The following is a 68,906-nucleotide window of genomic DNA, read 5'->3' on the forward strand; positions in this document are numbered from 1 at the left end:
AGAGGGATCTGGGAGATGCAGCCAGAAGCGACCTCACAGTGCAAGAAATACAATATCTATATATCTGTACCCAGTACACCGATACACCGTGAGGCACTAGAGGGACCAGCACAGAAAAATCGCTTACCGCCCGCTTAAAAAAGCGGGTGTGTGGTCGCCAGATAGCCCCTAGTCCAGGTCTCCCAGAGCCTTGCGTCCTTCCTCCAGCCAGGCATGCATGTAATGGCTGCCGGCGTCTCGAGAGAGGAAGGGGGGCGGGCCCTGGGCGTTCCTGGCCAAGAGCGGGAAGCCTGCTTCCCTCTGTGCCAAGTGAGAGGGCTGGAGCATGTAAATCAGGCTCCAGCCCTCGTCGCTGCTAGCGAACAGCGTCTCTCCCCTACCCTGAATGACAGGGTGGGGGCGGGAACGAATCGGAGCTGCCGGCGTCCTAGGCCCAAAAAGCCGGGGACTAAATTTATAACCGCCGCCGCCGTAAAAGCGCGGACGGCGGATCCCCGGCGCACCACAAGTCACAGCAGCGCCGCCCGGTCCAGAGGGGGTCGGCGCTGCGTTCCCATACACAAAAAAGTCCCCCAGTAATCTGTAGGGACACCAACTCCACGTTGCGGTCCCCGGCGCACTACAACACCCAGCCAGCCCGGAGTGTGTCTGTGCCTGCCGGGGACACAGAGTACCTGTATGATGCAGGGCCTGTCCCTGATCGTACTCCTGCTCCGAATCCATCAGGTGCTATGGGTCTGTGGATGGAGCCCGGCGTCAGAGCTGAGAGGCCGGCAGGATCCCACTTCCACAGAGCCCTACAAGGGGATGTGGAAGGAAAACAGCATGTCAGGCTCCAGCCCTGTACCAGCAATAGGTACCTCAACCTTACAACACCATCCAGGGGTGAGAAGGGAGCATGCTGGGGACACTATATGTGTCCTCTTTTCTTCCATCCGAAATAGTCAGCAGCTACTGCTGACTAAAATCTGTGGAGCTATGCATGGAATGTCTGACCTCCTTCGCACACAAAGCTAAAACTGGAGAACCCGTGATACCACGGGGGGGGGTATAGCCAGAGGGGGAGGGGCCTTGCACTTTTAATGTAGTGCTTTGTGTGGCCTCCAGAGGGCAGTAGCTATACCCCAATCGTCTGGGTCTCCCAATAGAGCGCTGAAGAAATGTTGTTGTCTCCTCAGAGCAATGTAGGGTATAAGCCAAGAAGCGACTGTACAGTGCAATATAAATATATATGGTACAGGGAAAAAATGCACCAAATAACACTGTGGCACTAGTGGGGCCAGCACTTATGTGCAGCTTACCGCCCGCATAAACGCGGGTGTGTGGTCGCCAGAGTCCCTTGTCTGAGTCCCCCAGAGCCGGTGTCCGTTCTCCAGCCAGACTGCATGCAGGAATGGCTGCCGGCGTCCTGTGGAGAGGGGCGGGCCCTGGGCGTGTTGAGACCAAGAGCGGGAAACTTGCGTCCCCACTGTGCCCAGTGAGAGGGCTGGAGCATGTAAATAAGGCTCCAGCCCTCGGCGCTGGCTATAGAACAGCGTCTCTCCCTTTCCCTGATTGACAGGGTGGGGGCGGGAACGAAGCAGAGCTAGGCCGCAAAAGCCGGGGACTAGATTTATGAGCGCTGCCGCCGTAAAAGCGCGGGCAGCGCGAGTCCCCGGCGCACTACAAGTCCCAGCGGCGCCGCCGCTCCCGGAGCGGCCGGCGCGGTAGTTCCCAAGACATAAAATCACTCAGCTAAGCTGCAGTGACTCTAACCCGAGCGCGCAGCGCTAGTGCCCCCGGCGCACTAGCACACCCAGCAAGCCTGGAGTGTGCGTGGCCTGTCTGTGCGGGGACACAGAGTACCTGAACGTTGCAGGGCCTTGTCCCTGACTGTACTCAGCTCCTCCAGCAGGGTCTCTGGGTCTGTGGATGGAGCTCGGCCTCAGGGTTTGGGGGCCGGTAAGATCCCACTTCCACAGAGCCCCTCAGGGGGATGGGGAAGGAAAGCAGCATGTGGGCTCCAGCCTCCGTACCCGCAATGGGTACCTCAACCTTACAAACCGCAAGTGGGGTGAGAAGGGAGCATGCTGGGGGCCCTATCTGGGCCCTCTTTTCTTCCATCCGATAGAGTCAGCAGCTACTGCTGACTAAACAGTGGAGCTATGCGTGGATGTCTGACCTCCTTCGCACAAAGCAGAAAACTGGTGAGCCAGTGATCCCACTGGGGGTGTATAGCCAGAAGGGGAGGGGCCTTACACTTTTTAGTGTAATGCTTTGTGTGGCCTCCGGAGGCAGTGCTATACACCCCAATCGTCTGGGTCTCCCAATGGAGCGCCGAAGAAAAGTTGTCTCAGAGATTTAACCTGTCAGTTTCCACTGTGAGGAACATAGTAAGGAAATGGAAGAACACAGGTACAGTTCTTGTTAAGCCCAGAAGTGGCAGGCCAAGAAAAATATCAGAAAGGCAGAGAAGAAGAATGGTGAGAACAGTGAAGGAAAATCCACAGACCACCTCCAAAGACCTGCAGCAGCATCTTGCTGCAGATGGTGTCACTGTGCATCGGTCAACAATACAGCGCACTTTGCACAAGGAGAAGCTGTATGGGAGAGTGATGCGAAAGAAGCAGTTTCTGCAAGCACGCCACAAACAGAGTCACCTGAGGTATGCAAAAGCACATTTGGACAAGCCAGTTACATTTTGGAAGAAGGTCCTGTGGACTGATGAAACAAAGATTGAGTTGTTTGGTCATACAAAAAGGCGTTATGCATGGAGGCAAAAAAACACGGCATTCCAAGAAAAGCACTTGCTACCCACAGTAACATTTGGTGGCGGTTCCATCATGCTTTGGGGCTGTGTGGCCAATGCTGGCACCGGGAATCTTGTTAAAGTTGAGAGTCGCATGGATTCAACTCAGTATCAGCAGATTCTTGACAATAATGTGCAAGAATCAGTGACGAAGTTGAAGTTACGCAGGGGATGGATATTTCAGCAAGACAATGATCCAACACACCGCTCCAAATCTCCTCAGGCATTCATGCAGAGGAACAATTACAATGTTCTGGAATGGCCATCCCAGTCCCCAGACCTGAATATCATTGAAAATCTGTGGGATGATTTGATGCATGCTGTCCATGCTCGGCGACCATCAAACTTAACTGAACTGGAATTGTTTTGTAAACAGGAATGGTCAAATCTACCTTCATCCAGGATCCAGGAACTCATTAACAGCTACAGGAAGCGACTAGAGGCTGTGATTTCTGCAAAAGGAGGATCTACAAAATATTAATGTCACTATTATGTTGAGGTGCCCATACTTTTGCACCAGTCACATTTTGTTTAAATGCGGATTGCACATTTTCTGTTAGTACAAAAAACCTCATTTCAATCCAGAAATATTCCTCAGTCCATCAGTTATTAGATATATTATACTGAAATAGCAAAACCCAAATTGTTATAAAGAAAAAAGGTTCACATTAATAGGGGTGCACAAACTTTTTCATATGACTATGGTGAAGGGGTTAATGTTTCATCACACGCAGACATTACCTGCCTGACTGCATGTGACATCAGCCCAAGAGTGCAGAAGCCAGTATTAGGATAGGTCGGCCTCCTATAGATACATCCAGCATATAGAATAAGCGGTCAGTAAAGAGCCCGGACAGCGCTGACACTTTTCACAATTTTCCATCTGGTGAAACTAAGAATAAAATGTTAATCCAGGCGGTTTCCACCACGTGGAGTAAAAGCACGAGTTTTATAAACGTATTGTGCAAAAAAAATATGCATCTTCAGCCCCAGTCGCACCTTCTGCTTTCCACCTCCGTAATTGTAGCCTATACGAGGAGTGGGTGATGAATGCAGATGTGGTGCCTGTGACCATCATACATTGCCTCAGGATTCTTCCACTCCTGGGTTCAGCTACAAATAATTGTAAAAAAAAAACAAATAAAAAAACCTGACCCTTCAATGTGTGAATGCGGCCTTACAGTGATGTGAGAAGTTAGAGCCGCCACACAAAACCTCGGCACGGCTAGAGCCGGTGCACGTGTGGCCACTGACCCAAAACCTCGGCACGGCTAGAGCCGATGCACGTGTGGCCACTGACCCAAAACCTCGGCACGGCTAGAGCCGGTGCACTTGTGGCCACTGACCCAAAACCTCGGCACGGCTAGAGCCGATGCACGTGTGGCCACTGACCCAAAACCTCGGCACGGCTAGAGCCGGTGCACGTGTGGCCACTGACCCAAAACCTCGGCATGGCTAGAGCCGGTGCACTTGTGGCCACTGACCCAAAAACGTATAATTCCTGAGGGAGCACCGGTATCCCTGCGGTTGCAGCCTCTGCTGCTGTCTGCTCACCTCTCACTAATGCACCATCCATTATTACCAATCAGGCCATCATACACGTTTCCTAGAGACCCCAAATGTCATCTGCACCTGAATCTATACACAATCTATAGTGGACTGTAGAGAACCCCTATTCTCATCACTATTCTCATACATCACATTGGATGCCACAAGAAGATTTATGCTGAAAAATGTACTATGAAGCTGAGGAGCAAATTAAGTCTTGATCCCAATGCTGCCCCATCACGTGCCAGCTCGGGGAGGGGGAGAGTCGGTACCAGGTGTGGGGCAGGTAATTTCCCCCATAACCCTGTCAATAACCCCCCCCATGCCGGCATTTCCCTATAGCACAGAGGAGGCGGACGCAGGCGGAGGGCACACGCTGCTCTTTATTGACACCACTCGGCACGGTCGGGGCTAGATCTTGTTGAAGGCGGCGATGTCCACACTCTGCACCTGAGAAAATGAGAAGAAGTCGATGAATGTAGAGGGCAGACGCCATCATGCTTACATCCCCCTCTAATCAGTAACCTAGCTGATCCAATCATGACCCCTCCCGTACTCGTCCCCCGGCTGCAGTCACAGGCTGCGTGGTCAGAGCTGACATCCCCCACAATGCACCAGTCACATGGATGATTGTAAGTGACCAGCAGTGAAGGGTTAGGCGGCTTTCACACTACGTCTTTTTAACATGCGTCCTGAACGGTTTTTTGCTGCAAAAGCGGATCCTGCTTTTACAGCAAAAAATGCATGCAAACGCATGTGTTATTTTGCAGGATCCTGTCACTGGATGTTTAGGGGCGGGCATTGGAGTCATGTGATCGGGAGTGAGGGGAACTAAACGTGCCAGACTGGGAGCCGGCATCTGACAGCTGTGGAGGCTCGTAACCAAGGTAAGCATCGGGTATACTTGCTTGGATACCCGATATTTACTTTGGTTACAAGCGTCTGCAGCTGCTAGGAGCAGGGCTGCCTGCACACGTTACCAACGTAAACATCGGGTAACTAAGAGAAGTGGTTACCCGATATTTACCTTGGTTACGAGTGTCCGCAGCTCTCAGGTGGGGGAGAGGGAGGGGGAGAGACAGGGAGGAGAGAGATGAAGGGAATTTTGTTACTTACCGTAAATTCCTTTTCTTCTAGCTCTTATTGGGAGACCCAGACGATTGGGGTATAGCTACTGCCCTCTGGAGGCCACACAAAGCACTACATCAAAAGTGCAAGGCCCCTCCCCCTCTGGCTATACCCCCCCCGTGGTATCACGGGTTCTCCAGTTTTAGTGCCAAAGCAAGAAGGAGGAAGCCAATAACTGGTTTAAACAAATTAACTCCGAATAACATCGGAGAACTGAAAAACCGTTCAACATGAACAACATGTGTACCCGCAAACAACAAAAAAACATCCCGAAGGACAACAGGGCGGGTGCTGGGTCTCCCAATAAGAGCTAGAAGAAAAGGAATTTACGGTAAGTAACAAAATTCCCTTCTTCTTCAGCGCTCTATTGGGAGACCCAGACGATTGGGACGTCCAAAAGCTGTCCCTGGGTGGGTAAAGAAATACCTCATGTTAGAGCTGCAAAACAGCCCTCCCCTACGGGGGTGTCACTGCCGCCTGCAGGACTCTTCTACCTAAGCTGGCATCCGCCGAAGCATAGGTATGCACCTGATAATGCTTGGTGAAAGTGTGCAGACTGGACCAGGTAGCTGCCTGGCACACCTGTTGAGCCGAAGCCTGGTGACGTAATGCCCAGGACGCACCCACGGCTCTGGTTGAGTGGGCTTTTAGCCCTGAAGGAACCGGAAGCCCCGCAGAACGGTAGGCCTCTAGAATTGGTTCTTTGATCCATCGAGCCAGGGTGGCTTTAGAAGCCTGCAACCCCTTGCGCGGACCAGCGACAAGGACAAAAAGTGCATCGGCACGGCGCATGGGCGCCGTGCGGGAAATGTAGATTCTGAGTGCTCTCACCAAATCTAGCAAACGTAAATCATTCTCATACCGATGAACCGGATGAGTGCAAAAAGACGGTAAGGAGATATCCTGATTAAGATGAAACGAGGATACGACCTTAGGGAGAAACTCCGGAATGGGGCGCAGCACTACCTTGTCCTGGTGAAACACCAGGAAGGGAGCCTTGGATGACAGAGCTGCCAGCTCAGACACTCGCCGAAGCGATGTGATCGCAACGAGAAACGCCACCTTCTGTGACAGGCGAGAAAAAGAAACTTCCTTCAGAGTCTCGAAAGGCGGCTTCTGGAGAGCAACTAGAACCCTGTTCAGATCCCATGGATCTAACGGCCGCTTGTACGGGGGTACGATATGACAAACCCCCTGCGGGAACGTGCACACCTTAGAAAGACGTGCTAGCCGCTTCTGAAAAAACACGGATAGTGCTGAGACTTGCCCTTTGAGGGAGTCGAGCGACGAGCCCTTTTCTGACTCCTATTGTAGGAAGGAAAGAAAAGTAGGCAATGCAAATGGCCAGGGAGACACTCCCTGAGTAGAGCACCAGAATAAGAAAATCTTCCACGTTCTGTGGTATATCTTAGCAGACGTGGGCTTCCTAGCCAGTCTCATGGTGGCAACGACCCCTTGGGATAATCCTGAAGACGCTAGGATCCAGGACACAAAAGCCACCCAGTCAGGTTCAGGGCCGCAGAATTCCGATGGAGAAAACGGCCCTTGGGACAGTAAGTCTGGTCGGTCTGGTAGTGACCACGGTCGGCCGACCGTGAGATGCCACAGATCCGGGTACCACGATCTCCTCGGCCAGTCTGGTGCGACGAGTATGACGCGGCTGCAATCGGATCTGATTTTTGCGCAGTACTCTGGGCAAGAGTGCCAGAGGTGGAAACACATATGTGAGCCGGAACTGCGACCAATCTTGCACTAAGGCGTCTGCCGCCAGAGCTCTGTGATCGCGCGATCGTGCCATAAATGCCGGGACCTTGTTGGTGTGCCGAGACGCCATTAGGTCGACGTCCGGCACCCCCCAGCGGCAACAGATTTCCTGAAACACGTCCGAGTGAAGGGACCATTCCCCCGCGTCCATACCCTGGCGACTGAGGAAGTCTGCTTCCCAGTTTTCTACGCCCGGGATGTGAACTGCGGATATGGTGGATGCTGTGTCCTCCACCCACATGAGGATTCGCCGGACTTCCTGGAAGGCTTGCTGACTGCGCGCCCCTTCTTGGTGGTTGATGTATGCCACCGCTGTGGAGATGTCCGACTGGATTCGGATCTGCTCTCTTTCTAGCCACTTCTGGAAGGCTAATAGGGTAAGATACCCTGCCCCGATTTGAACATCGATCTGAAGGGTGGACTCCTGCTGAGTCCACGTCCCCTGAGCCATGTGGCGGAGACAAACTGCTCCCCACCCTGACAGACTCGTATCTGTCGTGACCAGTGCCCAGGATGGGGGCTATGGCCACTATAGCAGAGAGTCCTCGGCCGTCTGGGAAAGGGAGACTTCCCTGTCCAGGGAGGTTGACTGCCCGTCCCATTGGCGGAGAATGTCCCATTGCCGTTGGCGCAGATGAAACTGCGCAAAGAGAACTGCCTCGATGGCTGCCACCATCTTCCTTAGGAAGTGCATGAGGCGCCTTAAGGGGTGCGACTGGCCTTGAAGGAGAGACTGCACCTCTGTCTGCAGTGAACGCTGCTTGTTCAGCGGAAGCTTCACTATTGCTGATAGAGTATGAAACTCCATGCCGAGATACGTTAGTGATTGAGTCGGAGACAGATTTGACCTTGCCAAATTGATGATCCACCCGAAAGTCTGGAGAGTCTCCAGCGTAACATTCAGGCTGCGTTGGCATGCCTCGAGGGAGGGTGCTTTGACGAGTAGATCGTCCAAGTATGGAATCACCGGGTGTCCCTGAAAGTGCAAGACTGCTACCACTGCTGCCATGACCTTGGTGAACACCCATGGGGCTGTCGCCAGACTGAATGGCAGAGCTACGAACTGAAGATGTTCGTCTCCTATCACAAAACGTAGAAAACGTTGGTGCTCCGTAGCAATTGGCACGTGGAGATAGGCATCTTTGATGTCTGTTGAGGCAAGGAAGTCTCCTCGAGACATTGAGGTAATGACGGATCGGAGGGATCCCATCCGGAACCGCCTGGAGTTCGCATGCTCGTTGAGCAGTGTCAGGACCAGAACGGGACGGAAGGAACCGTCCTTTTTTGGAGCCACAAAGAGATTGGAGTACAAACCCTCGCCCTCGTTCCTGAGGGGGGACAGGGATCACCACTCCTTCTGCTCTTAGAGCATCCACCGCCTGCAGCAGGGAAATGGAGTCGGAGGACGAGATTAGAACACTGTCCTGTGCACGTGAGCACAATGTTCGCCACCCACCGGTCTGTGACCTGTGGCAGCTAAATGTCGCCAAAGGCGGGGGGTTCTGCCATCAACCGCGGATGCGGAGAGAGAGAGAGAACTGAGAGTCCTGAGGAGACCGCCTTGTAGCGGTTCCTCCGACTGCCTTCCTTGGGCGTGATTGAGCCCGGCCGGAATCGGAGCCCGTCTGAGGTTTAGTAGCCCTTTTGCCCGAGGACAATTGGGACCTACCGGAGCTTGGGAAGGACCGAAACCTCGACTGTACTTTTAGGACAGTATTAACAGGGTAAGTCGCAGTGCAGACATTGCGGGTTACGGACGCCTCTGCGGTACAGATGTCCCTGTGCTCAAGGCCAGCTGCGCAAGAACAGCTGAAAAGGTTAGGTTGCCTATACGGCTGTGGATGCCGGAGCAACCGACACGCCGATAGCTTCCTAGACAGATTTCAACCAGAGTCCATCTGTCTGTGACTGGCGTCTTTAAGTGAAGCCCCATCTCCAGTGCAACTATGTCTCTAGACGCAAGCCTGGAGATTGGAGAATCCACCTTTGGACCCTGGGTCCAGCACTGACCGCGTCAGGGGAAAAGGGATAACGTGTATCCTAAAAACGTTTGGAGAAGACGCTTATCTGGTAAGCGTGGTGTTCCTGGACTGCTTCTCTGAAGTCAGCGTGGCCAGAAAAATACTCAACATCTGTGTGAGATACTGAAAAAGGGACTTCTCCTGTTCGTCTCCTATCTCCACTGGGGGAGCTGAGGGAGAAAGATCCAACCTTCCATTGATGGACGGTATAGGATCATTCCGTATGGCGTTACCACCCGGTGTATCCGGATCGATAGCTATGTCAGTATCAAAGCCCTGAAGAGCTGCCTTTTGGTCAAGTAGATTGCCCATGGCCTGTCTGGACTGCAAGTCTCTATATTATGACTACTCCGTCCCTGTCCATGGACAGGGTTGACAGGTGGTTTCTTTGGCCACAACTAGTAGAGACCCAGGCAGACGAAGTGCTAGAGACCCCGGCACGTGCTACGGGGGAGCATGCACACAATGGGACGGTGTCATGAACAGCATCCCATGTAGTAAAAACAGCACTGAAAATCTGTGTTGCTGTTTTGCCGCTGCCGACTAGCTATCTAGAATTATATAGCCAAGATTGGTGACCGTACAGTGCAATGTATAGCATACAGGCATAAAGTACAAATGACCACTGCAGCACAAGCAATACAAGCAGCATAGAAGCCTGTGCCCTGGCACCTCTGCTCTTCTGCTGCTGCATACTAGTCATCTAGGGGAATATAGCCAAGAGTGACCCTACAGTGCAATGTATAGCATACAAGCACAAGTACAAATGAACACTGCAGCACATGCAATACAAGCAGCATAGAAGCCTGTGCCCTGGCACCCCAGCTCTTCTGCTGCTGTAGACAAGTCATCTAGGGGAATATGGCCCAGAAGAGTGACCATACAGTGCAATGTATAGCATACAAGCACAAGTACAAATGCACACTGCAGCCCATGCAATACAAGCAGCATAGAAAAAAACCTGTGCCCCAGCACCCTTGGTTTTCTGCTGCTGTAGTCTAGCCATTCCAGGAGAATATAGCTAAGACTAGCGACTGTACAGTGCAATGTATAACACATAAACACAAATGAACACCTCAGTCGTGCAATACAAGCAGCCTAGAAAGCCTGTGACTTAGCACACCTGCTTTCCTGCTGCTAATGTGTCGCTCCCCAAGCGGGCATATAGCGACCTGTGCAGTTAAAAACAACACATGTATACACTGCAGTTATCTGTGGTCAGCACTGTGTGTGCCGCTTACCGCCCGCCTATAAGCGGGTGTATGATCGCCACCGTCCTGCCTGGTTGCTGAAAATCCGAGCTCGGACTTCAGTAATGGCTGCCGGCTTCTTCCCCAGCTCATGTGAGGAGGGGCGGGCTGTGGGCGTGCCCCCAAGGCAGAGCGGGAATCCGGCGCCCGACAGTGTGCAGTGAGAGGGCTGGAGCATGTAAATAAGGCTCCAGCCCTCGGCGCTGCTGATTGCTCAGCGCCTGTCCCCTTCCCTGAGTGACAGGGAGGGGGCGGGAACGAAGCGGCACTAGGCCGCAGAAGCCGGGGACTGGATTTATAAGCGCCGCCGCCGTAAAAGCGCGGTCGGCGCCCAGTCCCCGGCGAACTACAAGTCCCAGCCGCGCCGCCGCTCCCGGAGCGTCCGGCGCGGTAGTTCCCAAAACACAAAGTCACTCAGCAAAGCTGCAGTGACTGTAACCCATTACTGTCCCCGGCGCACTAGCACACCCAGCAAGTCTGGAGTGTGCTGTGCCTGTGTGTACGGGGACACAGAGTACCTGTAATGGTGCAGGGCCATGTCCCTGAACGGTACTCCAGCTCCGTATCCAACAGGTTCAAATGGGTCTGTGGATGGAGCCCGGCGTCAGAGCTTTGAGGCCGGCAGGATCCCACTTCCACAGAGCCCCTCAGGGGGATGTGGAAGGAAAGCAGCATGTGGGCTCCAGCCTCCGTACCAGCAATAGGTACCTCAACCTTACAACACCATCCAGGGGTGAGAAGGGAGCATGCTGGGGACACTATATGTGTCCTCTTTTCTTCCATCCGAAATAGTCAGCAGCTACTGCTGACTAAAATCTGTGGAGCTATGCGTGGATGTCTGACCTCCTTCGCACACAAAGCTAAAACTGGAGAACCCGTGATACCACGGGGGGGGTATAGCCAGAGGGGGAGGGGCCTTGCACTTTTGATGTAGTGCTTTGTGTGGCCTCCAGAGGGCAGTAGCTATACCCCAATCGTCTGGGTCTCCCAATAGAGCGCTGAAGAAAGACTGATCACGGAGGCTGGCTTCTGGGCATGCTCAGTAGAGCAAGCAGGATCCTGTCTATCAGCATGCCAGCGTTCACATGCGTTTGCGTGCTGTTTAGTCAGGATCCAGTAATTTGCAGAAGTTGGACGCAGCTCAAAAACGCTACAAGTAGCGTTTTTGAAAGATGTTAAAAAACTGCAAGTCGCTGGATCCTCACTATAACGCACGCAAACGCAGGTGAACGCATGTTAACGCGAGTCCATTGCAAATGCATTGAAATGAAAACGCATTTGCACTGGATCCGTTTCTGCGTTAAAAAAACGTTCAGGACGCATGTTAAAAAGACGTAGTGTGAAAGCAGCCTTAGTCCCATTATTATCCCCTCTCTAAAGTTTGGTGATAAGTGCGCAGATTAGGAGAAGGGTGAATAACCACAAGATCCCGAGAACGAGGGGTATAAAGTCCTCCAGTCATGGTCTATGGGAGAATCCCAGCACTGACCTCTGCCGTCTCCTCAGCCCCATGGAGGTGGGCACACCTGAGCCGCCATCCCCCGTGCTTGGGACGCTGGGAGCTCAGACCTTTATAGGACTGGTGACTCCTAATGATGGGGATAACCCCCGAGAGGCCTCGGCTCCACCCGCACATGGCTTCCAATGTGAGAGCATCGGATGTGATCTGCTCATGACCCTCGGCTCAGGCTCCGCTGTGATTGGATGACAGGTGCGGAGCAGAGGGGGGCTGTGATTTCTCCATCTTCTCTGTGTATATCGCACTGCGATCTGATGACATCAGTGCCGTCCGATAGGTCACATGCTCCATAGACTTGTATGGGTGTGAGTGATGAGAGACTCGCTGACAATAGCAGCATTGGGGTGGGGGGGGGGGGGGTAATATAGCAGATGGCCGCTGCCTATGATTGACACTGGTGCAAGGACAATCCAGTATTTTATCAGATTGCACTCATCCACGTGAAACACAAGTGGAGCCGAGGCCTAAGAGTGAGGGTGCGGCGTGTGTAAGACTATGGGTGACGAGCACAGACCCTGCGGCACTTACAAAGTCCTCGAACTTGGTGATCTCCTCCTCCAGCATGTCGGTGCCGACCTTGTCATCCTCCACCACGCACTGGATCTGCAGCTTCTTGATGCCGTAGCCCACAGGCACCAGCTTGGAGGACCCCCATAGCAGGCCGTCCATCTGCACGGTGCGCACACATTCCTCCAGCTTCGCCATGTCGGTCTCATCGTCCCACTGCGGAGAACACAACGGGGGTTATTGTGGGAGACCCAGCGAGGTGGGGGAGCAGCGCGCAGCGGCCTCGTAAATGGCAAAACCGCACATGTGCGAGCTGGCCGTATAACACTCAGCAAAGCGGAAACCAGGATGAGACACCCGCAGATAAGACAGCAGACCCCGCAGAGCTGGAAGCCTTCACCGCCGACGTCCCCCTTACAGGAATAATCACCACTCACCGGCTTCACATCCAACAAGATGGAGGACTTGGCGATCAGCCCGGGCTTTTTGGATTTCTTCGCTGCGTACTGCTGCAACCGCTCCTCTCTGATCCTAGCGGCTTCTGCATCTTCCTCTTCTTCGTCGCTGCCGAACAGGTCGATATCGTCATCATCGTCGTCCTCTTCAGTCTTGGGTTGTGGGGCTGCAGCAGGCGGGCGAGCCGGTGCCGGACTCGGGGCGGGAAGCTGTGGAAATAAATAAATAAAATCATACGAGACACCGGGGTCCTGCAGAAGGCGCTGCACGTTTCTGACCGCGTCCCTTTAACCCCTTATGGACGCAGTCAATTTCCTTCTCCTTTCTTGCGCCCTTTTTCAGCCATAACTATTTCCTCCATGGTCATCGCCGCTTCCTTGTCCTTTTTGTGTGAGGAGTTGTCGTTCATTTTACCGTGTAAAATATAATTAAATTAAAAAAGGTTTACAAGTGTGATGGAATGAAAAAGAAATTCCAGCATAAATTTTGGGGTTTTGTGCAGCAAAAGACGGCTGGACAGCGATTCCCCAGGTCAGTGCCATCACACTGTCAGCCATTAACGTAGGGCATCGTAACGTACCCCTTAGAGGCAGATGTCAGATTGGCAGCAGCGGTCCCAGCCCGCACTGGTTGCTGGCGCTAGGTGCCGGCTGTATAACACAGGGAGGGGTCAGCTGTATGGTAAGGATAAGCCTTCGGACAGATCGGGCCCCTGCAGGTGATAAGATCCCTCTACGCCCCACATACCTTGCACACAGGCGCGGGCTGGGGGGCCGGAGCTTTCGAGGTAGCGGACTTCTCCAGGGTACTGATCCGGCTTTCCAGTTTGGAGATGGCCGACTGGAGGTCTCTCACCACTACAAACAAGGGAATATGAGATCATCAATACACAACATACAAGACAATCTCCGGCTGCGGCCCCCCACACACTGACCGAGACCCCCCGCGCCGGTCACGCACCTTGGTGCAGGTTCTGGTTCTCGTGTTCTAGGCTGGCGACCCGTGACAGGAGCTCGCTGCCGTCTCCGCTGCCATTTGTGGAGGCCGCACTCTGCAAAAAGTTTACCAAGAGGATTAAAACAATGGACAAAATGTACCAGCCCCTCGACATATAGACAATGGATTGCGGCTGATGTGAGGACCAGCAGCGGGGGAGGGGTAATGTACCAGGCTGCAGCCCCTTAAGATGATTGCATGGGGGGGGTGAAGGGAGCAGATGGAGAACAATTTAGTGCAGCCAAAAGGCGATAGCCCGGCTCCAAAAAAGAGCAGAATCCCAGCAGCCAAGAGCAGGACCCGAGACGCGGACATGCAGAACCGGGCCGTACCCTCAATATGGGGCGGGAGACCCCCAACACCAACCCTGGATTCTGCTACAGATCTAACAAGAGCGACTGTGCTCCATACTGCTACAGTCACAACCAAAGCTGCAGCACAACCTGCGAGTAGCCAGGATGCTGCCCCCATAGATGACTGCTGCACCCCGGGGGTCTCAGGAGGGATCACACTTACAGTATGGGACCCTGTTTGGCTCGGGGGAGGGGGCGCCTGGCCTTCCTTAGGACTATGCAGGACTGTCCTCAACTAGAAAGGGGGAGAAATGTGGATTCATTTAATGACTGGAAACGGGACACCGGCAGGCAAGCGGGGGAGGGGAGACAGGAGCAGCCATGCAGATGAAGGAGCGGGGAGGGTTAATGGAGGTCGTGCACATGAGGGGACCGGCAGCACTGGACACTACGGCAGCCATCACCCCTGTACTCCGGTCCCACAAGTTAGCAACTAGTCCACAGGACGCCCCCCTCCATCCCCCACATGTAATGAGGCCTCACAACCGGGTATATCTACAGTAATAGCATGAGATCTGCTGGCTTATTATGCAGGTCCTGTACTCCACTCACAGCTAGATCTGCAGTCACAATCCTTCACCTGCATACTGCACGCAGCTTGGGATGTGAGCGGAGTATAAAACATCCAGCAGCTCCGACATCAGCGGTGAGAGACGTGTGATCATGGAGCTCGTCCGATCATATAGAAAAGTGATGGTAGGAGGGAGCCCAGGTCCACCCAGCGGCCACCACCGGAGGGGGCCCAGGTCCGCCCGGCAGCCACCACCGGAGGGGGCCCAGGTCCGCCCGGCGGCCACCACCGGAGGGGGCCCAGGTCCGTCCAGCGGCCACCACCGGAGGGGGCCCAGGTCCACCCAGCGGCCACCACCGGAGGGGGCCCAGGTCTGGTAGGAGGGCCACCCAGCAGCCACCACTGGAGGAAGGGACACCCAGCACTCACAACCAATGGGGGTGGTGGGCTCACCCAGCCGCCATGGTGCTGTCTGTGTCCTAGCCTCCACAAACACATGAGCCCCTCCACCTCCTGGGGCGCGGAGACGAGCGGTCTGTGCTGCTATCCAGGAGCAGACTGTCCCGTGCACTCCCCCAGCTCCATCGTCACTGTATATGATCGGACGAGGCTTCAGCCCGGAGGGTGAGGTGTTATTCAATTTATACATAAACAGGAAAAAGTCAGAACAAAACTCACAAATAGAAAAAGAACAAACACCTGGGCGAATCCAGGAGAAAGTTGCACCATGGGGGGGGGGGGTGCGTCGCCCCATACAGATATGTTCACCCGGAGTGTAATACAGCACCGGCACTTTACACTTTCCAGTGGATTAATGCATGGTGCTTCACGGTCAGACACGTCTCAGCGGTGTCGGCCCGCAGCGTGATGAGATCTCACCGTGCGAGCACACTGTCTGCAGCGGGGCGAGGAGCGGCAGACACCGGCAGGCTGAGTTTTGCTCGGACTTCTCCTATAATCAATTGCAGGACGCTGGGCTCATGGATCAGTGTTAGTGATGACGGACGGCAGATCTCGGCACACACACGGGGGTATTAGCACACACAGGAGGAGGTTGGAGGACGGCAGCCGCCTCTGGGGACGGGACGGCAGCACCGCCTGCTGGTACTCACTCCGGCCAGCGATTTCTGGATATTCTCCCTGGCTCTGGCAATGTCCCTGAGGATTGTGCTCGCTCCGTCATCCTGTAGGCCATGCACAAAGAACCACACACACATTTTACATGTTACCAGGAGGGAAACAGCAGGAATCACTGAAAAGCCTGGGGGAGGGGGGAGATGGAGCTGCCGGGAGGGAATGAACGGGGGCAGCACCCAGCCTGGGGCGAGGATACAGGCGACAACCACCACAGAGCAAGAGACAAGCAGCCAAGAGGGGAGAGAAGCAGACGGCAGAAGCAGCCACACAATGGGGTCCGGTGTACGGGGGTCCCAGCTACAGTACAAGGCCGGAAAGCAGCCAAAACACCTCTGCTTGCTGTCTATTGACTGGTTATGTCAGAGGAAACCATTCTCTCCGCTTGTAGGACTTTCAGCCTCCGGGACGTTTCTGACAGCATGCAGAGGTCTTGAAAAGCAAGAAAGTGAAACCCCTGCAGACAATCCCATTATAAGCTACATGCGGGTCCGGGCTGCTCCAGATCAGGGTTCCCTTAAAATTGTCATTTCAGGTATTCAGAACCCCATGGATGTCCCCATGTCCAACCAGCACACCACCCGTGTGAAAAAGTAACTGCCCCCTCTGCAACCGGGAACCCAGCCGCCATAACGGATCCTCTGCTGTAAAATAAGATGGAAAGACAAACATTGGCAGGAGGATGTGGAGGATGGGGGTTATACTCGAGGCTGCAGCCGGACTGGACATGTGCAGCTGGGGGCCATTACTTTGGCGCACGGGTGACATGATGGTTGGAGGACGTGCATCGTCCATGCACATGGTGATATCTGCCCCGCGCCCGCCTCGTCCTCACCTGGGTTTGGTTCGGGCAGTTGGGTGCAGACTTCTGGCTCAGTTGCTCGTAATACTGCTTCTCGGCGTCATCGTACTTGTATTTATCAAACCAGATCTTGTCTGTGCTGAGGAATGAAGTCGCCATGTCTCTGCAAAATACACAGCATCACACATGAGGCCAAAGCGAGAGCAAAGCAGCAGCAGCGCGGGGCGAGGCGAGGTAGTGTGCGGCCGCTCCAGCAGCAGCAGCAGCAGCGCGGGGGGCCGAGGTAGTGTGCGGCCGCTCCATCAGCAGCAGCGCGGGGGGCCGAGGTAGTGTGCGGCCGCCCCATCAGCAGCAGCAGCGCGGGGGGCCAAGGTAGTGTGCGGCCGCTCCATCAGCAGCAGCAGCGCGGGGGGCCAAGGTAGTGTGCGGCCGCTCCATCAGCAGCAGCAGCGCGGGGGGCCGAGGTAGTGTGCGGCCGCTCCATCATCAGCAGCAGCGCGGGGGGCCGAGGTAGTGTGCGGCCGCTCCATCAGCAGCAGCAGCGCGGGGGGCCAAGGTAGTGTGCGGCCGCTCCATCAGCAGCGCGGGGGGCCGAGGTAGTGTGCGGCCGCTCCATCAGCAGCAGCAGCGCGGGGGCCGAGGGAGTGTGCGGCCGCTCCATCAGCAGCAGCAGCGCGGGGGGCCAAGGTAGTGTGCGGCCGCTCCATCAGCAGCAGCAGCGCGGGGGCCGAGGGAGTGTGCGGCCGCTCCATCAGCAGCACGGGGGCCGAGGGAGTGTGCGGCCGCTCCATCAGCAGCAGCAGCACGGGGGCCGAGGGAGTGTGCGGCCGCTCCATCAGCAGCAGCAGCACGGGGGCCGAGGGAGTGTGCGGCCGCTCCATCAGCAGCAGCAGCACGGGGGCCGAGGGAGTGTGCGGCCGCTCCATCAGCAGCAGCAGCACGGGGGCCGAGGGAGTGTGCGGCCGCTCCATCAGCAGCAGCAGCACGGGGGCCGAGGGAGTGTGCGGCCGCTCCATCAGCAGCAGCAGCACGGGGGCCGAGGGAGTGTGCGGCCGCTCCATCAGCAGCAGCAGCACGGGGGCCGAGGGAGTGTGCGGCCGCTCCATCAGCAGCAGCAGCACGGGGGCCGAGGGAGTGTGCGGCCGCTCCATCAGCAGCAGCAGCACGGGGGCCGAGGGAGTGTGCGGCCGCTCCATCAGCAGCCCCCCCACCCGCAACACCTGCGGACAGAAGGGCTGTGTAATACCATGGAGAAGGGGCAGACGGGAAATCCTTCAGCGCTAAGGAGCCTCAGTGACACTGGTACATAATGGGATGCAGGAGAGCGGCCGCATGCAGCTCTGGAGGGTACGGTAATACAGCACAAACATGGATCATTTCCTCCCATTCTGTCCCGGGGAATATGGGTGGTACAGGGGCTGCACCTCCCACATTAAGGGCTGGAGGTGAACAAGGTGGCTGTCCCAAAATACTAAAAGGGAACCTGTCAGGTCCTGTAGGCACCCAGGAGCATGAGCAGCTGTGGGTAATCCCTATATTTAGTAGCATAGATAACGTGATCTATACATGACGTACTTCTGAAGATCTTTTATCATATGCTAATGAGGCCAGTGACTAGTCACAAGGGCAATCATTCCCTTGGCTAGTCGGCCCCTGTGGGTGTGGTAACATGCTAATGAGTGCAACGCCAGAGGCAAGGTCAATCTCTCGGCTCACGTCGCACCAGACGCTGGTTTTCGGCTCCGTGCACATGGTCAGAAGTCTCGGCCTTCCAGTGATGCGTACTATGAAGCCGGGTATAAACGTCCCTGCTTCAATCTGGTGTAGTGCGCATGACCGGAAGTGTCGGGGATGTTCTGATCGTGCGCATTGAGCCGAAAACCAGCAGAGGTGAGGGCGACCCTGGCTGTGACGCTACGCATTGATTAGCACGCCCCTGTGAGTGTGCTAACATGCTAAGGGGGCCGACTAGCCAAGAGAACTAAAGCCCCTGCGCTCATCAACATATCAAAGGATCTTTAGAGATCTATAGTAAAAGGATTTCTATCTATGCTAGTATATACAGGGAGGGTTAGGCAGGGATTAGCAATATACATCCAGAACTGCCCGTGGTCCTGCAGATGGCACCCGACAGGGTCCTGTAACACCAGGACTCCCCAGCCTAATGCAACAGCTTTATAATCTACCTTGTGTGTCACAAACCTCTGCTTACTGTCAGTGAATGGCAACATGAAGTCCAGGGGTTCGGATGTCACATTCTACACAGAAAATTCTGCATGAATGTGATCAAGGAGGCAGAAGCCCCTCATGCCAAGGACACGGAATGGGTTTTTAGCCTCATCTCAGGTTTCCATTCACTGACAGATCTGAAGCCAGCAAAGAACTGAAACACAAAGTAGATTAGGAAGCTGAAGGGTCTCGGCATCACTTATGTGCAGTGCCCGGTACACCGGCAACCTCCTCACCATGGGGGGGCAGGAGACCTGGTGGTCAGCGCAGACATTAACCCCCCCCCTTCCTGAGATCACTACGGCGGCACACAACGTGACATCACTACAGAAGAATATATATGAGGCTCATACTTCTTGCCACAGAGTCTGGTTTTTACAGTCTTGGGGTGTTTGGCTGCAGACTGTGACTTGTAGCATTTGGCGGTGTCGGTGGTCCGGGGGCTTTGGACAGAGTAGAAGTCTTCTTCGGCGTGGTCGTACGAGCCCTTGTCCAGCCACACCCGCTCGCTGTCGGTGTGCAGGTAGTACGTTGGGTAATACAGCGGGTTGCCGGCCTCCTCCGGGATACTGGCCAGCTCCTTCCGCTGCTTCCCGGCAGATTTCCGGCTCCATTTGTCCTTTTTAGCCCTTTTGCCGGTGTGCTGGCTCCAGGTGTTGGGGTTGGGTTTGGCTTGTGCCACGTGCTCATAGTAACGTGCCTCCGCCTGGTCGTACAGGGACTTGTCCAGCCACACTTCGGACAGCAGGTTCTGCAACCCGGCCCAGTGGGGCTTCCCGTTCACAGTGGAGTCCGATACTATGGAGTTTAGAGCTAGCGGGGTGGGCGCGGCAGCGGCTGGGGTGGGGGTGGCGCTTGCGTATCCTTCGTCAGGCGTCCTCAGTGCCGTGCGGTCAGGAGACACCAGGTTGAGGTTTAGCACACGAGGAGCGAGAGGGGAGGAAAACCGCATGACAAAGTGGCTCTCTGCATCCTCGAAGTTGAACTTGTTGACCCAGATGCCTTTGCTGACGTGGTGGCACGCCACCGTACTGCTGTGGCAGCAGCCGGCCGTGGCACTGTTCTTGTGTTTCTTAATGGCAGCCACTTTAGCTGTAGACGGGTCGCTGTGCTCCGTGGCCAGCCTGGTGTGGTAATAACATTCAGCGTCATCATAGACGTATTTATCCAACCACACGGCATCTGCCATCATGCCGAGAAGTGCCGTGTCCGCCTTGGCAGGAGTCGCTTTGTTTCGGGGTGACCTTCGCCTCTTTTTCTGCTTTTTGCCGTTGACTTTCTTCTGGTCGGTGGTCAGGGAGTTCTCCGTGGGTTCGCACTGGTTTCCGTTTGTGGCTTCGCTCTTTGTAGGGGATGGTGTTATCTGGGTTTCGCCCACGGGTTTGGCGCTGTCCTCGCACTTGAGTTTGTCCACCCAGCTGGACTCGGCAGGGCTCTGGTGCTTCCTGGTCCTCATCTTCATCGTCCAGCAGCATTAAAAGACAACAAGAGCTGTAACGCCGAAGAGCAATGCACAGGAGACACAGGACATCTACCAGAGAAGACCCCGGGGCTGGATGGACGGGCGGCCATAGAGGCTTGGACCGGCCATATGTGTCACCGGAGTCTGCCCATCCCTATGGGGACGACCAGCTCATTGCAGATTTCCATTCACTGACTGCAAGCAGAGATCTTGTAACCAGTGAGGAATTTCTGTCTCCAACCTGTAGCCGAAAGACTACAACTTCAAGCAAAGAGACCCCTTTATTGGCTGCTTTGCAAATAAATGCCTGACCAGTGTCAGAGGGTGGGATCTGGGGGGCGTCTTCTCTGGTAAGACCACATTTCTACGAAGCTGCATCATGCAAGGATCTGCGCTTTAGCACGGTGGTGTGGAAGTCCGAGCGGGTGGAGTGGACGATGAGTGCGCCGCAATACTACAAAAGAGAAAGAATGAGGGCGACATTAATCTATCACAACCATCAAGAGGAACTGGACGAGGCCACAGGAGGAAGCCGCCTACACCAGTGTGCCCCAGAAGAGGACGCCGCCTACACCAGCGTGCCCCAGGAGAGGACACGGGAGAAAGCCGCCTACACCAGCGTGCCCCAGGAGAGGACGCAGGAGGAAGCCGCCTACACCAGCGTGCCCCAGGAGAGGACGCAGGAGGAAGCCGCCTACACCAGCGTGCCCCAGGAGAGGACGCAGGAGGAAGCCGCCTACACCAGCGTGCCCCAGGAGAGGACGCAGGAGGAAGCCGCCTACACCAGCGCGCCCCAGGAGAGGACGCAGGAGGAAGCCGCCTACACCAGCGTGCCCCAGGAGAGGACGCAGGAGGAAGCCGCCTACACCAGCGTGCCCCAGGAGAGGACGCAGGAGGAAGCCGCCTACACCAGTGTGCCCCAGGAGAGGATGCAGGAGGAAGCCATCTACACCACCAGTGTGCCCCATGGGGGGGCCCAGCACCACACCCCAGGAGAGGACACAAGAGGAAGCCGTCTACACCAGTATGTCCCACGGATGGGACGCTGGGTGGGCGAGAGGCAACACTGCGACCCAGGACAGGACATGGGAGGAAGGGCTGGGAGGGCCTAATGCTGCGTCCCACAAGAAGAGAGGAGAGATTCCCCCCCCCCCCCCCCCAACGCTGTGCCACAGGACGGATCGCTGGCTGAGGAGGGCAACGCGCTGCGTCACATGACGGAACGCTGGGTGAGGAGGGGGCCCAGCACTGCGCCCCAGGAGAGGACACAGAGGAGAGATGGGGGGGACCAACTCTGCGCCACTGTATAGGCTACAGAGGGGTGGGGATGGGATGAGGTGGGGGGAGGCCCAATGCTGTGCCGCAGGACACAGAAGGTAGCGGGGCCCAGTGCTGCACCCTGGAACAGGATGAAGAGGGAGGTGGGGTGGCTAGGATAGGACGTGGAGGGGGGCCCAGTGCTGTGCCGCAGGACACAGAAGGTAGCGGGGCCCAGTGCTGCACCCTGGAACAGGATGAAGAGGGAGGTGGGGTGGCTAGGATAGGACGTGGAGGGGGGCCCAGTGCTGTGCCGCAGGACACAGAAGGTAGCGGGGCCCAGTGCTGCACCCTGGAACAGGATGAAGAGGGAGGTGGGGTGGCTAGGATAGGACGTGGAGGGGGGCCCAGTGCTGTGCCGCAGGACACAGAAGGTAGCGGGGTCCAGTGCTGCACCCTGGAACAGGATGAAGAGGGAGGTGGGGTGGCTAGGATAGGACGTGGAGGGGGGCCCAGTGCTGTGCCGCAGTACGCGGTAGCTGCACCCGGAGGATGACAGTCTACTTCCATTGGATACAGCTTCCATCACTGATGCAGAGCACCAGATACATGGGGCGACACTGGGCGAGTCGGCTCCTCGTGTCAGGCAGGTTGGTAGCAGCTGCTCTCGATGGTTGTGCTAGTGGTGCTGCAGATAGACACATGCAATGGAAACTACAGAGCTCTGGAGGAAGAGAGAAAAGGTCAGGATAAGCCAGACAGATGCACAAAGAAGGCGGAAACCACAACAATATCTGATGTGAGGCCTTTACTGCTCATTACAGATCCCTTTGGTCCTCGTCGTGCGGTCAGTCTGAGACCCTGATGCATCATAGGACCCCCCAGGAGATCTGCTTCCATATTGCTGTGATTCTTATATCCTGTGCTCAGGGTCCCGATTGTATGACCTCCATGGTGACACGTAGGCAGAGGTGACAATGTTTGAGGTGCAGTAATAAACCCACGGCTCGCCGTCTTCCCCGCTCACTGATGGCCATTCTGACTTATCGGCTCACACTGGTGACTTACAGTGTAAGTCTATGGAGCGACGAGACCTGAAGGTGGAGCGAAGCTGGAAACCGGTGAAGACGGCAATCGGCGAGTATATAACCATAACAAACAACATCTACGTGGGTTCAGCCAATAATACATGTCACAGGAGGGTCTTTAAAAAGGGGCATTCCAGCACCGATCCATTCTGCATCAGGGGGTGAGGACAGAACTGTTAGGTATCTGAGGGTCCCAACCATGAGCATACACGGGAGGTGGGGGGCGCAGAAGGGGAGGGTCCCCACTGCAAACTATGAGCACAGGTGGGGGAGCAAGGGTCCCACATGAAGAATATCCCTAACAGATCCATTCAGAGTCTATGGGACTGGCGGGTATCTGAGCTCTGGACTCCGGTCTCCATTGGTCCATTAGGCTTTGGAAGGAGCCACATGGTGGACCTCTGCATTTAAGGGGACATGGGACCCTCGGAACTAAACCAGACTGGATATGTAGCAGTGCCGGGCGCTCAGCAGATTATGCATACACTACGCGTATTCCTGTTACTAAACATCTGTCTCGCCAAATCCTCCACAAATGGACTGAAAGAACAGAAGGATGGAGAGAGCGTGCAGACATGCAGGTGGAGCGGACTACAGTGTGCATACTCACTATTCACCGCAGGAGAACTGCGCAGCAGAGTCAGCAGGAAAGAGAAAGCGGCAAGGTTAGAAGAGAGCGCGACCTCGGGAGCCGGACAAGACAACAGAGAACATGGTGCAATTCACAGACATTTCTCCATAAACACCCCCCCTTGTCACTACATGACCCATCAGGGCAGGGACACAGAGGGCCCGACGCCAGGACGCACAGAGACCGTGCAGGAAAGTCAGGAAGAGCAACAGAGCCACACAGATAAATCACTCCAAAGAGCATAAAGCCGTCCCTCTGTTACTCCTCCTAGAAATGTATGAGCACTCAGGCCGCTCCCTTTTCAGCACTGTTTGGAGAATGGGACATCCCTCTTACCCCCCTTCCCAAATAGTGACACCCACCTGTCAATTTCTACATTTCCAAGAGGAGTAATAGAGGAGCAAAAATACAAGGCTTTATGATAAATAGTCAAGATCCATGCTGGTTATACATAGATATAGATTCTAGGTAGTAACCAATACAGCAGCTATACAGCACAGACCTGCCTGGCATAACACCTCCTGTCACTGCCAGGCAGAACTGTCCTGTGAGATCTATACATACACAGCACATATGATGGGGCCGGCTCCGGGCGTCTCTGGCCCTTGCTCCATATTGTCCCAGTGACCCCGGCCTCTTCACTTTTCCTCCTCCAGTACCGGAGGCTGCAAGTTCTTTTTCTTTACACTTTATTTTATTTGGCCCCACAGATCCGGTGTCCCGAGGGGGCCAATGAGAAGCTAGTGTTATAGCGAGCCGAACTACTGGACGGTGGGTGCATCGCCTCAGCCAATCACCAAGCTCATCGGCCCGGGAGCTCTACGGCGTGGTCACCGAGCTCAGTGATTGGCCACAGCAGTCTACAGAGCGCAGTCACCGAGCTCAGTGATCGGCCACAGCAGTCTACAGAGCGCAGTCACCGAGCTCAGTGATCGGCCACAGCAGTCTACAGAGTGCAGTCACCGAGCTCAGTGATTGCCCACAGCAGTCTACAGAGCGCAGTCACCGAGCTCAGTGATCGGCCACAGCAGTCTACAGAGCGCAGTCACCGAGCTCAGTGATTGGCCACAGCAGTAACTGTAGTTGTGCTATAACTACTACAGCAACAAAACAAAAAAAAAAAAAAAAAAACAACCCACAACTAATTTTCAGAGATCTCTTCTCCTCCCAGGGTCCGGGCTGAGAGTCACTGGACCACCATAATGGCGGACACAGAGGGCTGCAGCCAGTCTTCCTCACACCCGTCAGGGCTGAGCGATCACACTGCATATGGGAAGGAGGGAGACGGCTACCAGGGCTGCAGCAGGCTGAGGGCGCTGATAAGGTGACATCCAGGAGTGGAGGAGCCCTTTAAGGGCGGGTTTCAACTATTAAATAACTTGGGCCTCGTGCACACGAGACATCAGTCTCCATCGCTTCAGACGTCACATATGAACAAGGCCCAAAATATCCAGGGGGAAGAGGGGGGTGCGTGCGCGAGACCCCACACAAACGCTGACCTCCTCCACAGGTCTCCCCTGTCGGCAGTATAGGTATAGGCCCCGTACAGTCCCGGGGTCCCCCGCCATCCCTCCACCTCAGGTCTCCAGTGCCGGCAGTATACAGTTAGGTCCAGAAATCTTTGGACAGTGACACAATTTTGGCGAGTTGGGCTCTGCATGCCACCACATTGGATTTGAAATGAAACCTCTACAACAGAATTCAAGTGCAGATTGTAACGTTTAATTTGAAGGTTTGAACAAAAATATCTGATAGAAATTGTAGGAATTGTCACATTTCTTTACAAACACTCCACATTTTAGGAGGTCAAAAGTAATTGGACAAATAAACCAAACCCAAACAATATATTTTTATTTTCAATATTTTGTTGCGAATCCTTCGGAGGCAATCACTGCCTTAAGTCTGGAACCCATGGACATCACCAAACGCTGGGTTTCCTCCTTCTTAATGCTTTGCCAGGCCTTTACAGCCGCAGCCTTCAGGTCTTGCTTGTTTGTGGGTCTTTCCGTCTTAAGTCTGGATTGGAGCAAGTGAAATGCATGCTCAATTGGGTTAAGATCTGGTGATTGACTTGGCCATTGCAGAATGTTCCACTTTTTTGCACTCATGAACTCCTGGGTAGCTTTGGCTGTATGCTTGGGGTCATTGTCCATCTGTACTATGAAGCGCCGTCCGATCAACTTTGCGGCATTTGGCTGAATCTGGGCTGAAAATATATCCCGGTACACTTCAGAATTCATCCGGCTACTCTTGTCTGCTGTTATGTCATCAATACACACAAGTGACCCAGTGTCATTGAAAGCCATGCATGCCCATGCCATCACGTTGCCTCCACCATGTTTTACAGAGGATGTGGTGTGCCTTGGATCATGTGCCGTTCCCTTTCTTCTCCAGACTTTTTTCTTCCCATCATTCTGGTACAGGTTGATCTTGGTCTCATCTGTCCATAGAATACTTTTCCAGAACTGAGCTGGCTTCATGAGGTGTTTTTCAGCAAATGTAACTCTGGCCTGTCTATTTTTGGAATTGATGAATGGTTTGCATCTAGATGTGAACCCTTTGTATTTACTTTCATGGAGTCTTCTCTTTACTGGTGACTTAGAGACAGATACACCTACTTCACTGAGAGTGTTCTGGACTTCAGTTGATGTTGTGAACGGGTTCTTCTTCACCAAAGAAAGTATGCGGCGATCATCCACCACTGTTGTCATCCGTGGACGCCCAGGCCTTTTTGAGTTCCCAAGCTCACCAGTCAATTCCTTTTTTCTCAGAATGTACCCGACTGTTGATTTTGCTACTCCAAGCATGTCTGCTATCTCTCTGATGGATTTTTTCTTTTTTTTCAGCCTCAGGATGTTCTGCTTCATCTCAATTGAGAGTTCCTTAGACCACATGTTGTCTGGTCACAGCAACAGCTTCCAAATGCAAAACCACACACCTGTAATCAACCCCAGACCTTTTAACTACTTCATTGATTACAGGTTAACGAGGGAGACGCCTTCAGAGTTAATTGCAGCCCTTAGAGTCCCTTGTCCAATTACTTTTGGTCCCTTGAAAAAGAGGAGGCTATGCATTACAGAGCTATGATTCCTAAACCCTTTCTCCGATTTGGATGTGAAAACTCTCATATTGCAGCTGGGAGTGTGCACTTTCAGCCCATATTATATATAGAATTGTATTTCTGAACATGTTTTTGTAAACAGCTAAAATAACAAAACTTGTGTCACTGTCCAAATATTTCTGGACCTAACTGTAGGTATAGGCCCCGTACAGTCCCGGGGTCCCCCGCCATCCCTCCACCTCAGGTCTCCAGTGCCGGCAGTATAGGCCTCGTAAAGTCCCGGGGTCCCCCGCCATCCCTCCACCTCAGGTCTCCAGTGGCGGCAGTATAGGCCCCGTACAGTCCCGGGGTCCCCCGCCATCCCTCCACCTCAGGTCTCCAGTGCCGGCAGTATAGGTATAGGCCCCATACAGTCCCGGGGTCCCCCGCCATCCCTCCACCTCAGGTCTCCAGTGCCGGCAGTATAGGTATAGGCCCCATACAGTCCCGGGGTCCCCCGCCATCCCTCCACCTCAGGTCTCCAGTGCCGGCAGTATAGGCCCCGTACAGTCCAGGGGTTCCCCGCCATCCCTCCACCTCAGGTCTCCAGTGCCGGCAGTATAGGTATAGGCCCCGTACAGTCCCGGGGTCCCCCGCCATCCCTCCACCTCAGGTCTCCAGGGCCGGCAGTATAGGCCCCGTACAGTCCCGGGGTCCCCCGCCATCCCCCCACCTCAGGTCTCCAGTGCCGGCAGTATAGTCCCCGTACAGTCCAGGGGTTCCCCGCCATCCCTCCACCTCAGGTCTGCAGTGCCGGCAGTATAGGCCTCGTACAGTCCCGGGGTCCCCCACCATCCCTCCACCTCAGGTCTCCAGTGCCGGCAGTATAGGCCTCGTACAGTCCCGGGGTCCCCCGCCATCCCTCCACCTCAGGTCTCCAGTGCCGGCAGTATAGGCCCCGTACAGTCCCGGGGTCCCCCGCCATCCCTCCACCTCAGGTCTCCAGTGCCGGCAGTATAGGCCCCGTACAGTCCCGGGGTCCCCCGCCATCCCCCCCGCCTCAGGTCTCCAGTGCCGGCAGTATAGGCCTCGTACAGTCCCGGGGTCCCCCGCCATCCCCCCACCTCAGGTCTCCAGTGCCGGCAGTATAGGCCCCGTACAGTCCAGGGGTTCCCCGCCATCCCTCCACCTCAGGTCTCCAGTGCCGGCAGTATAGGTATAGGCCCCAAACAGTCCCGGGGTCCCCCGCCATCCCCCCCGCCTCAGGTCTCCAGTGCCGGCAGTATAGGCCTCGTACAGTCCCGGGGTCCCCCGCCATCCCCCCACCTCAGGTCTCCAGTGCCGGCAGTATAGTCCCCGTACAGTCCAGGGGTTCCCCGCCATCCCTCCACCTCAGGTCTCCAGTGCCGGCAGTATAGGCCCCGTACAGTCCCGGGGTCCCCCGCCATCCCCCCCGCCTCAGGTCTCCAGTGCCGGCAGTATAGGCCTCGTACAGTCCCGGGGTCCCCCGCCATCCCCCCACCTCAGGTCTCCAGTGCCGGCAGTATAGTCCCCGTACAGTCCAGGGGTTCCCCGCCATCCCTCCACCTCAGGTCTCCAGTGCCGGCAGTATAGGTATAGGCCTCGTACAGTCCCGGGGTCCCCCGCCATCCCTCCACCTCAGGTCTCCAGTGCCGGCAGTATAGGCCTCGTACAGTCCCGGGGTCCCCCGCCATCCCTCCACCTCAGGTCTCCAGTGCCGGCAGTATAGGCCTCGTACAGTCCCGGGGTCCCCCACCTCAGGTCTCCAGTGCCGGCAGTATAGGTATAGGCCCCGTACAGTCCCGGGGTCCCCCGCCATCCCCCCACCTCAGGTCTCCAGTGCCGGCAGTATAGGCCTCGTACAGTCCCGGGGTCCCCCGCCATCCCTCCACCTCAGGTCTCCAGTGCCGGCAGTATAGGCCCCGTACAGTCCCGGGGTCCCCCGCCATCCCTCCACCTCAGGTCTCCAGTGCCGGCAGTATAGGTATAGGCCCCATACAGTCCCGGGGTCCCCCGCCATCCCTCCACCTCAGGTCTCCAGTGCCGGCAGTATAGGCCTCGTACAGTCCCGGGGTCCCCCGCCTCAGGTCTCCAGTGCCGGCAGTATAGGCCTCGTACAGTCCCGGGGTCCCCCGCCATCCCTCCACCTCAGGTCTCCAGTGCCGGCAGTATAGGTATAGGCCCCATACAGTCCCGGGGTCCCCCGCCATCCCCCCACCTCAGGTCTCCAGTGCCGGCAGTATAGGTATAGGCCCCGTACAGTCCCGGGGTCCCCCGCCGTCCCCCCACCTCAGGTCTCCAGTGCCGGCAGTATAGGTATAGGCCCCATACAGTCCCGGGGTCCCCCGCCATCCCCCCACCTCAGGTCTCCAGTGCCGGCAGTATAGGCCTCGTACAGTCCCGGGGTCCCCCGCCATCCCTCCACCTCAGGTCTCCAGTGCCGGCAGTATAGGCCTCGTACAGTCCCGGGGTCCCCCGCCATCCCTCCACCTCAGGTCTCCAGTGCCGGCAGTATAGGCCCCGTACAGTCCCGGGGTCCCCCGCCATCCCTCCACCTCAGGTCTCCAGTGCCGGCAGTATAGGTATAGGCCCCATACAGTCCCGGGGTCCCCCGCCATCCCTCCACCTCAGGTCTCCAGTGCCGGCAGTATAGGCCTCGTACAGTCCCGGGGTCCCCCGCCTCAGGTCTCCAGTGCCGGCAGTATAGGCCTCGTACAGTCCCGGGGTCCCCCGCCATCCCTCCACCTCAGGTCTCCAGTGCCGGCAGTATAGGTATAGGCCCCATACAGTCCCGGGGTCCCCCGCCATCCCCCCACCTCAGGTCTCCAGTGCCGGCAGTATAGGTATAGGCCCCGTACAGTCCCGGGGTCCCCCGCCGTCCCCCCACCTCAGGTCTCCAGTGCCGGCAGTATAGGTATAGGCCCCATACAGTCCCGGGGTCCCCCGCCATCCCCCCACCTCAGGTCTCCAGTGCCGGCAGTATAGGTATAGGCCTCGTACAGTCCCGGGGTCCCCCGCCGTCCCCCCACCTCAGGTCTCCAGTGCCGGCAGTATAGGTATAGGCCCCATACAGTCCCGGGGTCCCCCGCCATCCCCCCACCTCAGGTCTCCAGTGCCGGCAGTATAGGCCTCGTACAGTCCCGGGGTCCCCCGCCATCCCCCCCACCTCAGGTCTCCAGTGCCGGCAGTATAGGTATAGGCCCCATACAGTCCCGGGGTCCCCCGCCATCCCTCCACCTCAGGTCTCCAGTGCCGGCAGTATAGGTATAGGCCCCGTACAGTCCCGGGGTCCCCCGCCATCCCTCCACCTCAGGTCTCCAGTGCCGGCAGTATAGGCCCCATACAGTCCCGGGGTCCCCCGCCATCCCTCCACCTCAGGTCTCCAGTGCCGGCAGTATAGGTATAGGCCCCGTACAGTCCCGGGGTCCCCCGCCATCCCTCCACCTCAGGTCTCCAGTGCCGGCAGTATAGGTATAGGCCCCGTACAGTCCCGGGGTCCCCCGCCATCCCTCCACCTCAGGTCTCCAGTGCCGGCAGTATAGGCCCCATACAGTCCCGGGGTCCCCCGCCATCCCTCCACCTCAGGTCTCCAGTGCCGGCAGTATAGGTATAGGCCTCGTACAGTCCCGGGGTCCCCCGCCATCCCCCCCACCTCAGGTCTCCAGTGCCGGCAGTATAGGCCCCGTACAGTCCCGGGGTCCCCCGCCTCAGGTCTCCAGTGCCGGCAGTATAGGTATAGGCCTCGTACAGTCCCGGGGTCCCCCGCCATCCCCCCCACCTCAGGTCTCCAGTGCCGGCAGTATAGGTATAGGCCTCGTACAGTCCCGGGGTCCCCCGCCATCCCTCCACCTCAGGTCTCCAGTGCCGGCAGTATAGGCCTCGTACAGTCCCGGGGTCCCCCGCCTCAGGTCTCCAGTGCCGGCAGTATAGGCCCCGTACAGTCCCGGGGTCCCCCGCCATCCCGCCCGCAGCCCGGCCCGGTACTCACGCTGCAGCCGCTGCCGTGTCAGGAGAGAGCGCGGGAGGGAAGGAGCGGACCACGTGACCGACCAGCTCTAGTAACCAGCGCACGAGCCGGACCGTACCATTATAGTAAAAATAAAGGAGGAAACCCGTCTTCTACAGTGACAACCACACAATTTCGCACGGTATTGTCGTCGCCCGCTCATATTATTTTACCCGGACGTTGAGCAATCATTGAGCGGGTTATTCTACCTCAGATCGCTATTCTGTTCCATGATTGAGATGGTTGAGTCCAGACGCAGTACAGACGTGTGGCTCTGCGCATGCGTACTTATATGACAGAAGGTGACAGCTGGGAATCGTGCGCATGCGTGGTGTGCTGGGCAGGGGTGTTGGCATGGCGCATGCGTGGGTGTATTTGTGTTTCTTCCTGACTGGGCAGAGTTGGGCTGTGGAGGAGAGGAGGGACAGTGCAGTGACTGCAGTGTGCCATCACAGCTGGGGCACATCTGACACGCCAGTGGGCACAGCCTGGCAGCATATACATGGCGTGAGCAGCTGGACGGAGTGACCTATCACCATGTCGTGCCAGGCACAGCAGATCCTGGGCGATGCGGAGGCCGCACAGACCCTGGTGAAGATGGCTTTTCGGAAGGCATACTCCATTAAAGACAAGCTGGACGCCATAGAAAGAGTTAAGAATGGCGAGCGCCAGGCCAGCGTCTCCAGAGATTTCGGGGTGCCTGGGGGGACCCTACGAGGGTGGCTGAAGGACGAGCAGAAGCTGCGATGGTTTCTGGACCAGCTCGGAGGGGACGTTGGGACGCAGCGGAAGAAGATGCGCCTGGCCAACGAAGAAGAGATCGACCGCGCCGTGTACTCGTGGTTCCTCACCTTACGACAGCAGGGCATTCCGCTGTCCGGGCCGATAATACAAGCTCAGGCCGAGGCGTTTGCCAAGCAGATCTACGGAGAGGACTGCACCTTTAAGGCGAGCCACGGCTGGTTCTGGCGCTGGCAGAAAAGACACGGTATCTCCAGTCAGCGCATCTATGGTGAACCGGAAATCAGGCCGACAGATATTGACCCGGTTCCGGTCTACCAAGAAGAAGAATCTAAGACATCAGTGAATGATGGCGGTTATGGAGACGAGCAGATTTACAATGCCAATATCACCGGATTATACTGGAAGCTCCTTCCAGACCAAACCCAAGACGTGGTAACGAAAGTAAAGGACAGAGTAACCATTCTCCTGGCCGCCAACCTTACGGGCAACCACAAGCTGAGACCACTGGTTGTCGGAAAGCTGCAGAATCCACCAAGCCTTCGAAACCAAAATAATGACAAGTTGCCAGCCACCTACACGTACTGTAAAAACGGGCAGATGACTCCAGATCTACTCCAACAATGGTTTTTTGGGGAGTTTGTACCTAGGGTAAAGTGTTATTTGAGAAGGTGCTCTCTCCAACAGAAGGCAGTCCTTCTCGTCAACCAGTGTCCCAGAAGCCCCTCCAGGAAGGAGCTTCAGACCCACGATGGCAGCATACGGGTCTTGTTCCTTTCCAAAAACACTAGAAGCAAGGTCCCATCCATGGACCATGGAGTAATCTCATCCTTCAAGCTCCTCTACAAGCGAGAGCTCCTGCGACTTGTGCTGTCCTCTGAGAGTTCTGCAGATTTCCTTAAGTCCTTTGTAATGAAGGACATGATCTTCCTTTGTGGTCAGGCGTGGGGCATGATACAGGCTGGAAGTATTGAGAAATGTTGGCTGTATGGTCTCAAAGCTGCTTTCGAGAGCAGCACCATGGAGGACACGGTTGGCGATGACTATAACAAGGTCTTCTCAGACTTGACCAACCTGGTGACTCTGGTTTACAAACACTTAGCCCCAGAGGATGTCGCTGAGTGGGTTCATCTTGATGACCCAATCATGGCCGTACAAGGGACCTTAGAGGGGCAGACCGCAGAATCTACTTGTGAAGATGATGACATAGAGAGTGACCTAAAGCCATCAGTGACTGAGGCCGTTCAGGGTTTGGAGACTGCGTTACGATGGTTTGAAGCCCAAGAGCCACAGAACACGGCCACTTTAGCAATATTGCAGTTGCGTTCATTAATCGCCACAACGCAAAGTCTTCAAAAAATTAAATCAGAAGCCAAAGACGACAACTATGGCAGCTCCTAATTGATGGCTTCCGTGGGCATCAGATACGTAGAAACATATTTATAGGTTGCAGAATATAGATATATGAAGTATACTCCCCGTAATACGTGTCCTGGTGTCCTAGTGACTCCTCAGGAAGGTTTGCACTTTGTTTTTGTTAGGTTGTCCTGTTTAGCTGTAATCTGTAACATGTAATTCCATATTATGATGTGTTTTATCCTCCCGGACATCTCTAATCTATCACAGGAATTTTTGCGGTAAATGTTTTTAACTTTTTCTAATATTTTAGAGTCCTTATAAAAACTCTGGGACCTAATGAATAATTCATGAGATATTTGATGTCGGGACCCCAGAGGTAAAATATCTGATATATATGTAAAGGCTGGTTAATCGTTTCCCTGACACGGCCATATATAATCCATATTGCTCGTTATGGCCGCTCCACCTGGCCATACATGTTCACTGCCGGCCACAAAAGTACAATCCCTCTGCGAATAATCTTCCATTAGAAAAAAAAAATCAACCATGACCGATAAATATTGGCTAAAACGATCGGTCGCTTTTACCCGATGAACCATCACTTTGGTCGAAATAGTTGATTTTCCTAAACCTTCATTTTTATGAGGCCGCACATCCATGGGATCATATCCTGATCACTCTATCAATATGAATGATCGGTTTAGCTGCCCGATGTCAGATCGTCATTGTTTGAAATGAAGTCGGCCATGTTTGATTTTAATAGCCAAACATCAGACAAAAAAATAATTTGCCCCTAAATAGTCTTTCATTTGTCACCCGGTGTCACTAAACATGTATGGCCAGATAGGAGCACTATGACGTTCAATATAGACTGGAATATATGTGGCCATATCAGCGGTACAGCCATTTATCCAAAGAAATACTTTCATGTTTTTGGGAGGACTTTGGGTCTGTGGGAGAATATCTCATAGGCGTGGGATCTCATCACCGCGGCATTATCTGTGAGGTAATATATCAGATCTGTGAGGTAATATATCAGTGTGTGGGATAATATCTCAAATCTGAGGTTATATTTCAGGTCTGTGAGGTAATATCTCATTTTCTGGGGTAGTATCTCAAATCTGAGGTAATATTTCATGTCTGTGAGGTAATACCTCATTTTCTGGGGTAGTTCTCAAATTTAAGGTAATATTTCAGGTCTGTGCGGTAATATCTCATTTTCTGGGGTAGTATCTCAAATCTGAGGTAATATTTCAGGTCTGTGAGGTAATACCTCAATTTCTGGGGTAGTGTCTCAAATCTGAGGTAATATTTCAGGTCTGTGAGGTAATACCTCAATTTCTGAGGCCGTATCTCAAATCTGAGGTAATATTTCAGGTCTGTGAGGTAAAGTCTGGGGTAGTGTCTCAAATCTGAGGTAATATTTCATGTCTGTGAGGTAATACCTCATTTTCTGGGGTAGTTCTCAAATTTGAGGTAATATTTCAGGTCTGTGAGGTAATACCTCAATTTCTGGGGTAGTGCCTCAAATCTGAGGTAATATTTCAGGTCTTTGAGGTAATATCTCAGTTTCTGGGGTAATATCTCAAATCTGAGGCAATATTTCAGGTCTGTGAGGTAATATCTCAGTTTCTGGGGTAGTGTCTCAAATCTGAGGCAATATTTCAGGTCTGTGAGGTAATACCTCAGTTTCTGGGGTAGTATCTCAAATCTGAGGTAATATTTCAGGTCTGTGAGGTAATACCTCCGTTTCTGGGGTAGTATCTCAAATCTGAGGTAATATTTCAGGTCTGTGAGGTAATACCTCAGTTTCTGGGGTAGTATCTCAAATCTGAGGTAATATTTCAGGTCTGTGAGGTAATACCTCAGTTTTCTGGGGTAGTGTCTCAAATCTGAGGTAATATTTCATGTCTGTGAGGTAATACCTCATTTTCTGGGGTAGTTCTCAAATTTGAGGTAATATTTCATGTCTGTGAGGTAATACCTCCGTTTCTGGGGTAGTATCTCAAATCTGAGGTAATATTTCATGTCTGTGAGGTAATACCTCCGTTTCTGGGGTAGTATCTCAAATCTGAGGTAATATTTCAGGTCTGTGAGGTAATACCTCATTTTCTGGGGTAGTTCTCAAATTTGAGGTAATACCTCAGTTTCTGATGTAGTATCTCAAATCTGAGGTAATATTTCAGGTCTGTGCGGTAATATCTCATTTTCTGGGGTAGTGTCTCAAATCTGAGGTAATATTTCATGTCTGTGAGGTAATACCTCATTTTCTGGGGTAGTATCTCAAATCTGAGGTAATATTTCATGTCTGTGAGGTAATACCTCAATTTCTGGGGTAGTGTCTCAAATCTGAGGTAATATTTCAGGTCTGTGAGGTAATATCTCAGTTTCTGGGGTAGTGTCTCAAATCTGAGGCAATATTTCAGGTCTGTGAGGTAATACCTCATTTTCTGGGGTAGTTCTCAAATTTAAGGTAATATTTCAGGTCTGTGCGGTAATATCTCATTTTCTGGGGTAGTATCTCAAATCTGAGGTAATATTTCAGGTCTGTGAGGTAATACCTCAATTTCTGGGGTAGTGTCTCAAATCTGAGGTAATATTTCAGGTCTGTGAGGTAATATCTCAGTTTCTGGGGTAGTGTCTCAAATCTGAGGCAATATTTCAGGTCTGTGAGGTAATACCTCAGTTTCTGAGGCCGTATCTCAAATCTGAGGTAATATTTCAGGTCTGTGAGGTAAAGTCTGGGGTAGTGTCTCAAATCTGAGGTAATATTTCATGTCTGTGAGGTAATACCTCATTTTCTGGGGTAGTTCTCAAATTTGAGGTAATATTTCAGGTCTGTGAGGTAATACCTCAATTTCTGGGGTAGTGCCTCAAATCTGAGGTAATATTTCAGGTCTTTGAGGTAATATCTCAGTTTCTGGGGTAATATCTCAAATCTGAGGCAATATTTCAGGTCTGTGAGGTAATATCTCAGTTTCTGGGGTAGTGTCTCAAATCTGAGGTAATATTTCAGGTCTTTGAGGTAATATCTCAGTTTCTGGGGTAATATCTAAAATTTGAGGCAATATTTCAGGTCTGTGAGGTAATATCTCAGTTTCTGGGGTAGTGTCTCAAATCTGAGGTAATATTTCAGGTCTGTGAGGTAATATCTCAGTTTCTGGGGTAGTGTCTCAAATCTGAGGCAATATTTCAGGTCTGTGAGGTAATACCTCAGTTTCTGGGGTAGTGTCTCAAATCTGAGGTAATATTTCAGGTCTGTGAGGTAATACCTCAGTTTCTGGGGTAGTATCTAAAATCTGAGGTAATATTTCAGGTCTGTGAGGTAATACCTCAGTTTTCTGGGGTAGTATCTCAAATCTGAGGTAATATTTCAGGTCTGTGAGGTAATACCTCAGTTTTCTGGGGTAGTGTCTCAAATCTGAGGTAATATTTCATGTCTGTGAGGTACTACCTCATTTTCTGGGGTAGTTCTCAAATTTGAGGTAATATTTCATGTCTGTGAGGTAATACCTCCGTTTCTGGGGTAGTATCTCAAATCTGAGGTAATATTTCATGTCTGTGAGGTAATACCTCCGTTTCTGGGGTAGTATCTCAAATCTGAGGTAATATTTCAGGTCTGTGAGGTAATACCTCATTTTCTGGGGTAGTTCTCAAATTTGAGGTAATACCTCAGTTTCTGGGGTAGTATCTCAAATCTGAGGTAATATTTCATGTCTGTGAGGTAATACCTCCGTTTCTGGGATAATATCTCAAATCTGAGGTAATATTTCAGGTCTGTGAGGTAATACATCAGTTTCTGGGGTAATATCTCAAATCTGAGGCAATATTTTAGGTCTGTGAGGTAATACCTCAGTTTCTGGGGTAGTATCTCAAATCTGAGGTAATATTTCATGTCTGTGAGGTAATACATCAGTTTCTGGGGTAATATCTCAAATCTGAGGCAATATTTTAGGTCTGTGAGGTAATATCTCAGTTTCTGGGGTAGTATCTCAAATCTGAGGCAATATTTCAGGTCTGTGAGGTTTCTCAGTTTCTGGGGTAGGCTATTTTCACATATCCGGCTGCAGCAGTGCGGCACAAACCGGCGCTCTGCTGAAAAAACGAAACCGTTTGTTTTTTTTGCCGCCGGTTTCGTTTTTTTCAGCATTGACTTGCATTGGCGCCGCATGGGCTTGCGTTCTGTCCGTTTTTTGCTGCATGTGACAGATTTAGCCGATGCGGCGGCCGGATGGAACGTTCCCTGGCATGTTTTTTGCTCTGGCAAAAAAAACGCATCCGGCCGCTGCGGCGCATTTTTCAATGCATGCCTATGGATGCCGGATGTGGCGCGATGCGGCAAAAAACGCATCCGGCCGCCGCATGCGGTTTCTTCCACTGCGCATGCTCAGTAGCATGCCGCAACCAGAAAAAAACGGACGGGCCGCATGTAAAAACTTATGCAAAGGATGCGGTGTTTTCGCCGCATCCGTTGCATAGGTTTCACAGCCGGATTGAGCCGCAGAGCTCAAACCGGATGTGTGAAAGTAGCCGTAGTATCTCAAATCTGAGGTAATATTTCATGTCTGTGAGGTAATATCTCAGTTTCTGGGTTAGTGTCTCAAATCTGAGGTAATATTTCAGGTCTGTGAGGTAATACCTCCGTTTCTGGGGTAGTATCTCAAATCTGAGGTAATATTTCAGGTCTGTGAGGTAATACCTCAGTTTTCTGGGGTAGTATCTCAAATCTGAGGTAATATTTCAGGTCTGTGAGGTAATACCTCAGTTTTCTGGGGTAGTGTCTCAAATCTGAGGTAATATTTCATGTCTGTGAGGTAATACCTCATTTTCTGGGGTAGTTCTCAAATTTGAGGTAATATTTCATGTCTGTGAGGTAATACCTCCGTTTCTGGGGTAGTATCTCAAATCTGAGGTAATATTTCATGTCTGTGAGGTAATATCTCAGTTTCTGGGGTAGTGTCTCAAATCTGAGATAATATTTCAGGTCTGTGAGGTAATATCTCAGTTTCTGGGGTAGTGTCTCAAATCTGAGGTAATATTTCATGTCTGTGAGGTAATACGTCATTTTCTGGGGTAGTTCTCAAATCTGGGGTAATATTTCATGTCTGTGAGGTAATACCTCAGTTTCTGGGGTAGTTCTCAAATTTGAGGTAATATTTCATGTCTGTGAGGTAATACCTCAGTTTCTGGGGTAGTTATCAAATTTGAGGTAATATTTCATGTCTGTGAGGTAATACCTCATTTTCTGGGGTAGTTCTCAAATTTGAGGTAATATTACAGGTCTGTGAGGTAATATCTCATTCAAGGGGATAATATCTCAGATCTGTGAAGTATCAATCTGCAATAAATCAATAGATCTGAGGTAACATTTCAGATTTGTGGAATAATATCTCAGTCTGTGGGATAATATCTCAGTCTGTGGGATAATGTCTCAGTCTGTGGGATAATATCTCAGTCTGTGGGATAATATCTCAGTCTGTGGGATAATGTCTCAGTCTGTGGGATAATGTCTCAGTCTGTGGGATAATATCTCAGTCTGTGGGATAATATCTCAGTCTGTGGGATAATATCTCAGTCTGTGGGATAATATCTCAGTCTGTGGGATAATGTCTCAGTCTGTGGGATAATATCTCAGTCTGTGGGATAATATCTCAGTCTGTGGGTTAATATCTGAGTTTGTTGACTAATATCTCATATATTTGAGGTAATATCTCACTCTGTGGTATAAAATGTGTGGAATCGTATTTATGGGGTAAATATCTCATTCTTGGGTACAATATCTTGTATCTGTGTGGGAATATCTCATGTTAATGTCTCATTTGTAGGATTTATCATGTCTGTGGTATTATTATTTTACGTTGCCCTCGGGGCTCTTCCTTTAAAGCCTCCAGATAATTTACCTTCTGGTTGGGATTGTATTCGAGTCCCCTAGACTGACTGACTATTCTCCTGCGTTACGTCAATGGTCGTTTTCCCTCGCTTCATAGATCTCTTTTGCCGATCCTAAGGGCGGCTTTGCACGTTGCAACATCGCACGTGCGACATAGTTGTGTATAAATCCTAGATGATACGATTAACGAGCGCAAAAGCGTCGTTATCGTATCATCGTTGCAGGCTCCGACTTTTCCATAATTATGCTGCCGCGACAGGTACAATGCTGTTCCTCGTTCCTGCGGCAGCACACATTGCTGTGTGAGAAGCCGCAGGAGCGAGGAACATCTCCTTACCTGCCACCGGCGGCTATACGGAAGGAAGGAGGTGGGCGGGATGTTTACATCCTGCTCATCTCCGCCCCTCCGCTGCCTGCCGTGTGACGTCGCTATGACGTCGCACGACCCGCCCCCTTAGGAAGGAGGCAGGTCGCCGGCCAGAGCGACGGTCGCAGGGCAGGTGAGTGCATGTAAAGCTGGCGTAGCGATAATTTTCGCTACGCCAGCTATCACAAGATATCGTACCTGCGACAGGGGCGGGGACTATCGCGTGCAACATCGCAGCATCGGCTTGCGATGTCACAACGTGCATAACCTGCCTAAAGGTGCGTTTGGCTGACCTGCCACCAGTTTGCTGACCGGCGGTGGCCTATTCGCCTGTGTGTTCTGATTGTCCTGTGTAGTCTGTAATAGTTCTCTCACTGCTCTTCAGCAGCCATTGCTCCCAGCGGTGCGAGTGTTGCTTTCACACGACCATGTGCTGCCGAGACGATGATCTTTTGTGCGGCACAGATAATTGCACCTGAAGAACGAGCGTCTCGCTCCTCCGTGGAGTGAACAGCAGCCAGTTTAGACTGCAATGGTCTCAAGGAACGATAATCATGAAGTGTAAATGGACGGTTAGTGTAATATTGATGAGGCCAGGTCTGCAGGACAATAAATATGGGGTTTAGGGTACAATTATAGAAAATACAGGGTATCCAAGATGTCTTCCAACCTGCTGAGGCCTCAGAGAGGTGCTGGACGTGGCAGAAGAGGCTCTCTATCTGATGTGTCTGATCTCGTGGATCCCCATCATGTAACTTTCCGATGCTGGACTTCATCATCTCTTTCTCTTCCGCGGTCTCCGATTTCGCGGATCTCTATAATCTCACTTCTCTTTAAGCAGCAATACATTTATTTTTTATATGTACCGAGCTTTTGTTACCACAATAGTGTCTCCTCACGTGGCTCAGATCTCGCCATATCAGCTGACACACTCCAGACTGTATCCACGGGCAGCATCCCCTCACCTCTACCATCGCGTATTACTACTAAGTTTTCCGTTTTTGTTTTTAAACGAGTCCTCAAAATGGCACTTTACACATTTATGTCAGGACTGATGAGTTCTGTAATAAATTATTTTTACCCTCTTGGTAGTTTGTTTTTTTTGTTTTCTTCTTCCTCCTCAAGTCCCTCAATGTTATCATTGTCAAACAACTCAGGTGACCACAAGATAACCACCATATCAGAGGTTACACTGCGTAGTGGTGACAGAGACTAAAGGGTACTTTACACACTGCGATATCGGTATCGCTAACGAGCGTACCCACCCCCGTCGGTTGCACGACACGGGCAAATCGCTGCCCGTGGCGCACAAGCCTTGTTAGTCCCTGTCACACAGACTTACCTGCCCTGCGACATCGCTCTGGCCGGCGAACCGCCTCCTTTCTAAGGGGGCGGTTTGTGCGGCATCACAGCGACGTCACACGGCAGGCGTGCAATAGAAGCGGTGGGGCGAAGATGAGTGGGACGTAACATCCCGCCCACCTACTTCCTTCCGCATTGCCGGCGGGACGCAGGTAAGGAGATGTTCGTCGCTCCTGCGGTGTCACACACAGCGATGTGTGGTGCCGCAGGAACGAGGAACAAGATCGCTAATAGACAACGATTTTTGGTTTGAGGACGATCTCTCCACAGCAAACGATTTTGATTCGTCTAAGGTCGCTCGTAGGTATCACACAATGCGATCTCGTTAATGAAGCCGGATGTGCGTCACAAACACAGTGACCCCGACGATAATTCACTAACGATATCGCAGCGTGTAAAGCCCCCTTAAGTGTCTGACCAGAGGAAAATAATAAGTGACAGCACTTCTTGTCTATACAAATTATGTAAGTACACCATGTACAGGGAGGCAGTTCTATCTGTGCCTACAATACCTAGAGGGAGAGAAAGGAAGGCCGGAATATCTGCACCTTGTTCCTGCATCATTTACATGGAGAGACAGGCAGGTAATACTATCTGTACCTGCAGCATTTACAGGGAGGCAGTACTAGCTGTACCTACATAATTTGCAGGGAGATAGCACTGTCTAGATCTACACCATTTATAGGAAGAGACAGGGAGGCAGTACTATCTGTGTCTACATCACTTACAGGGAGAGATTATTATCTGTATCTATATCATTTATTTGCAGGGAAAAACAGGGAGACAATACTATCTGAACATATATAATTTTACAGTAACAAAGACTATACTATCTATACCTTGACAATTATCATGGAGAAAATAATATTTATTCATTTATATAGCGCTATTAATTCCACAGCACTTTACATACAATGGCACCACTGTCCCCATTGGGGCTCACAATCTAGAGTCCCTATCTGTATGTCTTTGGAGTGTGGGAGGAAACTGGAGAACCCGGAGGAAACCCACGCAAACACAGGGAGAATATACAAACTCCTTGCAGGAAAGAAGTTAAATCTTTTTGTACCTAAATTATTTTATAGAGACAGGAAGACAGTACTGCCTGGATCTACATTGTTTACAAGAAAAGACAAGGGGACAGTTATCTGTACCTACATCAGTTACAAGGCAAGAGGGGGGAAGCTGTATTGTCCATACCCACATTTATAAGAATAAGGTACAAGTAGTGCAGCTTGTCTCTTGTTATAAATGTAGTTGCAGATAGTACTTCCTCCTTGTCTTTCCATATAAATGATGTAGGTACAGTGAGTACTGCCTCCTTTTCCCTATAAATGTAGGTGCAGATAGTACTGCCTCATTGTCTTTCCTTATAAATGTAGGTACACATTACTGCATCCTTGTCTTTCCCTGTAAATGACGTAGGTACAGATAATGCTGCCTCCTTGTATTTCCCCATGAATGATGTAGGTACAGTGAGTACTGCCTCCTTTCTCCCTATAAATATAGGTACAGCTGTTGAGGATAAGAATTAAGTAACCAAAAATACTTAATTCAGCCATTTCATAGACTCAGGTATATAGTTTAGTAGATGTAAACTAACACACATTTATGAATGCTTTTGTTTCTTACTAACAAGTATATATATATATGTTGCATATTTAGTGATTTTCCTTAACACAGTATTTACCAGTATATCTAATTTGAAGACGGCTGCCACATCCTGGCTACACCCAAGATGATGAACAAAGGAGAAATTCCTAAAGCTTGGACTGACCAATCCAGAAGAGATTATGCTAACTTCTATAAGTCTTGAAGCCCCGACCTGCGATACTTGATTGGATAATACATTTGTATACACCCATACTATAAAAGCTTTGTCCGAGGAGAATAAAGATCAGATGGTCAGCGTCTGTCATAGGGATAGTTATAACTGACTTGTAGTCCGTTATTTAGTCTCGTGTGCACACATGACAATATAATTTGAAACAGCAGTCAGATCCCGAGAGACCGCTTGAGTCTCATCATTTCAACACAGCTAGTGCTGCCTCCTTGTCTTTCCCTATAAATGTGGGTATACATAGTGCTGCCTCCTTGTCCCTTCCTATATGCAGCTCTGGCAAAAAGTGAGGCCACTGCAAAATTGTCAGTTTTTCTGATTTTTCTCTATATTTTTGAGTAAAATGTAAATTGTTCTTTTATTCTATAAATGACTAATAATAAGTTTTATTTCTATAGCGCCAACATATTCCGCAGCGCTTTACAATTCCGAGGGGACATATACAGACAATTTGAGACAATACAAAATTAGGATACCAGGAGGAGTGAGGGCCGCGCTCGTAAGCTACAGTCTATGAGGAAATAGGGGAGGCACAAAAGGTGAATTGGGGGGGGGGGGGGGGGGGCAAGCTGGTTATATATGGTCCAGGCATTCATTTAATAGGGGATTCAAAACCAGCTGCATGAACCTGTCATCGGCTAGAATTTATAGAGGTACAGGGGACAAGAATTGGAAGTAATTTTTTTAAAGGTCAGAAAGGGACTAGATTAGATCATGGCAGTGAGGTGATAGGCTAGTCTAAAGAATTGTGTTTTTAGGGCCCGCTTAAAGGTGTGGATGTTGGGAATTGATCGGATTGCTCTTGGTAGTGTGTTCCAGAGCATAGGCGCAGCTAAGGAGAAATCTTGAAGACGGGAGTGGGAGATTCGAATTGTTGAGGATGTCAGTCTTAAGTCATTAGCAGAGCGGAGGGCACGGGTGAGGTGATAGAGATGAGTGAGGAGATGTAGGGGGGTGCAGAACCGTGGAGAGGATGGGTATGGTGATAGACAGGGATCAGGGAGGAGATGTAGGGTGGTGCGGAACCATGGAGAGCTTTGTGAGTGAGAGTGATAAGTTTATGTTGGATTCTGCATCGGATAGGCAACCAGTGCAATGACTGGCACAGAGCAGAGGCATCAGTGAAGCGGTTGCAGAGGAAAATGATCCTGGCTGCGGCATTCAGAATGGATTGGAGAGGGGAGAGTTTAGTAACAGGGAGACCAATTAGTAAAGTTACAATAATCCAGGCGAGAATGAATGAGAGCAACAGGCTACTTTCACACTTGCGTTGGACGGCTTCCGTTGCTATCCGCAGCCTTGAGGAATTACGGTAACCATTGCAGGAAACCGTTATATCCCTCATAGACTTCTATTAGCTACGGATAGAAACTTTGCGAAGGACGTATGAATCAAGCTGCATGCAAGGTTATCCTGGAAAACAGCTGCTTCCTTCTGCTCAGGCAATGTTCCCCAACTCTGAGGACTGTTTTTTCCAGCAGGACAATGCGCCACGCCACACAGCTAGGTCAATCAATGTGTGGATGAAGGACCACCTCATCAAAACCCTGTCATGGCCAGCACACTCTCCAGACCTGAACCCCACTGAAAACCTCTGGAACGTAATCAAGAGGAAGATAGATAGTCAAAAGCCATCAAAGAAAAACTGCTTACATTATTGCACCAGGAGTGGCATAAGGTCACCCAAAAGCCGTGTAACAGACTGGAGGAAAGCGGCCAAGACACAGGAAAGCTGGGATTAATAATCATGGATATTCCACAGAATATTGATTTCTGAAACTTCCTGAGGTAAAACATTATTATATTGTTGTGTGTAAATGATGATGACCTTGTTTTCTTTGCATTGTTTGAGGTGAGAGACGTGCATTGTTCTATTATTTTCACCATTTCTCATTTTCAGAAAATAAATACAAAATTGGAAATTCGTAGACGTTGTCAGTAGATTATAAAGAACAATTTACATTTTACCCAAAAATAGAAAGATCAGAAAAACTGACAATTGTGCAGCGGAGTCTGAATTTTTTGCCAGAGCTGTGTGTAGGTAGAGGTAGTACTGCCTTCTTGTCTTTCTCTATAAATGATGCAGGAACAGATAGTGCTGCCTTCTTGTCTTTCTCTATAAATGATGCAGGTACAGATAGTGCTGCCTTCTTGTCTTTCTCTATAAATGATGCAGGTACAGATAGTGCTGCCTTCTTGTCTTTCGCTATAAATGATGCAGGTACAGATAGTGCTGCCTTCTGGTCTTTCTCTATAAATGATGCAGGTACAGATAGTGCTGCCTTGTGGTCTTTCTCTATAAATGATGCAGGTACAGATAGTGCTGCCTTGTCTTTCTCTATAAATGATGCAGGTACAGATAGTGCTGCCTTGTCTTTCTCTATAAATGATGCAGGTACAGATAGTGCTGCCTTCTTGTCTTTCTCTATAAATGATGCAGGTACAGATAGTGCTGCCTTCTTGTCTTTCTCTATAAATGATGCACGTACAGATATTGCTGCCTTCTTGTCTTTCTATATAAATGATGCAGGTACAGATAGTGCTGCCTTCTCGTAAATGTAGGTGTAGAGGTAGGCAATGTTGTCGGACGTAGACACTTTCCAGATGAAAGCTCCTTCTTCCCACCTAAAATACAATTCCTGCCAGCCGTCCAGGTGGAGAGCAGCTGAGCAAACATCCATATCTCAGCCAGTGAGAGCCGCCACCTGAGCGGTGATTCAGTATATACTATATACATAGAGGTTATGGCATTAAGCAGCGCCCGCCCGCAGTGTAAGGGAAATGGTTCAATAGCAATCCCTAACATGAGGACTGTAAACCATGCTGGTCAGCGGGTGGAAGGCTGCAGGTCAGAGACAACCAATAGTCTGCATACACATCCCATAATGCACTGCATGCGGGGGAGGCAGGTTCTGATTATATACATGTGGTATACAGAGGACGGGGATGTACCGGGGAGCAGCAGGACTCGGGGTGCAGTTCTCATACAACACAGCAGCCATGACACCTTTGCTTTTATTAAATAGCTCAGGATGAGAAGATCTTGTGGAAACACGTCAGTAATTTGCTCTCAGCTCCTGCAATGTCAGCAAAAACTGCAAGAAGATCCCAAGAGTCAGCAGCGAGAAAAAAATAACTATTCACATCCCCCGAAACAGCCGGCAGCTGTGTGAGAGGGACTGGAGGAGGACTGAATACTTCTATTCACCGAAAGCAAGCACAGATGGAAGGGTCATCCACATCCACCCAAAATATCCAGAAATTATCCCGGGGGAATGACCTGGCACACTGCCGCTGCCAATATTAATAATGATGGGGCCACTCCCCAGAAATATCCAAAAATTATCCTGGGGGTCTGACCTGGCACTGCCGCTGCCAATATTAATAATGATGGGGCCACTCCCCAGAAATATCCAAAAATTATCCTGGGGGTCTGACCTGGCACTGCCGCTGCCAATAATAATAATGATGGGGCCACTACCCAGAAATATCCAAAAATTATCCCGGGGGAATGACCTGGCACTGCCGCTGCCAATATTAATAATGATGGGGCCACTACCCAGAAATATCCAAAAATTATCCCGGGGGTATGACCTGGCACACTGCCGCTGCCAATAATAATAATGAGGCCACTCCCCAGAAATATCCAAAAATTATCCTGGGGGTCTGACCTGGCACTGCCGCTGCCAATAATAATGAGGCCACTCCAGAGAAATGTCCAGGAAGATTGAGCGCTCCTGGGAAAGCGGGTATACCCCGTATCGTGGGGGCTAAACAGCGGATGTCGGGAAGTGGCGCAGCCTGAATTTGGCTGCTTTGGTCCCGCTGCCCGGCGACCCTTGCTGCCGCCTCATTGCTGGTCCAGCTCTTTCGCTCTCTTGGTTGCAGCCTCCACAGCGTTCATCACCGTCGCTTTCAGACCCCCCTTCTCCAGTTCGTGGAGACCGTGTATGGTGGTCCCGCCAGGCGTGCAGACGTCATAGCGAAGCTTTGCTGGGTGCTCACCCGTCTCAAGGATCATCTTAGCAGCTCCCTATGATACACAGAGATTGGCATTCAATGCATGAACCCGGAGGCTCAGGATGAACAGAGCTGTATGGAAGCAGTAGATGAGGAGGGCTGAAGAGCAGGGAAGCCACAAGTAATGGAGAATCTGCGAGGATTCGTGAACTCACCAGCAGCGTCTGGGCAGCAATGCGGCTGGATACGGCGCTGGGCATTCCCATCTTCACCGCCCCTTCCGTTAACGCCTCCGCAAACAGGTAGACCTGGCAAGAAATCGGTACAGTGCGCCAGCCAGTGAGCATGGGAACAACTGTGCGGGAAAACGGGGGCCGCGCAACGCATGCAAGTGCCTGATTCAGCACCACCGCCCTCCAATGTATAACATCCGACCCCCCCTATATACCCTCCAATGTATAACATCCGACCCCCGCTGTATACCCTCCAGCCCCCCCCTGTATACCCTCCAATGTATAACATCCGACCCCCCCCCTGTATACCCTCCAGCCCCCCGCTGTATACCCTCCAATGTATAACATCCGACCCCCGCTGTATACCCTCCAGCCCCTGCTGTATACCCTCCAATGTATAACATCCGACCCCCGCTGTATACCCTCCAGCCCCCCGCTGTATACCCTCCAATGTATAACATCCGACCCCCGCTGTATACCCTCCAGCCCCCCGCTGTAGTATACCCTCCAATGTATAACATTCGACCCCCCGCTGTATACCCTCCAGCCCCCCGCTGTAGTATACCCTCCAATGTATAACATCCGACCCCCCGCTGTATACCCTCCAATGTATAACATCCGACCCCCCGCTGTACACCTTCCAGCCCCCGCTGTATAACATCCGACCCTCCCGCTGTATACCCTCCAGCCCCCCGCTATACACCCACCAGCCCCTGCTGTATAACAACCAACCCCCCGCTGTATACCCTCCAGACCCCCGATATACACCCACCAGCCCCTGCTGTATAACAACCGACCCCCCGCTGTAGACCCTCCAGCCCCCGATGTATACCATCCAACCCCCCCCCGCTGTATACCCTCTAGCCCCCGCTGCATACCCTCCAGCTCCCAATGTATAACATACGACCCCCCCCCCGCTGTATACCTTCCAGCCCCCCGCTATATAACATCCGACCCCCGGCAATACACCCTCCAGCCCCCGCTGTATAACAACCGACCCCCTGCTGTATAACATCTGACCCCCCCGCTGTATACCCTCCAGCCCCCGATGTATAACATCAGACTCCCCGCTGTATACCCTCCAGCCTCCGCTGTATAACATCCGATCCCCCACTGTATACCCTCCAGCCCCGATGTATAACATCTGACAACCCCCCCCCCCCCCGCAGTATACCCTCCAGCCCCTCGCCCCCCGGTGTACACCCTCCAGCCGCTCACCCCCCGGTGTATACCCTCCAGCCCCCCACTGTACACCCTCCAGCCGCTCGCCCCCCGGTGAACACACCCTCCAGCCGCTCGCCCCCCGGTGTATACCCTCCAGCCTCTCGGTGTATACCCTCCAGCCCCTCGGTGTATACCCTCCAGCCCCTCGCCCCCCGCTGTACACCCTTCAGCCGCTCGCCCCCCGCTGTACACCCTTCAGCCGCTCGCCCCCCGCTGTACACCCTTCAGCCGCTCGCCCCCCGGTGTACACCCTCCAGCCGCTCGCCCCCCGGTGTACACCCTCCAGCCGCTCGCCCCCCGGTGTACACCCTCCAGCCGCTCGCCCCCCGGTGTACACCCTCCAGCCGCTCGCCCCCCGGTGTACACCCTCCAGCCGCTCGCCCCCCGGTGTATAACCTCCAGCCCCTCATCCCCCCGGGTGCATACCCTCCAGCCGCTCACCCCCCCAGTGTATACCCTCCAGCCCCTCACCCCCTGGTGTATACCCTTCAGCCCCTCATCCCCCCGGGTGCATACCCTCCAGCCGCTCACCCCCCCGGTGTATACCCTCCAGCCCCTCACCCCCTGGTGTATACCCTCCAGCCCCTCGCTCGCTGTACACCCTCCAGCCCCTCGCCCCCCGGTGTACACCCTCCAGCCCCTCGCCCCCCGGTGTACACCCTCCAGCCCCTCGCCCCCCGGTGTACACCCTCCAGCCCCTCGCCCCCCGGTGTACACCCTCCAGCCCCTCGCCCCCCGGTGTACACCCTCCAGCCCCTCGCCCCCCGGTGTACACCCTCCAGCCCCTCGCCCCCCGGTGTACACCCTCCAGCCCCTCGCCCCCCGGTGTACACCCTCCAGCCCCTCGCCCCCCGGTGTACACCCTCCAGCCGCTCGTCCCCCGGTGTACACCCTCCAGCCGCTCGCCCCCCGGTGTATACCCTCCAGCCCCTCACTGTACACCCTCCAGCCGCTCGCCCCCCGGTGTATACCCTCCAGCCCCTCGGTGTATACCCTCCAGCCCCTCGCTCGCTGTACACCCTCCAGCCGCTCGCCCCCCGGTGTACACCCTCCAGCCCCTCGCCCCCCGGTGTACACCCTCCAGCCCCTCGCCCCCCGGTGTACACCCTCCAGCCGCTCGCCCCCCGGTGTATACCCTCCAGCCCCTCGGTGTATACCCTCCAGCCCCTCGCTCGCTGTACACCCTCCAGCCGCTCGCCCCCCGGTGTACACCCTCCAGCCCCTCGCCCCCCGGTGTACACCCTCCAGCCCCTCGCCCCCCGGTGTACACCCTCCAGCCCCTCGCCCCCCGGTGTACACCCTCCAGCCCCTCGCCCCCCGGTGTACACCCTCCAGCCCCTCGCCCCCCCGGTGTACACCCTCCAGCCCCTCGCCCCCCGGTGTACACCCTCCAGCCCCTCGCCCCCACGGTGTACACCCTCCAGCCCCTCGCCCCCCGGTGTACACCCTCCAGCCCCTCGCCCCCCGGTGTACACCCTCCAGCCCCTCGCCCCCCGGTGTACACCCTCCAGCCCTCTCGCCCCCCGGTGTACACCCTCCAGCCCCTCGCCCCCCGGTGTACACCCTCCAGCCCCTCGCCCCCCGGTGTACACCCTCCAGCCCCTCGCCCCCCGGTGTACACCCTCCAGCCCCTCGCCCCCCGGTGTACACCCTCCAGCCCCTCGCCCCCCGGTGTACACCCTCCAGCCCCTCGCCCCCCGGTGTACACCCTCCAGCCCCTCGCCCCCCGGTGTACACCCTCCAGCCCCTCGCCCCCCGGTGTACACCCTCCAGCCCCTCGCCCCCCGGTGTACACCCTCCAGCCCCTCGCCCCCCGGTGTACACCCTCCAGCCCCTCGCCCCCCCGGTGTACACCCTCCAGCCCCTCGCCCCCCGGTGTACACCCTCCAGCCCCTCGCCCCCCGGTGTACACCCTCCAGCCCCTCGCCCCCCGGTGTACACCCTCCAGCCCCTCGCCCCCCGGTGTACACCCTCCAGCCCCTCGCCCCCCGGTGTACACCCTCCAGCCCCTCGCCCCCCGGTGTACACCCTCCAGCCCCTCGCCCCCCGGTGTACACCCTCCAGCCCCTCGCCCCCCGGTGTACACCCTCCAGCCCCTTGCCCCCCGGTGTACACCCTCCAGCCCCTCGCCCCCCGGTGTACACCCTCCAGCCCCTCGCCCCCCGGTGTACACCCTCCAGCCCCTCGCCCCCCGGTGTACACCCTCCAGCCCCTCGCCCCCCGGTGTACACCCTCCAGCCCCTCGCCCCCCGGTGTACACCCTCCAGCCCCTCGCCCCCCGGTGTACACCCTCCAGCCCCTCGCCCCCCGGTGTACACCCTCCAGCCCCCTTGCCCCCCGGTGTACACCCTCCAGCCGCTCGCCCCCCGGTGTACACCCTCCAGCCGCTCACCCCCCGGGTGCATACCCTCCAGCCCCTCGCCCCCCGGGTGCATACCCTCCAGCCCCTCGCCCCCCGGGTGCATACCCTCCAGCCCCTCGCCCCCCGGGTGCATACCCTCCAGCCCCTCGCCCCCCGGGTACATACCCTCCAGCCCCTCGCCCCCCGGGTGCATACCCTCCAGCCCCTCGCCCCCCGGGTGCATACCCTCCAGCCCCTCGCCCCCCGGGTGCATACCCTCCAGCCCCTCGCCCCCCGGGTGCATACCCTCCAGCCCCTCGCCCCCCGGGTGCATACCCTCCAGCCCCTCATCCCCCGGTGTATACCCTCCAGCCGCTGCTGTCCCCTGCTATACTCACGTAGGCCACCCCACTGCCGCTCAGCCCGGTGTGGATATCGATGTAGGACTCCGGCACCTCCTCACACATCCCACACACAGACAGGAGACCCTTCAGCATGTCCGCCTCCTGCTGGCCGGCACAGGACCCCCGGGAGAACACCACAGACCCCTCCTGGATGACACACGGCAGATTGGGGCACATGCGGAGAATCCGGACCCCATCAGGAACAAGCTGCGGAGAAAAGAACGAGGAAGAACGGTGAGACGTCCTCTATTCACAGCCGGAGCTGCAGCCACGACACTGATCAGCAATGCCTGTGAGTGGAGGTACTCCAGCAGCTGGGACTCTCCCGTGTTCCTGGACTCACCTTCTCCAGAGTCCGCAGTGACAAGCCGGCCGCCATTGACACGATGACCTGCTGGGGGGTGATGGCGCTGGCGATCTCCATCAGGACCTGCGGGATGACATGCGGCTTGGTGGCCAGAAACACAATGTCCGCCTCGTACAGGACGGCGAGGTTCGAGTGCGAAGTCTGACAGCCGCGATCCTGGGGAAGAACGCACCGCGGCACGGTCAGGACAGGGTGCGAGGGTTAATGCCCTCCTCCCCCAGTGTGAAGGGTTAATGCCCTCCTCCCCCCGGTGTGAAGGGTTAATGCCCCTCCTCCCCCCAGGTGTGAAGGGTTAATGCGCCCCCCCCTGTGTGAAGGGTTAATGCCCCCCTCTCCCCCGGTGTGAAGGGTTAATGCCCCCCTCTCCCCCGGTGTGAAGGGTTAATGCCCTCCTCCCCCCCCCTCCGGTGTGAAGGGTTAATGCCCCCCCTACCCCCAGGTGTGAAGGGTTAATGTGCCCCCCCCCTTTCCCCCGGTGTGAAGGGTTAATGCCCCCCTCTACCCCCGGTGTGAAGGGTTAATGCCCCCCTCTCCCCCAGGTGTGAAGGGTTAATGCCCCCCTCCCCCCCAGGTGTGAAGGGTTAATGCCCCCCCTCCCCCCCAGGTGTGAAGGGTTAATGCCCCCCTCCCCCCAGGTGTGAAGGGTTAATGCCCCTCCCCCCAGGTGTGAAGGGTTAATGCCCCTCCCCCCAGGTGTGAAGGGTTAATGCCCCCCCCCCTTCCCCCTAGGTGTGAAGGGTTAATGCCCCCCTCCCCCCAGGTGTGAAGGGTTAATGCCCCCCTCCCTCCAGGTGTGAAGGGTTAATGCCCCCCTCCCTCCAGGTGTGAAGGGTTAATGCCCCCCCTCCCCCTAGGTGTGAAGGGTTAATGCCCTTCCCCCCAGGTGTGAAGGGTTAATGCCCCCCCTCCCCCCGGTGTGAAGGGTTAATGCCCCCCCTCTCCCCCCCGTGTGAAGGGTTAATGCCCCCCCTCTCCCCCCCCATGTGAAGGGTTAATGCGCCCCCCCTCCCCCCCGTGTGAAGGGTTAATGCCCCCCCCCCTCCCCCAGGTGTGAAGGGTTAATGCCCCCCCCTCCCCCCAGGTGTGAAGGGTTAATGCCCCCCCCTCCCCCCAGGTGTGAAGGGTTAATGCCCCCCCCCTCCCCCCAGGTGTGAAGGGTTAATGCCCCCCCCTCCCCCCAGGTGTGAAGGGTTAATGCCCCCCCTCTCCCCCGGTGTGAAGGGTTAATGCCCCCCCTCTCCCCCGGTGTGAAGGTTAATGCGCCCCCCCCCCTGTGTGAAGGGTTAATGCGCCCCCCCTTTCCCCCCGGTGTGAAGGGTTAATGCCCCCCCTCTCCCCCGGTGTGAAGGTTAATGCGCCCCCCCCCCTGTGTGAAGGGTTAATGCGCCCCCCCTTTCCCCCCGGTGTGAAGGGTTAATGCCCCCCCTCTCCCCCGGTGTGAAGGTTAATGCGCCCCCCCCCCTGTGTGAAGGGTTAATGCGCCCCCCCTTTCCCCCCGGTGTGAAGGGTTAATGCCCCCTCCCCCGGCGGCGCTCACCCGGAAGTAGTGCAGGTTGCTGTCGCTAGGGGCGCTCACACTGATGTTCTGCGCTGGAACTTTCCCTAGAAGCACAGTGAGAAGTGATTAGTGCGGGGAGATGGCGGAGGCCCCCGCAGCCCCGGCTCCGGTTACCGCTGATGATGAGGCCGCCCAGCACGCCCCGAGCCATCCGCCCGGCTCCGATACACCCGACCCGCACCGCGGAGCCCGGAGCTTCCCCCACCGCCGCCATCCTGCAGACTGATAGTGGGCGGAGTCTGCAGCACACCTATATGCTGGTGGGCGGGGCGCCGAGCTGTGCGAGGAACGGATTGGATCATAGAATGTGACGTCACTCATACGATCTTTTATAAAAGATGTCGGCGCGCGAGACTCGAGCAACAGAGAGACCGAAGAAAAGCGAAAGCGTATGACGTGTGCGCGGCCTGTCCCGACATCTCGCGAGACACACGACCTCTACAGCTGCGCGGTAACCTTATATGTAACTGCAGCGCCCCCCTGTGGTGAGGACAGGTATTACCCCCCCTCCCCCCTGACACTGCAGCGCCCCCTGTGGTGAGGACGGGTATTACCCCCCTGACACTGCACCGCCCCCTGTGGTGAGCACGGGTATTACCCCCTGACACTGCACTGCCCCCTGTGGTGAGGACGGGTATTACCCCCCTGACACTGCACCGCCCCCTGTGGTGAGCACGGGTATTACCCCCTGACACTGCACTGCCCCCTGTGGTGAGGACGGGTATTACCCCCCTGACACTGCAGCGCCCCCTGTGGTGAGGACGGGTATTACCCCCTGACACTGCACCGCCCCCTGTGGTGAGGACGGGTATTACCCCCTGACACTGCACTGCCCCCTGTGGTGAGGACGGGTATTACCCCCCTGACACTGCAGCGCCCCCTGTGGTGAGGACAGGTATTACCCCCCTGACACTGCAGCGCCCCCTGTGGTGAGGACAGGTATTACCCCCTGACACTGCACCGCCCCCTGTGGTGAGGACGGGTATTACCCCCCTGACACTGCAGCGCCCCCTGTGGTGAGGACAGGTATTACCCCCCTGACACTGCAGCGCCCCCTGTGGTAAGCACGGGTATTACCCCCCTGACACTGCAGCGCCCCTGTGGTGAGGACGGGTATTACCCCCTGACAGTGCAGCGCCCCTGTGGTGAGGACAGGTATTACCCCCTGACAGTGCAGCGCCCCCTGTGGTGAGGACGGGTATTACCCCCCTGACACTGCACCGCCCCCTGTGGTGAGCACGGGTATTACCCCCCCTGACACTGCACTGCCCCCTGTGGTGAGCACGGGTATTACCCCCCCTGACACTGCAGCGCCCCCTGTGGTGAGCACGGGTATTACCCCCCCTGACACTGCAGCGCCCCCTGTGGTGAGCACGGGTATTTCCCCCTGACACTGCAGCGCCCCCTGTGGTGAGCACGGGTATTTCCCCCCCTGACACTGCAGCGCCCCCTGTGGTGAGGACGGGTATTACCCCCCTGACACTGCACTGCCCCCTGTGGTGAGGACGGGTATTACCCCCCTGACACTGCACTGCCCCCTGTGGTGAGCACGGGTATTACCCCCCTGACACTGCAGCGCCCCCTGTGGTGAGCACAGGTATTACCCCCTGACACTGCAGCGCCCCCTGTGGTGAGGACGGGTATTACCCCCTGACACTGCAGCGCCCCCTGTGGAGAGGACAGGTATTACCCCCCCTGACACTGCAGCGCCCCCTGTGGTAAGCACGGGTATTACCCCCCTGACACTGCACTGCCCCCTGTGGTGAGCACGGGTATTACCCCCTGACAGTGCAGCGCCCCTGTGGTGAGGACAGGTATTACCCCCCTGACACTGCAGCGCCCCCTGTGGTAAGCACGGGTATTACCCCCCTGACAGTGCAGCGCCCCTGTGGTGAGGACAGGTATTACCCCCCTGACACTGCAGCGCCCCCTGTGGTAAGCACGGGTATTACCCCCCCTGACACTGCAGCGCCCCCTGTGGTGAGCACGGGTATTACCCCCCCTGACACTGCAGCGCCCCCTGTGGTGAGCACGGGTATTACCCCCCTGACACTGCACTGCCCCCTGTGGTGAGCACGGGTATTACCCCCTGACACTGCACTGCCCCCTGTGGTGAGCACGGGTATTACCCCCCCTGACACTGCAGCGCCCCCTGTGGTGAGCACGGGTATTACCCCCCTGACACTGCACTGCCCCCTGTGGTGAGCACGGGTATTACCCCCTGACACTGCAGCGCCCCCTGTGGTGAGGACGGGTATTACCCCCCTGACACTGCAGCGCCCCCTGTGGTGAGGACGGGTATTACCCCCCTGACACTGCAGCGCCCCCTGTGGTGAGGACGGGTATTACCCCCCTGACACTGCAGCGCCCCCTGTGGTGAGGACGGGTATTACCCCCTGACACTGCAGCGCCCCCTGTGGTGAGGACGGGTATTACCCCCCCCCCCCCCTGACACTGCAGCGCCCCCTGTGGTGAGGACGGGTATTACCCCCCCCCCCCGACACTGCAGCACCCCCTGTGGTGAGGACGGGTGTTACCCCCTGACACTGCAGCACCCCCTGTGGTGAGGACGGGTGTTACCCCCTGACACTGCAGCGCCCCCTGTGGGGAGGACGGGTGTTACCCCCCCCTGACACTGCAGCGCCCCCTGTGGGGAGGACGGGTGTTACCCCCCCCTGACACTGCAGCGCCCCCTGTGGGGAGGACGGGTGTTACCCCCCCCTGACACTGCAGCGCCCCCTGTGGGGAGGACGGGTGTTACCCCCCCCTGACACTGCAGCGCCCCCTGTGGGGAGGACGGGTGTTACCCCCCCCTGACACTGCAGCGCCCCCTGTGGGGAGGACGGGTGTTACCCCCCCTGACACTGCAGCGCCCCCCTGTGGTGAGGACGGGTGTTACCCCCCCTGACACTGCAGCACCCCCTGTGGTGAGGACGGGTGTTACCCCCCCTGACACTGCAGCACCCCCTGTGGTGAGGACGGGTGTTACCCCCCCCTGACACTGCAGCACCCCCTGTGGTGAGGACGGGTGTTACCCCCCCTGACACTGCAGCACCCCCTGTGGTGAGGACGGGTGTTACCCCCCCTGACACTGCAGCACCCCCTGTGGTGAGGACGGGTGTTACCCCCTGACACTGCAGCACCCCCTGTGGGGAGGACGGGTGTTACCCCCTGACACTGCAGCACCCCCTGTGGGGAGGACGGGTGTTACCCCCCCTGACACTGCAGCACCCCCTGTGGTGAGGACGGGTGTTACCCCCTGACACTGCAGCGCCCCCTGTGGTGAGGACTGGTATTACCCCCCCCCGTGACACTGCACCACCCCCTGTGGTGAGGACGGGTATTACCCCCCCCCGACACTGCAGCGCCCCCTGTGGTGAGGACGGGTATTACCCCCTGACACTGCAGCGCTTCCTGTGATGAGGACGGGTATTACCCCCCCCTGACACTGCAGCGCCCCCTGTGGTGAGGACGGGTATTACCCCCTGACACTGCAGCGCCCCCTGTGGTGAGGACGGGTATTACCCCCTGACACTGCAGCGCCCCCTGTGGTGAGGACAGGTATTACCCCCCTGACACTGCACCACCCCCTGTGGTGAGGACGGGTATTACCTCCTGACACTACAGCGCCCCCTGTGGTGAGGACGGGTATTACCCCCTGACACTGCAGCGCCCCCTGTGGTGAGGACGGGTATTACCCCCTGACACTGCAGCGCCCCCTGTGGTGAGGACGGGTATTACCCCCTGACACTGCAGCGCCCCCTGTGGTGAGGACTGGTATTACCCCCTGACACTGCAGTGCCCCCTGTGGTGAGGACGGGTATTACCCCCTGACACTGCAGTGCCCCCTGTGGTGAGGACGGGTATTACCCCCTGACACTGCACCACCCCCTGTGGTGAGGACGGGTATTACCCCCCTGACACTGCACCACCCCCTGTGGTGAGGACGGGTATTACCCCCTGACACTGCAGCGCCCCCTGTGGTGAGGACGGGTATTACCCCCTGACACTGCACCGCCCCTTGTGGTGAGGACGGGTATTACCCCCTGACACTGCAGCGCCCCCTGTGGTGAGGACGGGTATTACCCCCTGACACTGCAGCGCCCCCTGTGGTGAGGACGGGTATTACCCCCTGACACTGCAGCGCCCCCTGTGGTGAGGACGGGTATTACCCCCTGACACTGCAGCGCCCCCTGTGGTGAGGACGGGTATTACCCCTGCTTTCTGTCTTCGTACAGGTATGGTGATGTCTCCCGGCCGCCATGTTTGTCTGCTGTTCCTCGTCGTTCTGCTTCCTGCAGGCAGTGGAGCATTTTTTGGCTGGTTCACGCGCAAGTCCTCCAGCGTCTCGTCTGCCCCCCAGAAGGAGCCGGCCCCGGACCCCCTGTCTCTCCCCAGCGCCCCCTTTGAGATGACCACGACTGATGAGAAGTTTCTAGCTGAAGCCAAAATCATGGAGCTGTCACCTTTAGACAGCTGTCACTACAAGGTGCGGAGCGTGGGGGCGGTCGTCCTGCGGGGGGCAGGCGGACGGCTCAGCCGGGGAGGGTGGGGGCTGTCGTCCTGCAGGGGGTGGCCAGGCGGTTCTGCAGGTGAGGAAGGGGGGGGGGCGGTTGTCCTGCGGGGTCGGCTGTGGTGGTGGCTAGAGCAGAGGCTTTGTCCGCTGATGGAGTCTCCGTCTTCTTGTAGGTGGCCAGTCATCTCGGGGCGTCAGACACTTCGGAAAAAGAGCCAAACTGGGGGTGTCGCAGTTTAACGTCTGGGAGGGGGCAGCTCTGGTGGTGGCTGCAGCAGAAGCTGGGATTGGGGTGGGGTGTGGGGGTGGTTAGGCAGCAGGGGGGGTTTAAGGGTGTGGCTCGGGGGGGTTTAAGGGTGTGGCCTGGTGGCTCGGGGGGAGGGGGTTAAGGGTGTGGCCTGGTGGCTCGGGGGGGTGCAGCCAGGTCTCTCTAGGGGGTGGCTCTGGGAGGTTTTGGAAGGGCAGCCTGGTGGCTCTGGGGGGTGTGGGAGGGGGTTGGCTCTGGGTAGGCGGCTCTGGGGGGTGTGGGAGGGGGTTGGCTCTGGGTAGGCGGCTCTGGGGGGTGTGGGAGGGGGCAGTTCTTGGGAGTGTGGGAGGGGGTGATGTTGTGAACACGTATGGACTGGGTTCTGGTTTGGGACTCCCTCTTGTGGCCAGTGCTGGTAGTGGAGTTGGTCTGCTTAACAGAAGCCAGACAGCTGATGATGATTGGAAATCAGGCTGCTCAGACTGGGCCTATATGACTGAGTAGTTTTCTCTTGGTCTGGGCCGGTGATCAATGTTGCTTCCTGTGGTGCTGTGGACATCCTGAAGCCTGCCCTATCTTCTGTCTCTACCTGAACTCCTAACAGATAAGTTTGGTCTTGTACCTTTGCTGGTTTTGTTTCCATTTTCCTTTTTAATTTGGAGGTACTAAGGCTGGTCTCCTGATTTTGCTTGTGGAGTTGGATCATGTCGTGTACCTTGCTCCATATTCTACGATGTATGTGTTTTGTCATGCTTGGTATTACTTTCAGTCCTTCCTCTATATTAGTGTTTTGCTTGGATCCCAGTAACACCAGAGTACTGATATAGTGGGGGAATGGCCGTGTGGTCTCAGCTTTTTTTCTTATCAGGTGTGTTGTTTTTTTTTTTTCTAGGGTATTGCACGGCTGCAGACTGTGCTCTTTTCTGTCCTTTCCTATTTAGATAGTTTGGGCCTCATTTTTGCTGAATGTTTTCTACCTGTGTACTGTTTCATCTTGTCTCACCGGCTTTACATGTGGGGGGCTATCTATCTTTGGGGAACTGCTCCGAGGCAGATTAGCTTTCAGTGTTTTCTCCCTTTAGGAATATTTAGTTCTCCGGCTGTGTCGAGGCGACTAGGTCATCACAGGCTTGTGCCACGGCTACTTCTAATTGTGTTGTCAGTGTGAGGTCTGCAGTCAGCTGAGTTTCCAACCACGCTGGTGACACTCTGGATTCCCTAGTTTTTGCCTTTTTTTTTTTTTTTTTTGATCCTCCTCTGTTACTGAATCATAACAGAACAAGAATGCCGCGGAGACACCATCACATGTTTCTCAACACTGGCAGGAAACTAGCCAGGTCTTTCACCGGGAAGGAACAACCACGGGAAGGACAGCCTCCAGTCATGTAAACCGCCTATGTATAAATACTGGCTAGTATTTTCCCAGGGGACCTTGTTCTACTGTCACTACGTTGAGAAACACGTGATTGTGTTGGATGTTGATCTCCCGAGGTCAACCATCCTTACCTACTGAATCATAACAGGGCAGTTCTGCAGGGTGTGGGAGGGGGGCGGTTTTGGGGCTGTGGCAGGGGGCGGCCGGGTGGCTCTGTGGGAGGGGGGTGGTTCTGGGGGTGTGGCATGGGGTGGTCGGGCGGTTCTGGGGGTGTGGGAGGGGGGTGGTTCTTGGGGTGTGGCAGGGGGTGGTCGGGCGGCTCTCTGGGTGTGGTGGTCGGGCGGCTCTGGGGGTGTGGCAGGGGGTGGTCGGGCGGCTCTGGGGGTGTGGGAGGGTGTGGTTCTGGGGGTGTGGCAGGGGGTGGCCAGGCGGCTCTGTGGGTGTGGTGGTTGGGCGTCTCTGGGGGTGTGGGAGGGGGTGGTTCTGGGGGTGTGGCGGCCGGGCGGCTCTGTGGGGGTGGCTCTGGGGGTGTGGGAGGGGGTGGTTCTGGGGGTGTGGCAGGAGGCAGCCGGGCGGCTCTGTGGGTGTGGTGGTCGGGCGGTTCTGGGGTGCGGCTCTGGGCTGGGAGGGGGGCGGTTCTGGGGTGTGGCAGGGGGCGGCCGGGCGGCTCTGTGGGGGGGGGTCGGGCGGTTCTGGGGGGACGGCTGTGGTGGTGGCTGGAGCAGAGGCTTTGTCCTCTGATGGCGCCTCGTCTTCTTGCAGGTGGTCAGTCACCTCAGGGCATCGTGCACAGACATGTCGGAGGAAGAGATCGCCAAACTGGGGGTGTCGCTGTTTAACTGCCAGGCGGAGGTGGAGGGGCGGCGGACGTACCCCTGCACGGAGCACATGGTGAGCAGGACTCCTCCACGCGGGGTGACATGTTGTGCGCCCGTCTAAGCTGCTGCAGGTGATTCTCTCTGCAGACCCTCGCGGAGTGCACGACCCCCATGGACCCCGACACCTGGAACGCCTACCACATTGTCAGTAACCGGGCGCGCTCCGTCTGCTACGCCACACGACAGCTCCACTTCCGCCGACGCACCGAGCTCACGGTCAACACCCTGGTGTCAACGGCCATGAACCAGCTGGAGACCATGAAAATGCTGAAGGTAACGGACCGGGTGGGGCTGACATCATGGGCATTCACAATAGAGTGCGGCCTCTAGCGCCCCCCCGACACTGGGCGCAGTTGCCCCTCTCTGAGGCGGGTGTCCGTCTGTTGCCCGCCTGTCTAGCCCACGCTCTGCATGCAAAATGTGATCCCCGCCCTATACAATGTAACAGTCCGGACAGGAGAGATGTGCTGAGGTGGCGCCCCCCAGTGGTCGCTCATGACTCTTTATAGGCTGGACAGGAGAGATGTGCGGAGGTGGCTCCCCCCAGTGGCTGCTCATGACTGTCTCTTTATAGGCCGGACAGGAGAGATGTGCGGAGGTGGCGCCCCCCAGTGGCCGCTCATGACTGTCTCTTTATAGGCTGGACAGGAGAGATGTCCGGAGGTGGCGCCCCCCCAGTGGTCGCTCATGACTCTTTATAGGCTGGACAGGAGAGATGTGCGGAGGTGGCTCCCCCCAGTGGCCGCTCATGACTGTCTCTTTATAGGCTGGACAGGAGAGATGTCCGGAGGTGGCGCCCCCCCAGTGGTCGCTCATGTCTCTTTATAGGCCGGACAGGAGAGATGTGCGGAGGTGGCGCCCCCCAGTGGTCGCTCATGACTGTCTCTCTATAGGCTGGACAGGAGAGATGTCCGGAGGTGGCGCCCCCCAGTGGCCGATCATGACGCTTTATAGGCTGGACAGGAGAGATGTGCAGAGGTGGCGCCCCCCAGTGGCCGCTCATGACTCTATAGGCTGGACAGGAGAGATGTGCGGAGGTGGCGCCCTCCAGTGGCCGCTCATGACTCTATAGGCTGGACAGGAGAGATGTGCAGAGGTGGCGCCCCCCAGTGGCCGCTCATGACTCTATAGGCTGGACAGGAGAGATGTGCGGAGGTGGCGCCCCCCAGTGGCCGCTCATGACTCTATAGGCTGGACAGGAGAGATGTGCGGAGGTGGCGCCCCCCAGTGGCCGCTCATGACTCTTTATAGGCTGGACAGGAGAGATGTCTGGAGGTGGCGCCCACCAGTGGCTGCTCATGACTCATTATAGGCTGGACAGGAGATATGTCTGGAGGTGGCGCCCCCCAGTGGCCGCTCATGACCCAGTCTCTTTATAGGCTGGACAGGAGAGATGTGCGGAGGTGGCGCCCCCCCAGTGGCCGCTCATGACTGTCTCTTTATAGGCCGGACAGGAGAGATGTGCGGAGGTGGCGCCCCCCCAGTGGCTGCTCATGACTGTCTCTTTATAGGCCGGACAGGAGATATGTCTGGAGGTGGCGCCCCCCAGTGGCCGCTCATGACTGTCTCTTTATAGGCCGGACAGGAGAGATGTGCGGAGGTGGCGCCCCCCAGTGGCCGCTCATGACTGTCTCTTTATAGGCTGGACAGGAGAGATGTCCGGAGGTGGCGCCCCCCAGTGGCCGCTCATGACTGTCTCTTTATAGGCCGGACAGGAGGAGCTGAAGGAGCTGACGGCCGAGTCTGTGCAGAGGGTCCTCAGCAGTCAGGACCACCTCCTCGAGCAGCAGGAGCAGCTGCAGAGCAACCAGGAGAAGATGGAGACCTCCATCAGCGGGAACCTGCAGATGCTGGCGGAGGAGAAGGCGCTGATCGCCAGCGGGCACCACCAGGTGGCGGACATGATCCAGGGCATCAGCCAGAGGATGGGTACGTGGAGCGCCCCCCGGTGCAGACGTCCAGTACTTCAAATATCCCCCCCACCCCCCCCCTTAACGGCTATACTGTGCAGAGAAGGACGCGGTGGGGGCTGCAGAGACCCTGCCCCTGGGGACAGTAGTCGGGAGACCCCTGGATGTGACAATCTCCTTTCTTTGGGGTCTTTTTTTCTCTAGAGAATGTGAGTGGGCAGCTGATGGCGCAGGACGCGGAGCTGCACGAGGGCCACGAGGCCATCCTCTCCGACCTCGCTGAAGTCCGGGCCCGGTCACTGGACGTCTACTCCAGGCTAGGTGAGTGTGCGGCTGCTCCGTGCCCTGCTGTCACCAACTCACACAGCTGAGGGGCTGTTACAGTGCACCAGTGCTGCTGAATTCATTGACAACAAGCAGAGATCTTGGAAGTGTTGACCAGATCAGATTACGGCAGTGACTGCGCTGGCCCTTTAATACATATGGCTGCTGTGACCGCTGTTGTTCTCTTGTATCTGCAGAGTCTAACCTGGCGCAGCTCCAGTCCTACCAGAATCAGAGCGCAGTGTACTACGACGTCCTGATGGAGAAGCTGCAGCGCATGAACCGGAGCCTGAGCGCTGCGCTGTCCGCCATGGAGCACATGCACCGCAGCGTGGAGCACCGGCTCAGCTACATCCAGGGCTTCATCCTCTGGGCAGGTAGGCAGAGCCCTGCTGGACCGGTGCCCCGCGCCTCTCCACCGGGTAAGGTCACCGGACCCTGCGGACCAAGGACTGAAATGGGGCCGCTCACTGCAAAGTGACGTATCCTTGTACAGTCATGGCCAAAAGTTTTGAGAATGCTACAAATATTAATTTTTACAAAGTCTGCTGCTTAAGTTTTTCTAATGGCAATTTGCATATACTCCAGAATGTCATAAAGAGTGATCAGTAACAGCAATTACTTGCAAACTCAATATTGGCTAAGAAAATGAACTTTAACCCCCAAAACACATTTCAGCATCATTGCATTCCTGCCTTAAAAGGAGCAGCTAACATTGTTTGTGATTTTTCCAGTAACACAGGTGTGGGTGTTGATGAGGACAGGGCTGGCGATCAATCAGTCATGATTAAGTAAGAATGACTCCACTGGACACTTTAAAAGGAGGCTGGTGCTTGGTATCATTGTTTCTCTTCAGTTAACCATGGGTATCTCTAAAGAAACACGTGCAGCCATCATTGCTCTGCACAAAAATGGCCTAACAGGGAAGAGTATCGCAGCTACAAAGATTGCACCTCAGTCACCAATCTATCGCATCATCAAGAACTTCAAGGAGAGAGCTTCCATTGTTGCCAAAAAGGCTCCAGGGCGCCCAAGAAGGACCAGCAAACGCCAGGACCGTATCTTAAAACTGTTTCAGCTGCGGGATGGGACTACCAGCAGTGCCGAGCTAGCGCAGCAATGGCAGCAGGCGGGTGTGAGGGCTTCTGCACGCACTGTGAGGCGGAGACTGCTTGAGCAAGGCCTGGTTTCAAGGAGGGCAGCAAAGAAGCCACTTCTCTCCAGAAAAACATCAGGGACCGACTGATATTCTGCAGAAGGTGCAGGGAGTGGACTGCTGAGGACTGGGGGAAAGTCATGTCAAAGATGAATCCCCTTTTCGATTGTTTGGGACATCTGGAAAACAGCTTATTCGGAGAAGAAGAGGTGAGCGCTAGCACCAGTCTTGTCTCATGCCAACTGTTAAGCATCCGGAAACCATTCATGTGTGCGGCTGCTTCTCAGCCAAGGGAATCGCACCACTCACAGTCTGGCCTAAAAACACAGCCATGAATAAAGAATGGCACCAGAATGTCCTCCAAGAGCAACTTCTCCCAACTGTCCAAGAGCAGGCGCCCAACAATGCCTTTTCCAGCATGATGGAGCACCTTGCCATAAAGCAAAGCTGATCACTAAATGGCTCATGGAACAAAACATAGAGATTTTGGGTCCATGGCCTGGAAACTCCCCAGATCTTAATCCCATTGAGAACTTGTGGGCAATCATCAAGAGACGGGTGGACAAACAAAAACCAACAAATTCTGGCAAAATGCGAGGATTGCTTATGCAAGAATGGACAGCGATCAGTCAGGATTTGCTCCAGAAGGTGATTGAGAGCATGCCAGGGAGAATCGCAGAGGTCCTGAAGAAGGGTCAACACTGCAAATATTCACTTGCTGCATTAACTCATTCTAATGTCAATAGAACCTTCTGGTCTCATAATATGACTGCAATTATATTTCTGTATGTGACGTAAACATCAGACAAACACAATTAAACACAAGAGGGAACAGATCATGTGAAAATAGCATCTGGTGTCATTCTCAAAACTTTTGGCCATGACTGTAGGTTACAAGCTTGGCTACAACTGGTCATTGTGCCGCCATATTGTCTCCGACTAAGCAGTGAGGAAGTAGAAAGGCTCGGGGGCAGAGACTGCGGGGCGCTGTCTGGCGCTCGGGGGCAGAGACTGCGGGGCGCTGTCTGGCGCTCGGGGGCAGAGACTGCGGGGCGCTGTCTGGCGCTCGGGGGCAGAGACTGCGGGGCGCTGTCTGGCGCTCGGGGGCAGAGACTGCGGGGCGCTGTCTGGCGCTCGGGGGCAGAGACTGCGGGGCGCTGTCTGGCGCTCGGGGGCAGAGACTGCGGGGCGCTGTCTGGCGCTCGGGGGCAGAGACTGCGGGGCGCTGTCTGGCGCTCGGGGGCAGAGACTGCGGGGCGCTGTCTGGCGCTCGGGGGCAGAGACTGCGGGGCGCTGTCTGGCGCTCGGGGGCAGTGACTGCGGGGCGCTGTCTGGCGCTCGGGGGCAGTGACTGCGGGGCGCTGTCTGGCGCTCGGGGCAGTGATGGCGGTGCAGGGCGCTGTCGGGCACTCGGCTGTGTTACTCCTCGGGTTGTGACTGATGATCCCAGACACAACTTCTCCCCACAGGTGGGAACCTGAACGCCATCTTCACGTGTGTCCTCCATGCTGCGTACTTCCTTCTCCTGGCTCTGCTGATGACGTTCCTGCAGACCCCCGGCTTCTCTCGGGTGGTCCTGCTTGTCCTGATCGTGCTAAACGCGGTGTCTGAGCTCAACCACAACACGTCACTCGGATTCAGATCACTGACTGCGTTACTGGTGTGTACGGTGATCGGTGAGTGCAGAAATTGGGGGCCCTGGGGAAAAAGGCCCCCTCCTGCTGATGCACCGTGGTCCCCCCTTAGGTTTATGCCCCTCCCCCCCCTGCTTTGGTTTAGGCCCCTCCCCCCCACTTTGGTTAACCCCCTCCCCCCTGCTTTGGTGTATGCGCCTCTCAACCCCCCCCCCCCCTCCTTTGGTTTATGCGCTCCTCTGCACCCCCCCTCAGGTCACTGGACGCTGCTGCGCCTTATTTGCTGCCTTGTGAAGGTGAGGAACATAGCGCCTGCACTTCCCGCTCCCCCAGAGTCTCCGGTGACCCGGCTTCACATGGAGAAGGAGATGGGGTTCTGCAGCTCAACTCCTGAAAAGTAAGTACACCCATAATGTAATAAGAACAAGATGTCACAAAGCAGCACAGAGTATTTCAGGCACTCTTCTCTTCAGGGTGGAGGAGGACCCCCTGTTCATGGAGACGCTGAGGAAGCTGGTGGGTGACGGCCTCGGAGGTGAGGGCGGCCGGGGATGGCGGTTTATATTCTTATGACTTTATGGCTCCAGAGCTGCGCTTATAATTCTGCTCTGCAGTTGATACAATGTTTAGTTTTCTGCTTCACTCATTATTTTTCCTGATTTTTACTTTATTTTTGTCATCCAGAAGATTCCGTGTTGGGTAACGAGACTCTGTGTAAAGACCTGTCTGTCGTGGCCTCTGTGGGACATCTGGGCTGGAAGTCGCAGCAGTCCACGCCGGCCGTGAAACTGCGCCGACTGAGCGTCTCCACTTCACTCCGAGGACACGACAGCCGCCTTACAATGGTGAGCGCTCCACCTGAATATCTGCAGCTGCCGGTGACCACCACTAGGGGTCGATGTGCAGGGATTTCCACCTGATACAGGGGTGCAGAGATCACTGCTGGTGACCACCACTAGGGGGCGATGTGCAGGGATTTCCACCTGATACAGGGGTGCAGAGACCGCTGCTGGTGACCACCACTAGGGGGCGATGTGCAGGGATTTCCACCTGATACAGGGGTGCAGAGATCGCTGCCGGTGACCACCACTAGGGGGCGATGTGCAGGGATTTCCACCTTATACAGGTGTGTAGAGGTCGCCATCTAGTGGCCGCTGCCGGTGACCACCACTATGGGGGCGATGTGCAGGGATTTCCACCACTAGGGGGCGATGTGCAGGGATTTCCACCTGACACAGGGGTGCAGAGATCACTGCTGGTGACCACCACTAGGGGGTGATGTGCAGGGATTTCCACCTGATACAGGGGTGCAGAGATCGCTGCCAGTGACCACCACTAGGGGGCGATGTGCAGGGATCTCCACCTTATACAGGGGTGTGGAGGTCACCATCTAGTGGCCGCTGCCGGTAGTGCGGGGATTTGTACTTTGCTCCTGCACACTCTGCAGATATGAGAGTCGTCGCCTCTTCTTCCTGCAGACGGCGATGGACAGAATCCCCCAGCAACACTCGGGCGCAGCATTTGACGCTATATCGGAGTCTAGAAGTCGGAGTCCGAATTCTTCTGTTTGCAGTAACTTGTGAGTATGGACAGATCCAGATGAAAGGAGGAACTACAACTCCCAGCATTCTCCCACAGGATACAGTACAGGAGCTGGAAAGCCACAGGCTGCAGAGCACCGCTATATACCCTGAGCCAACAGGGGGCAGCAGAGACGGGGTCCGAGCTCCCGGCTGTTCCTGCGTCTTTATGGACCTGCTGAGGGTTGTAGTTCCCTAATGGCTGGAGAACCTCAGGCTCCCCGTCGGCTTTAGACTGTGGCCTCCATCGTGCCGCTGTAGAACTACTACTCCCAGCATATCCATGCCAGTGTTCTGCAGCATATAAAGGCCTCACATCTGCTCCTTGTTCCCCGCACAGGTCTGTGTCCTCGATGTCTCCGCGCCATTTCTGCCACGCCATCACCAGGGCGGGTCAGCCCTGCCGGAACAAGGCCAGCGGTGGGCAGGAGTTCTGCAGGGTCCACGCCTCGGGGCAGACGTCCTACCTCACCTGAAGCCTCTGCCGTCCGGGGGGATGGGGGCCGGGCCTCTGCCGTCCGGGGGGGCGCCTCCTCGTGCCGTGCGTTATCCTGGACCACGCTCTACAGGGTTTGCACTTTCACAGCGCTGGACCAAGGAGAGCCAAACTAACAATCCGAGCCACGTGGGATGTGACCGCTGCAGACTTCGCCTGTGTACAATCTCTCGTCTGTGTCTCGTCTTCTGATTTTATTTATTTTATCTGTAGAAGTCAGTTTATATAAAGACATTTTGTAATAAACCTGTGAAGTCTTTTCTATCAGGTCCTGTACAAAAGGGAGAATTGGGAGGGCGGGGGGTAGGGCTGGGGTCATGTGGGCAGACAGCGGTTACCAATGACATGGGATTTATAGAATACATTCCTCTAGTCTTCGACCCTAATGTGCTGTCTGCAGCAAATGCTTTGTCCTCACATCCAGCCTGTATTACCGAGAGAGGGGAACAGAGCGCACATCCAGCCTGTATTACCAAGAGAGTGGGGAAGAGAGCACATCCAGCCTGTATTACCGAGAGAGGGGAACAGAGCGCACATCCAGCCTGTATTACTGACAGAGGGGGACAGAGCGCACATCCAGCCTGTATTACTGAGAGAGGGGAACAGAGCGCACATCCAGCCTGTATTACCAAGAGAGTGGGGAAGAGCGCACATCCAGCCTGTATTACCGAGAGAGGGGAACAGAGCGCACATCCAGCCTGTATTACCAAGAGAGTGGGGAAGAGCGCACATCCAGCCTGTATTACCGAGAGAGGGGAACAGAGCGCACATCCAGCCTGTATTACTGACAGAGGGGGACAGAGCGCACATCCAGCCTGTATTACTGAGAGAGGGGAACAGAGCGCACATCCAGCCTGTATTACCAAGAGAGTGGGGAAGAGCGCACATTCAGCCTGTATTACCGAGAGAGGGGAACAGAGCGCACATCCAGCCTGTATTACCAAGAGAGTGGGGAAGAGCGCACATCCAGCCTGTATTACCGAGAGAGGGGAACAGAGCGCACATCCAGCCTGTATTACTGACAGAGGGGGACAGAGCGCACATCCAGCCTGTATTACTGAGAGAGGGGAACAGAGCGCACATCCAGCCTGTATTACCAAGAGAGTGGGGAAGAGCGCACATCCAGCCTGTATTACCGAGAGAGGGGAACAGAGCGCACATCCAGCCTGTATTACCAAGAGAGTGGGGAAGAGCGCACATCCAGCCTGTATTACTGAGAGAGGGGGACAGCGCACATTCAGCCTGTATTACCGAGAGAGGGGAACAGAGCGCACATCCAGCCTGTATTACCAAGAGAGTGGGGAAGAGCGCACATCCAGCCTGTATTACCGAGAGAGGGGAACAGAGCGCACATCCAGCCTGTATTACCAAGAGAGTGGGGAAGAGCGCACATTCAGCCTGTATTACTGACAGAGGGGGACAGAGCGCACATCCAGCCTGTATTACCAAGAGAAGGGGATACAGCGCACATCCAGCCTGTATTACTGAGAGAGCGGAACAGAGCGCACATCCAGCCTGTATTACTGAGAGGGGGGACAGAGCGCACATCCAGCCTGTATTACTGAGAGGGGGGACAGAGCGCACATCCAGCCTGTATTACTGAGAGGGGGGGACAGCGCACATCCAGCCTGTATTACTGAGAGAGGGGGATGCAGCGCACATCCAGCCTGTATTACTGAGAGAGGGGGACAGTGCACATCCAGCCTGTATTACCGAGAGAGGGGGACAGAGCGCACATCCAGCCTGTATTACCGAGAGAGGAGAACAGAGCGAACATCCAGCCTGTATTACCGAGAGAGGGGGACAGAGCGCACATCCAGCCTGTATTACTGAGAGGGGGACAGCGCACATCCAGCCTATATTACCGAGAGGGGGACAGCGCACATCCAGCCTATATTACCGAGAAAGGTACAGAGCTCACATCCAGCCTGTATTACTAAGAATACCTAAATGTATGTTTCCATAACCTAATTCTTTATAGCATATCCTAACTGCATTATATGTCCTCATCTCCCCTGGAGTGCGGCCTGTGCCCCCTGATCAGGAGGATTGTGTAATGACGATAAATGGCAGAAGTCACCGATCGTCTGCATCTTACTGAACATGTGACTGCAGCTGCAACTTCACAAGGTGCAAAACTACAATATAAGAGGACAAAGCGCCCGTCCCCCTGCAGCGTCCACCGCCCGGGCCCTATCCTCTAATATCAGTGGAATCTGTCTCCTGACTCCAGCCCCGAGACAACAGGAATCAGGCACCAGCAACACCACTGCAGCAGGTTCTGTGTAACACCAGTGTTCACGGAAAATAGACCGAGATCTGAGCATCGGGTGTCGTCCTCTGCTGGGGACCATAGTACAGAAGAGACGAGTGCAGCCCCGGCCCCGGCCCCTCATACACGGAACCAGTAGATAGAAATGTAAAGTATTTCACACCGGTACAAGCGTGTACACACACACAAAACCGGTCATCAGCTGGAAAGTCTCTGTACGTGATTTTCTGAAACACGCCAAACTAAAAATCAGTCAGCCGAGTCGTGATATGGGCACCACTAACATCTCACTTGGTGTATACTGTATATAGTGAGCTCCCTCTAGTGGTGGCTGTATAAATCTGTATGTAGTGAGCTTCCT

The 68,906-nt window shown here is 55.1% G+C and overlaps 4 protein-coding genes across 10 annotated transcripts; 2 read left to right on the forward strand and 2 right to left on the reverse strand.

Moving 5' to 3' along the window:
• Nucleotides 1-4,701: 4,701 nt before the first annotated feature.
• EEF1D (eukaryotic translation elongation factor 1 delta) lies at nucleotides 4,702-30,512 on the reverse strand. 4 transcript variants are annotated; one of them, XM_075352677.1, is made up of 11 exons: nucleotides 30,494-30,512; nucleotides 23,424-23,440; nucleotides 19,360-20,462; nucleotides 16,811-16,940; nucleotides 15,954-16,025; nucleotides 14,494-14,565; nucleotides 13,942-14,032; nucleotides 13,729-13,838; nucleotides 12,963-13,190; nucleotides 12,547-12,741; nucleotides 4,702-4,786 (listed from the first exon to the last, which is right to left on the reverse strand). In XM_075352677.1, the coding sequence occupies exons 3-11, from the start codon at nucleotides 20,460-20,462 to the stop codon at nucleotides 4,748-4,750; spliced, it is 2,040 nt and encodes a 679-aa protein (XP_075208792.1). In that variant the 5' UTR covers nucleotides 23,424-23,440; nucleotides 30,494-30,512; the 3' UTR covers nucleotides 4,702-4,747. The 4 variants fall into 4 exon arrangements, with proteins under 4 accessions (XP_075208792.1, XP_075208791.1, XP_075208793.1 ...); XM_075352676.1 differs by lacking the exons at nucleotides 23,424-23,440; nucleotides 30,494-30,512 and having other exon boundaries at nucleotides 19,360-20,471; XM_075352678.1 differs by lacking the exons at nucleotides 14,494-14,565; nucleotides 23,424-23,440; nucleotides 30,494-30,512 and having other exon boundaries at nucleotides 19,360-20,471.
• Nucleotides 30,513-30,893: 381 nt separating this feature from the next.
• Nucleotides 30,894-34,334, forward strand: TIGD5 (tigger transposable element derived 5). Its single transcript, XM_075352680.1, has one exon. The coding sequence runs from the start codon at nucleotides 31,049-31,051 to the stop codon at nucleotides 32,651-32,653; it is 1,605 nt and encodes a 534-aa protein (XP_075208795.1). The 5' UTR covers nucleotides 30,894-31,048; the 3' UTR covers nucleotides 32,654-34,334.
• Nucleotides 34,335-45,069: 10,735 nt separating this feature from the next.
• PYCR3 (pyrroline-5-carboxylate reductase 3) lies at nucleotides 45,070-52,396 on the reverse strand. Of its 2 annotated transcripts, none has more exons than XM_075352686.1 (6): nucleotides 52,272-52,396; nucleotides 52,137-52,201; nucleotides 50,576-50,662; nucleotides 50,227-50,439; nucleotides 46,246-46,338; nucleotides 45,070-46,103 (listed from the first exon to the last, which is right to left on the reverse strand). In XM_075352686.1, the coding sequence occupies exons 1-6, from the start codon at nucleotides 52,369-52,371 to the stop codon at nucleotides 45,921-45,923; spliced, it is 741 nt and encodes a 246-aa protein (XP_075208801.1). In that variant the 5' UTR covers nucleotides 52,372-52,396; the 3' UTR covers nucleotides 45,070-45,920. The 2 variants fall into 2 exon arrangements, with proteins under 2 accessions (XP_075208801.1, XP_075208800.1); XM_075352685.1 differs by having other exon boundaries at nucleotides 50,576-50,755; nucleotides 52,272-52,395.
• On the forward strand, nucleotides 52,142-66,482 carry LOC142316908 (protein brambleberry-like). 3 transcript variants are annotated; one of them, XM_075352682.1, is made up of 13 exons: nucleotides 52,142-52,608; nucleotides 56,396-56,646; nucleotides 59,058-59,186; nucleotides 59,261-59,446; nucleotides 60,880-61,102; nucleotides 61,288-61,404; nucleotides 61,605-61,784; nucleotides 64,033-64,239; nucleotides 64,453-64,594; nucleotides 64,671-64,732; nucleotides 64,882-65,042; nucleotides 65,676-65,776; nucleotides 66,118-66,482. In XM_075352682.1, the coding sequence occupies exons 2-13, from the start codon at nucleotides 56,398-56,400 to the stop codon at nucleotides 66,251-66,253; spliced, it is 1,893 nt and encodes a 630-aa protein (XP_075208797.1). In that variant the 5' UTR covers nucleotides 52,142-52,608; nucleotides 56,396-56,397; the 3' UTR covers nucleotides 66,254-66,482. The 3 variants fall into 3 exon arrangements, with proteins under 3 accessions (XP_075208797.1, XP_075208799.1, XP_075208798.1); XM_075352683.1 differs by lacking the exon at nucleotides 52,142-52,608 and adding an exon at nucleotides 55,709-55,718; XM_075352684.1 differs by lacking the exon at nucleotides 64,033-64,239.
• Nucleotides 66,483-68,906: the final 2,424 nt, after the last annotated feature.

The sequence above is a fragment of the Anomaloglossus baeobatrachus genome, chromosome 6 (genome assembly GCF_048569485.1).
Source record: "Anomaloglossus baeobatrachus isolate aAnoBae1 chromosome 6, aAnoBae1.hap1, whole genome shotgun sequence".
Classification (NCBI taxonomy): domain Eukaryota; kingdom Metazoa; phylum Chordata; class Amphibia; order Anura; family Aromobatidae; genus Anomaloglossus; species Anomaloglossus baeobatrachus.

Coding starts and splice junctions, on each gene's coding strand:
- EEF1D (XM_075352676.1), bottom strand. CDS start 20,468: ATGAAGATGAGGACCAGGAAGCACCAGAGCCCTGCCGAGTCCAGCTGG. Junction 13,839..13,941: donor GAACCAGAACCTGCACCAAG/GTGCGTGACCGG, acceptor CCTTGTTTGTAG/TGGTGAGAGACCTCCAGTCG. Junction 12,742..12,962: donor TCTTGTTGGATGTGAAGCCG/GTGAGTGGTGAT, acceptor TGTTCTCCGCAG/TGGGACGATGAGACCGACAT.
- PYCR3 (XM_075352685.1), bottom strand. CDS start 52,371: ATGGCGGCGGTGGGGGAAGCTCCGGGCTCCGCGGTGCGGGTCGGGTGT. Junction 50,756..52,136: donor GCAACCTGCACTACTTCCGG/GTGAGCGCCGCC, acceptor GTTCTTCCCCAG/GATCGCGGCTGTCAGACTTC. Junction 46,104..46,245: donor TTGCTGCCCAGACGCTGCTG/GTGAGTTCACGA, acceptor TGTGTATCATAG/GGAGCTGCTAAGATGATCCT.
- TIGD5 (XM_075352680.1), top strand. CDS start 31,049: ATGTCGTGCCAGGCACAGCAGATCCTGGGCGATGCGGAGGCCGCACAG.
- LOC142316908 (XM_075352682.1), top strand. CDS start 56,398: ATGGTGATGTCTCCCGGCCGCCATGTTTGTCTGCTGTTCCTCGTCGTT. Junction 61,103..61,287: donor GGGCATCAGCCAGAGGATGG/GTACGTGGAGCG, acceptor TTTTTTCTCTAG/AGAATGTGAGTGGGCAGCTG. Junction 65,043..65,675: donor ACGACAGCCGCCTTACAATG/GTGAGCGCTCCA, acceptor TTCTTCCTGCAG/ACGGCGATGGACAGAATCCC.